Below are 72,089 nucleotides of genomic sequence, written 5' to 3'. Positions count from 1 at the left end.
CAAGTAAATTTGGAAAAGCCAACTGTGAGTAAATTTAGCGCCAGCTCAAAGTGGAGATTTTACAGTTCTGGTTGACTTGCTGAATCAATGTTTTGATTGCTGGAAATTGAGCCAATGTGTAATAATGAATGGGGCAAGAAGGATAGCATTCCTTACGAGGAGTGATTCGGCAGTGTAGGCCTATAATCACTAAAGTTATGAAGAATGAGAGGAGACCTCTTTGAGTTGTACAAGATGCCATAGGGATTGACAAAATAGATGTAGAGAGGATGTTTCCTCTCATGAAGCAATCCAGAAAGAGGGGTAACAGATTTCGGCTGAGGGGTATGCAAATGAGAAGAAATTATTTCTTTCAAAGGTTTGTGAATCTATGGAATTAACTATCCCAGAGTGGATTGGATGTCGGGGCACTGAATAAATTGAAGGCGGAGATCGATAGATTTCGAGGCTTGTGGGGTTGAATTGCTTACTTCTGCTGATAGGTCTTACATAGTTCTATTTGGTCAGGATTCAGCAGAGGAATGCTTCATGATTAAACCACAAGAAGTGAGAGAGTAGCTGACCATATAGGAGTTAATTATCTTCAGTCACTATTTTTATTCTATTTTCACCAATTATTTCTCTTTGCTTATGGTAAATAATCGGGACAGAAACTGCTGATTGGACATTAGATCTTATTCCTGAAATGAAAACCAGTTTTCGCTGGGCATTTAAGAGAACAATGTTGATGCTGTAGCTGGTTTCATTTGAGTATCTCAGCCAAGGTCTGGAGAATTCCCATAATTTCATAAAGCAGTGAGTGGATTGCAATGGCGTAGGGTTGTCATAAATTTAAAAGGAAGAACCTACACATCTCTGACAATCCTAAACATTGGACAGCCAATGGTTATTTGTGAAGTGAAGTTGATGCTGTTTTGTGAGAGAATGAAGCAATGAGCTTATTTAATTTCTGTGCTGTTGGTTGAAAGATAAATGTTGCCCAGACACCTGGAGAAATCCACAGCTCTCCATCAGATCATACTGTGGAATCTTTCTCATCCGTATGAGAGAACAGAGAGAAACGGAAATGCAAAGATTCATTCTATAGACTGTTCCCTGACAATGCAGCATTTTCTCAACACACTGAAATGTCAGCCTTTACAATGTATTTAAAGCCTGGAGTATGGTTTGAATTCACAAGTGTCCTGACAATGATAGAAGAATATTAAGAAAAAACCAAAACTAGACACACCAAATTAGAGATTTCCATGGTCACTGTAACGTTTACTGTTTATATGGGAACATTGCTAATGTGGTTATATTAGTGGATCACAGAACCAGGATCACAGAATTACTAAGGTGTTGAATATGGCCATTCCGCCCATTGTACCTGCATCAGCTCTATTATTTTGTGCTAACCTCCTGCCTCATTTCATATGTCTGTGCACCCTTACTGAGCCGAATGCATAATCCAGAGACACCAGTTCAAATCGCACAATGGCAGTTCATGAAATTGAATTTAGATAAGAAGCTTCATCTGGAATGGAAACTTCAGTACAGATATCAGGTTGTTTTGAGTGCACCTCTGTTGCAGCCAGGTATGTGGGAAGGAAATTAGTTGTCCTCAACTGCTCTGGCCTGCATGTGACAGCTCATTCCAGGAAAGGTATTTGACACTTACCTGAAGTTTATAAAATTATTATGCTCAGTGAAACTTAAAGTGAAAAAAGACAGGATCTAATGTAACAATGACACTTTAGACCTGTGCTGCTGTTGAACTGGGCACTGCATATTTCTGTGGTTGTAGTGAGCTGGCTCGAATGGAGCACAGTGTCAGTCACATACATCTTATCACATTAATTTTGTTCAATGATCTATATAAATTGGAAAGTTAATCAAACATTTGACAAAGGTGGTAATGGATATCTTTGTGTAAACTTATAAAAGTGGAATTTGATTCTGCATTCTGGAAGACATCACACTTAATTTGTTAATCATCAAACTTCACAATGAAAGATATTGCAAAAGATCAGAGGAATGGTCTTGCAATGCGATGTATCCATATAATGTGGGAAAACCTGCTATTTCGCATAGCGGCTGTCAGAGCACAGGTTCACTTCACGATGAGCTTGTTAATACAAGACTACTCACTTATGCATGATTGTTTCGGTGGAGTGCAATGGGTTCAGTGCTCATTCTATGTGCGTGTCCAAATGGGTCAGAGCGATTTGGGAAAGTGGTTTAACTTGTTTCAAATCACCTGCTCAATTAGCTTCTCCTCTTTCCAGTTCTGTTTTAATATTTGCTCTCAGGATATGGACAATGCTGATAATGTCAGCACTTATCTCCCATCCCAAACTGCCTTGAGAAGGTGGTGCAGGAACTTCTATTGAAATTGCTGCAGTCCTGGTGGGGGAGGTGCTCCCACGATGGTCTTAGGGGTCCCAAGGCAATGACACTGACAAGGCCGCAGCAATATGTGCCCAGGCCAGGATGCTGTGGGACTGGGAGGGGAGTGTGAAGGTATGGTTTTTACATAAGACACGGCTGCCCTGGTCCCCTCAGTGGTAGAGGTTGTAAGGGAAGGAGTAACCTTAGTGATTTGTTACAGCTCATTCTGTAGACAGTGCATTCTGCAGCTGCAGAGCAGTAGGTGCTGCAGGAGAAATGGAGTCTAGTAGCAGGAACCTCAATCGAGTGAATTGCTCTGTGCTGGACAGTGTTGTAGCTGCTCCTTCCAGGTGAGCAGTGATTATTCCATTGCACTCCTGACCTGAAGCTTGTCAGTTTTGGGGAGGCTGTGAAGGGTCAGGAGATGAGGCACTTGTCTCAGAATATGCAGCTTCTGCCCTGTGTCTCTCACAATAGTGTTAGTCTGGCAGCTCCAGTCCAACTTGTGGTCAATGGGAAACACTATAAACTGGTGGATGTAAGCATTAGGAGAGGTTTATTTTTCAATAGAGAAACCACAGTGGAAGGTCCATCTCTATCAAACAGAACAGCAAGTTTGTAAAAATTACAAGGAAGTGGAAACTAAATTGAGAGGTATGTGGTTCTGTGAAACTTTCAAACTGTTACAATGGATTTACAGCATTGAAACAGGCCATTCAGCCTGTCAGGCCCAAGCTAATGTTTATGCTCCATATGAGCCTGCTCCCATGTGTATTGTCACCCGATCAGCTTATCCTTCTCTTCCTCTATCCGCCATCTGCTTATCTAGTTTACCCTTTATTCCATCTCTGCTCGTTACCTCAACTGCTTCCTGTAGCTGCCAGTTCCACAGTTTAAACACTGTCTGGGTAAAGTCATTTCTCCTGAGGTCACTCTTCACTTGTTTGTGACAAATTTACATTTATATTTGTGTCTAACTGCTCAAAAACACTTTTACAATCTTAAAATCATCTCTCTGGTCACCCTCAGTTTTCTCCTTTCTGAACAAAAAAGCTTCAACATATTCAATGATATTTTTTCATTGTGAAAATCTCTCAATTCCAGTATAATTAAAAAAAGCTTTTCTGTGTAATGTTCCCAATCCCTCTATCTTTCGATGACTGATATTAGGGGACAGAATGACAAGAAACAAAAGCAGCTTAAATGTGAATGAAACAGGAAAGAAAGCTCTGGGAATAAAAAATAAATTCAAGGAGGCCATTCACACCTATGTAGTAAGTGCTATTACAGAAAAGCAGTCTAAGTGTAAATTGAGAGTTATCCAATTAAAATGTGTTAAACAATGTCTGGAATAAGACCAGGGTGCTGGATGTAGAGAAAACGAACATGACAGAGGTTATTGAGATATGACTTCAGAAAGAACAGGGCTGGGTATGAGGCACTGCAGCATCTAATATATTTAGAAAAGATACAGAGATGAAATAAAGGGGAGGTAGAGAACCTGTATTTATTAAAGGTAACAGAAGGGCTGTCAAAAAGACAATGCCATTTGGAAGACAAAGATACAGTCCATATAGAGAGAAATAAAGTTAATAAAAGAGTTATCACAGAAAGACGTGTTCTCCACGGACCAGTTTAAAGTAAAAGAGAGATGATCAATGAGATCACTCCAAGAAAACTCCAAGACTGCAATGAAATTGGAAGCTAATGGCTCATGAGCACCTTCTTGAGGGAATCAGTGATGGGCAATACATTTCAGCCCTTTCAGTGATGCTTAAATGCTGTGAATCAATAGGTTTTTGAGGGTGTAAGAGAGGGAGTAGACATTTGTAATGCTGTAGATGTAATTTATCTAGATTTTCAAGAAGCTTTCAATGATGTTCCCCATAACTGAATAATAAATCAGGTCAGAGAATGCAGAGTCATGGAACAAAGTGGTCTTTCTAACTTGCATTAGGTCAGAAGGCTGAGATTGGAATGAAAGATAACTGATTCACTCTGGCAGAAACTGAAAACTGGTGCACCTCAGTGACCAGTGTTGGGGCCACTGCTGCTCACAGTCTTGTGTGAAAAATCCTTCCTTAACTGAGCATGTCTTGACTCAGAAGCCAGTAATCCATGAATTGTAATTCAGAGGTCACCCAGTCTGCGTTTAGTCTTGGCCACAGAAGAAGTGTTCATGATGTTCACAGTTCACAAGCTGTTTGGTAATCAATCCACTAATCATTTTCAGTATTTTTTTATGAAAAAGGAAGAGGATTGTCTGAATAAAAAGGGTTTTGGATTGGAGGAAAGCTGATTTTATAAATAAGGCAGGATCTGGCTAAAGTCGGCTGGGAACGGCTAGTTAAGGTTGAATCTACAGCAGAGCACTGGGGTGTATTCAAAAAATTTTACATATAAACATTTTATTCAAAAATTGAGGACAGACTCAACATGCTCCCCTTATGGTGAAATGTAAGAGCAACATGACCAGAGAACCCAAGATCTCTCACAATGTTCAGGACTGGACATAAAGGCAAACAGAGATGTATGACAGGTACAAAGAGAGAAAAACACTGGAATTTCTAGAGGAGTATCAAAGGGAAGAGAATGATCAGGGAAAGACCATGGCCTATTCCGGATCTCTGGGGCAATCTGTGTGTGAAGCCAGATGGCTTTGGTGGAGTTTTAAATGAGGACTTCCTGTCTGTGTTTACTGGATGAGCACTTGAACTGTCAGAACATTCAAGGCTTTGAGCCTAATGTGGGAGAATGGGATTAGTCTGGGTAGCAATATATTTTTGTTGGTGCAGACTGAAGCATCTCTTCAGTACTGCATTATTCTGATTCTATGAATCGATCTCTCATTTCCATATGACTTCATAAAGAGAAACAAATATATGTGGAGGAAGGAAACATGTACTATATGGTTGGATAGTATCAGAGTTTAATTTGTGGGGCAATAAATTTGTGAAAGTTGTACAGGAATGGAATAACAACAATTGGAAGCAGGTGTTTTGAATGTAGTATTCTTGCAGGGCAGGGCATGTGTGTGCAAAAATTCACACTCACTGGGTAATCTGCACCCAGCATCAACTCTACCTCCTCCTGTGGGAGCCAATCTCAGGATGATTCTGGGAAATTTTTCCCCCCCATAAAGCAAGCAGCTACTAATCTCATTCACCCCTTCTCCCCACCTACCTGCTCCTCGAGATGTCACCCCTCATAGGATCTCCGTGAAATCCATTTGTAATCTTGTAACCCTTTTGAATCCCTTGAACAACTTTACAATATTAACATTGCTTTTATGATAATTTTTCAGTTGGGGAACAGACTGAGGTGAAGAAAGTTACGTCAAAATGTCTAAGGATCAGGGGATCGAAATAACTATGGAATTGCCAAGGATGTAGTTTATCCATTCGTGGAAGGAGCCAGGTGTTAAACCAGAGCTGCATTGAACTCCCCCTGAAGGAATGATGGAACCATTTCTGATGATGATGACACATTCGACACCATTGCTTTAACTGTCTGTTGCAATTTGAAACAGTTGAATAACATCAGCTTCTGCAAATTTCCATTGCATTACATAAAAGCCAATGTCATTGTATGTTTAATACATATAACCACAGTAATGCCTGCAGGCCTACATTCTCCAGCTTGTGGAGTGACAATGATCTGCATGTACTGCTGATGTTGACTGATATAATAAACACCGTCAGCAGCCACTTTGAGAGTTGGTTTATTCCAAAGAAACAAATATGCCTTTTCCTGCCACGAATTCTCTACTTAATTTGACATAATAAATAAGCATCATAAAATAATGTAGTCAAACTCACAGAGCACAAAGAAAAAGGCTCCACAAATAATTAACAATGGGAATGGCACGACTGAGAAATCTAAGTTTTAAATATTTAAACAAGATTATCACAACTTCCTCAGTAAGTAAAGTCTGAAATTCTTCAATCTTTCCTCCTAACATAACTTCTTATCCTAGGGAACAATCTGGGGAATCTTCCCTGACCAGCCTCCTTTGGCGAGGAGGCAAACCTGCCCATTGTCTCGCCGATGTAATGCACAAAGTCAGAAATCACACGATGCCAGGTTCAATTCCAACAGTTTATTTGAAATCACAGTCTTTCAGTCTGCTGGTCCATCATCAGATGAAGACTTCACTTCTGAAGAAGGGTCACAGGACCAGAAATGTTAACTCTGATTGGGTTGTAAAGAAGGCGTGTGGTGTGTTGGCTTTCATTGGCAGGGGAATTGAGGTTTAAGAACCATGAGGTTATGTTGCAGCTCTCTCAAACACTGGTTAGACCACACTTGGAGTATTGTGTTCAGTTCTGGTCACCTCGTTATCGGAAAAGTATGGGAGTTTTAGGGAATGTGCAGAGGAGACTTACCAGGATGCTGCATGGACTGGAGGGCAGGTCTGATGAGGAAACATTAAGGGAACTAGGGCTTTTTTCATGGGAGCGAAGAAGGATGAAAGGTGACTTGATAAAAGTTTACAAGATGATGAGAGGCATAGATAGAATGGACAGCCAGAAACATTTACCCAGGGTGGCAATGAATATTATGAGGGGGCATAATTTTAAGGTGATTGGAGGAAGGTATAGGAGAGCTGTCAGAGGTAGGTTCTTTACACAGAGAGTGGTGGGTGTGTGGAATATGCTGCCAGCAGTGGTAGTGGAGTCAGATACTTTAGATTCTTTTAAGCAACTTTTAGAAAGGCATGTGGAGGATAGTAACTTTCTGCATTCTTTAAAGTCTCATTGAACATGTACAAGTTTTGAATCTTTTCAAAAAAATCAGATTATTTTTCTTATGCTCAAGTATTTCCTTAAATTCACTCGATTTACCATTTTGTTGCCAAATCTGTCTATGTCTGATTAGCCTCCTCGTGCACTTCCAATTTACATTTCCACCTCACTTTGTATCATTAGCAAACTTGAATACTTTACTCTCGGTCTCCTCAGCCATTGTAAGTAGCTGAGGGCACAACACAGATCCTTGCAGCACTCCAATATTCTGCTTGACAACTTGAAAGTGTCCTGTTAATACTTGCTGTCTGCTTCCTGTCCATTGACAGGGGAGGGGGTGATGTCGTGTTAATGTCACTGGATTACAAATCAAGAAACCCAGGTTAATGTTGTCGGCACATGGTTTTGGTGACTGTGTTACCATTATTGTGAAAACCCACCTGGCCCACTAATGTAACAAGGTGGAGAGCTGGATGAATACAGCAGGCCAACAGGCATCAGAGGAGCAGGAAGGCTGACGTTTTGGGCCTAGACCTTTCTTTAGAAAATCTGAAGAAGGGCTTAGGTCCGAAACGTCAGCCTTCCTGCTCCTCTGATGCTGCTTGTTCTGCTGTGTTCATCCTGCTGTTTTCATCAGCTCTACACCTTGTTATCTCAGATTCTCCAGCATCTGCAGTTCCTACTATCTCTGGTGCACTAACGTGCCTTAGGAAAGGAAAGCTGTTAGTGTACTTATGACTCGAGATACACAGAGTCGTGAGGTTGTAGCCTTGCCCGCTGAGCTGATGAGTTTATTGCTGATGTTTTGTCGACCTGCTAGGTAACATCATCAGTGCACTTCCGGTAAAACATCGGTGTCCTGTACTGCTTGTTATTGATATGCTTTGGTTTGCTGGGGTGGTTGACATCACTTCAAGTTCTGTTTCTCAGTGGTTTGTGTATCAGATACAGTTCAATGTGTTTGTTGATGGAATTCTGGTTGGAATGCCAGGCCTCCAGCAATTCCCTGGCATGTCTTTGTTTGGCTTGCGCTGTTATGAATATGTTGTACCAGTTGAATTTGTGTCCTTCTTTGTCCATGTGTATTAAGAGCAGTGAGAATTGGTCTGTGTTTTGGTGGCTAGTTGGTGTTCTTGTATCCTTATTGACAGTTTTCCTCCAGTTTGGCCTGTGTAATGCTTCTCACAGACCTTGCTTGCTATCTTGTACATTCCATCAGTTTCAATCGTTGTGGGTGTCAGATCCTTTATGTTCGTCAGTAGCTGTCACATGGTGGATGTTGGTTTGTGGGCTGCCTGTGGGTCTGAGTAGTCTTGTGGTCATCTCTGATATGTCTCTGCTGTACAGTAGGGTGACTAGTGCGTCTGACCATGTTGTGTCTTCTTGTTGTGGCCTGTTGCAGAATCTTCTGGATACCTCCGGAGGTATCAGGATAGACCACAAACCAGCACCCACCCTGTGACAGCTGCTGACAAGCATAAAGGATCCCATACCCACAACCAATAAAACTAATTTAATATTCAAAATAACATGAAAGGGCTGTGAGACCGTGGGAACTGGAAGGAAACTGACAATAAGGATCCACATAGTGTGGCACGGTGGCTCAGTGATTAGCACTGCAGCCTCGCAGTGCCAGGGTCCCAGGTTCAATTCCAGCCTCGGGCGACTGTCTGTGTGGAGTTTGCACATTCTCCCTGTGTCTGTGTGGGTTTCCTCCGGGAGCTCCGGTTTCCTCCCACAGTCCAAAGATGTGCAGGCTAGGTGGGTTGGCCATGCTAAATTGCCCGTAGTGTTCAGGGGTGTGTGGGCTATAGGGGGATGGGTCTGGGTGGGATGCTTCAAGGGCGGTGTGGACTTTTTGGGCCAAAGGGCCTGTTTCCACACTGTAGATAATCTGATCGAATCTAATCTTTAAAAAATCACCAACCAGCCTCCAAAAGACAAGATAAATTCCCACTAGCCTCAATACACACGGACAAAGAGGGGCACAAATTCGACTGAGTCATCCATAATAACACAAGTGAAAGAGAGACATTTCAGGTAATTCCTGGAGGCCTGGCATTCCAGCCGGAACTCCAACAACAAACACATTGAACTGTTTCTGACACACAAACCACTGAAAAACAGAACCAGAAGTGATGCCAACCACCCCAGCAAACCAAGGCATAGAAATAACACGCAGGGCAGGACACCGACGCTTCACCAGAGGCGCACTGACAATGTTACTTAGCAGGGTGACAAAACATCTGCAATCAAACTCACCGGCTCGGCGAGGAAGGCTCCCACCTCATCCACAACAGGAGCTACAAGCCTTCTCATAAACTTTATACACTTGATCATCACTGCTCTCTGCTTGGTGAGTAGTCATGGGTGATAAATGTTATACTTACTCCTGATGTTATCCTTGCTATCTTCTATCTATTTTAATTTATTGCTTCCAATTCCACGAGCCCTAATTGTATTTACTAATTTTGTATTATCATATTGAATGTCTTTTTTAATTGAGGTGCATTACGTCTATTAGATCCTCTTAATCTGTGCTACCAGATACAGGATTTCCATTTTGGAACACCATGCTGACTTGTTACAATCATGCGACATGATTCTCAGCACATTACTGAGGCACTTATTAGCAGGTTCTGACTGATGTCAGCTTCCTGGCTTGCAGTTCCCTGCTTCCATTTGACTTTATTACATTGGTCAACTTTCAATCCATGATCCAATCATAAATCTAAGGAGTTTGTAAGAATTGTAGCTGACACATCACTCTCTCTGCAGCCATTGAGTTGAGAACATGAGGAGAGAGTTGGTCAGGCCTGGGCATTTTTTTGGAATTTAATTCCTTAAATTTTCTCCAATATATTTCCTCGGCTGATGTATAGTGCTCCGATTTGGTTATTTTATTATTCATTAGGTTACCCTCTGTTGTGTTTTGTTCAGGAATAAATGCCACACAAAATAATTGCATTGTGTCTCTGTTGTTTAAAAAAAAATCATTTGTCATGCCAACATTGTCTCTTGTCTGAGTCCTTTCTCCAAGAGGAGGGAGTGTGATTTTGCCTTTTGTGAAGTTCTTGGGACAAAAACAGAGAGTTTTATGTGTAGCCAGAGACATTTAGAATCAGAACTCACCTCCTTTCAGACTCTATCTGGCTGCACACCTATCTGTGGTCTGGTCAGGTGAATAAAACATACAACATATTTTTCGAGGAATTGCACCATTTCCCTGGCCCAAGTGGATCAGCCAGCAGCTGCACTTTGGAATTCCAAAAGTGTTCCCCAGAGCAGTGTCCAGCAGCTGCTATGCTTGGGGGTCTATCTAATGAGTTTCTGACGTTATCTCATCTGTGGGGTAAAGTTTCGGGCCTTCCTGCAGGTCAAAGTGCAATAAGCCACGATCGTCTTTGACATTTTCACACATAGGTATGTAAACACTGCTGATTTCGTATCCTGGGTATCCTCTTCAGTCTTTGATGTGTACATATTTATATCTTCCACCGACTTCCACCCCACAAGATCACTGATGCTGCAACATCTCACATCTACATTTTTCACGGGTGACACCAGTCACTAAATACCCATCAGATTGTAGAGTTAACATTCTCAAGGAGTAATATAAATCTGAATTCTCTGAATAACAATGTCATTGACACCTACATTCATAATCCATTGGTGACCTTTCTAAATAATTGTACCATACAATGGATAAAAGCCCTTCCTGATAGTCTATTAGGATAATCCACACTGTTATCTCTGACCCAGTATCTGCAGTTCTTACTATCTGCTGATAATCTATTCATTATTCAGTTCCTTTCGTAAAATATGTCGGGGAAGCCAGTGATACAGTGAAATACAATAGAACACTCCTGAAGTTGTTCTCAGGAAATTTCAACGTTAGTTCAATCATTATCCTGCAGAAAACGTCGCTGGTTATGTGGTGAGTGCAGCCTCTTGTTTTCCTCTGCGTGATCTCACACATATCACTGTACAAAGATAAGCTGCATGTATTAAAAATACAATCAGTGCTGAGGCGATCTTCATTGACACAGATGGTGGTCCTGACAATTGAGATTACACAACTCTGGTGGGTAAGGGAGGATAGGAAGGGGGGGGGAAAGCCAGCTTCAATCTGTGAATCATAGCCCTCCATGTGCTGTCAGGTCCTAATTACAGGCAAGGTTATAGAGTAGGAATTATCCTATTTCTATGATTGTACTCACTTCTGTGCGGATCGGGGAGAATGGCACAGAGCAACTGAGGCAAAAGGTGAGAGTGAGAAACTCTACAAACTCTTCACAATTCCCCTCTATCATGGCTAAATACTTCCCCACAAATCACAAAGCTCTCTTATGGACCAGATCAAAACCCCTCAAACTATTCTGAAGACAGTCTAGATCCTAATTTTCTTATTTTAAAGTTAAATGTGAGGTGTTGTGTTCCAGATAAAATTTGATTGGTCAAACACTCCATGTTAAACAAAATACTATTTAAACACTTTGGTTAAAATACAACGAAAAAGAAGAACTTGGAATAACAAATCTATGGGAAAGCTGAATGGAAGAATAGATTATTTTACTAAGAAACAGTAACAACTCGAAGATAGTAACATCCTATAAACACACCCTTGGCAAAAGGCAAATTCAGAATTCATGTGTCACATGTAGTTCTCCAATCCAGGGGAAAAGAATATTGCAGATAGATAGAGAACTCCAGCTTTCAGCTGTAACTGAGAGAGGGAAAATGCAGCGATTGCGTCTTCAAGACTCAGACAGAAACTGCTGGAAGCTAAACCTAAATTTCCTAGTTTGTGGGTGGGCATTTGGCCAACAAATTCAGACAGTTTCTACTGTTCCAATGGTTGAAGAAAGCACCCATGATGTCACAAGCTGTTTACCTTCGAAGACTGCTTGGTACCAGTTCCCCCAATTTCTCTCGAAAAACAAATACAAAACGCACCTCTTGAAGTCAGAGTACAGTCATCACACAACGGAATTTTCAAAAGTTGGATGTAAAACAGTACAGTGAAGTCCCATCCCATGTAATCCATCCATTCATCCGTCCCTCCATCCATCCATCCATCCATCCATCTATCCAGCTATCCATCCCGGAATTCGAAAAAGAAAATAATCCCTTGTAATCATAAGCTCCTCTTGGAGTGATTAGGCCCATCTAAGTACAGCGCTCTCTCACACATCATGTGTATTCCTGCCTTATAGACACACAGTCTCCCTTCAATATCGTGATAGCATCACTGATTGACAAATCGAACATGGTTAATTGTTTAATGAACAAATACAGTCAAATAGTGCAAGTCATGAAGAGAATTGCTGAACAATTTGCATACTTCTAGCAATTATGGTTTTATTTAGAAACATGGATGATTGACGGTGGTTATTAAAAACTCACATGAGTGTAATTGCATCTCCAGATGAAAAACGAAAAAATATAAACTGCATCCTCCTTCCTCAAGTGCAAAGGGAGATTTAGGGTCCTTGTGGTGTCGTGGTATTGTCCCTATCTTTGGGCCAGGTGTCCAGGTTCAAGTCTCACCTTCACCATAATATATCTCTCCATGTGGATTTAAAAAAATCCATAGAACAACTTGGCTTAGTGTATGATATTTACCTTTCATCCACATATTATTTTGAACAAAACTGGTATTTATTCGAGAGATTACTGAGTAATGGGAAGGGAGGTGTTTTCACTTAGTTGTTGCCAGAGTGTCAATGCTAAGCAGTAAACCCCCTTTTTCCACAGCATCCAAAAAATATTCCTTCAGGATAAGGGTGAATTTCCCAGAGTCAAAGTGAGCTCTTTATGCTGCTTTCCAGAGGAGCTTTAGCGTTGATTTATAGATATTTTCAAAGCAATCAGTTCAGAGATGTTATTACACATTTCTGGAGCTGATGGGACCTGAAGCCTTGCTTCCTGACCCAGAGGCGGGGTCATATCCCAGGCAGACATATGTCCATTTATGTTGAAGCATTGACTATTTTTCCACACATGGAAATGAGCCAAGCCTGTATTATGTAGCAGCCAGTAGACAGAGAGAAGACTGAACTGAATCTTAAGTCAAATACAATGGAAAGCGGTGTTGGCTTGTAAGTTAATGATCTTGATCCAGTGTGTCATGGAGCAGGACTGTGTACATTTTGCTCTCACGCTCCTTGTCCAGAGGTAGAGATACCATCACTGAGCCACAAGCTCATAGGTTAGGAGTAAACATTGTACATAGTCAGCTTTGCTAAGCAGATTTTCCCAAAAGGACTTCTCCATGATGATCTCAAAATAATTCCTGCCGCTCCATATCACCAAGCAAAGCTTAGAATCTCAGAATCATTATAGGAGAGACAGAGGCCATTCAGTCCATCAAGACAGTGTTGACACTATCCCCACATTTACCATAGTTAACCTACTTAGCCTGCACATTCCTGGACAGAATGGGGTAATTTATCACGATCAGTCCATCTAACCTGCACATGTTTGGGCTGTGGGAGGAAACCAGACAACCCAGACGTAACCCATAGAGATGTGGGGAGAATGTGCAAACTCCATACAAACAATCGCATGAGTGTGGAATCAACCCCAGGCCCCTGGCGCTATGAGACAGCAGTGCTATCCACTGAGCATCTGTACCACTTATTGTCTTAATCCGAGATGGTGGCACAGTAGGGTTCCTGAATTGGAGCTCATTCAATCCAACTGCATGTCTTTCTTCTTTTCTTGCATTTTTTATTTTTATTTTAGCTTTTTTTCAGTTTTCTTTTTCTCCCTACTTACCTGTCAAAGGGATTTTGTTCGTGGAGGCAGTGGCAGTGACAGCAGCAGTTGGAGACCCAGAATGTGGACTTTAGCAGCTGGCCATGAGGCAGGTGGTGAGCCCAGGCAGAACTCTGGCTGTCAGCAACATCATAGAAGTGGCTTGGAGCCAGGAGCAGCACCACAGCAGGTCAGCAGTCAGTGGTGAGACGGCAAAGCGACAATGCGGGGGACAAGAAGTTGAATCCAGCATGGGAGAGAGATTGAGCCCTCATGGGGAATACTCAGTGTGGAGCTACTGCTGGCCCATGGCTAAAGAAGGACTGTAATTTGGAAATTTTAACCTTACTTTTAATTCACTATTTTATACTGAGAAAAACTCTTGTGTTGAACTTTTTAACTTCTTTATTTTTGGACTCTTTACTGAAGATCTTGTATCCATGTACCTTGTCGCTCACATGGCAGCTTTAAGGTCGGCATTGTAAACCTTTCACTGTACTCCTGTATCCCTGTACTCGAGTACAAGTGACAATGAAATCTCATCCTGATTCTACTTTCCGATCTCTGTGACCCACTGTGCCATTCAGTTCTTGAAATCTTCTTGGGTTTCCTCAGATTCATTTTAAGACTAACGTGATGAATCATGGGATTTTAATGTTGTCCATTTCTTTCCAACGCCGTTAATATGAACATGATACTTCTGTTTAAAGTTGTGTGATTTACATTCTGTTCAGCACCAGCACTCTGTGTTGTCTTTCTGGGGAGGGGCAGCTCAGAGTTACTTTGCACTGAAGCATAAATAACATTCTACACAGAGTTTTATTCTTCCTACATCATGGGCATCATTGGCAATGCCAGGATTTTTATGCCCATCCGGGTTCGTTACAGCCAAGTGCCTGCTTGCAGAGGGTAGTAAGGAATTGTTGCTGTGGATCTGAAGACATAAACATCCAGTCACATACAGCCAATTTTACGTCAATTAATGGTACTTTTACAATCACCATTAATGAGACTCGCTCTTGATGCCACATTTTTCAGAAAGTCGCACGACTAAATGAATTTAAATTCCGTCAATTATAGAAGTGGGAATAGTGAAGTGGAGAAAGAAAATCCAATTTAGCCATAAATAATCTGGCATATAGAACATGAATCAGACTCAAGAGGTATGCATGTGGAGCACACATTTTGCATCGATAAAGCATGTCACATTTAAACTAATCTATTTGCCTTTATCTCATCAACTTTATTTATATCTGACAAATCCAAGGAAACACTGAAACAAGTAATGGAAATTTTCTTGATACACAATGGGCAAATAACAGGCTTTATTATCAAATATCATTCCTTGCTGCCTATAAAGAATGTACAAATTAATTTTAACTTTCCTCAGAACTAAAGTATCTCACCCTTTAATGCAAGTGGGATTGATTTCCTGAGATTGTCTCTCACTCCCTCACCATAACATTGGTGGTTCCACTGGAAAAAGCCTCCCCAACTAATTTTTTCCCTGTCAGAAATACAGGGAGAAATTGTGCCAGTTACAGGAAGATCAGAGCAATACAAATAGAGAACTGATAACAGAAATGGAGCATGTTTGGAAATTGTGGTTTAACGGTTATTCAAAACTAAATGAGCAAATGTTAAGAATCTTGGGAAGTTGCCTGAATTGTAACACTTCATTTCCCTATTTCATGCTCCAGCAGTTCTATTGCAGAATCCAATATCCCTCAGAATTGCCATCTTGAAGCTCTGCGTTAAGTTTGCAGGGAGCACACAAATCTTTACATCGTCCTCACAAATGTTCACCTGGAAAAAGTGACTTGTCCTTGAAGTGAATAGATCAAGCCCTATAAATATTGGAAATAACATCAGGAATGCTGTCCCTGTATTTGAACGAACTCTGTATCTAATAAATTACATGCCAGCAGCTTGGAAGGCACACGTCAATAGATTGTTGGAATTGAGAGTGTGCTAAGTAAATACTTCCACATTCAATCAAGATACACTAACATCACGGCAAATCTTTTTGTAACACTTTTTACTTTGTAATGATGCACAGTGGAAGTAAGTTTAGTTGAGGCACACCAGAGGCCTTTGCATGATTATTTGAATGGAAAGAGTCTGCAGGTTTATTTGAAAAGACATTAGATTGGTGCTCAGTTAAAAAGTTCATGGAGCTAGTGCAGTCATAATGGACAATTCTGTGGCTGAATTTTATCAAAGTTTAGCCAAGTGTCAATTTAGTTGATTTACACTGAGGGCTCCTCACTGAGAGTGAGATTTCTCACCAGATCATCCCAAGTTTGACTCATTCCCTCCACCTCCCTCATGACAATGCTTTTGCCTGATTCTACTACTCACCATACCCAGAAAAACATCCCAGAGCTCAGAGATCCATATCACTCGCTCCTGCATGATCTTTAAACTCTGCTGTGCGTTCGGATGAGCCCTGTCAGTCTGGTGCTGCCAGATACAGCTTGTGCATTTGCCCCAGACCTGGCAGACAAGTGGGACATGGTGCATCACTTGTGGGTAGGAACCTTGTTAAACACCTTCTGGAAATTCAAATACAACACATCTACTGGCTCCTTTCTGTTCTCTCTGATTAAGACTTACTCAAAGATCTCTCATAAATTAGTCAGACAGCATTTCACTTTCATGAAGTCATGCTAATTCTGCTTGATTAGATGATGATTTCCCAAACCTTTCCCAAACTTAAAACTGATTCCAATACTTTTCCAACAATGCACATGAGGCTCATTGGGCTAAAGTTTCCCAATTTTCATCTCCCTCCATTTTTGAGTGGGGGCAGTTTTCCAAATCTCTGGCACTTATCCGGAATCCAAGGATCTGGAGCACTGTGAGTAGTTTTGAACCTATTTAAGGAAAGATATAATTTCATTGGAGGCAGTTCAGAGAAGGTTCACTGGGATGCTCCTGGCTATGGAGAGATTGTTTTATGAACAAAGGCTAACAGGTCGGAGCTCAACTCATTGGAATTTAGAAACAGGGAGAGGTGTTCTCATTGAAACTTCTAGTATTTTTAAGTGGTGTGACAGCATTAATCCCGAGGTTGTTTCTCTAATGAGGGAGTCTAGGACTCAAGGGCATGGTCCTAGAATTTAGTCGTGCCAATTTAAGACTGAGATATAAAGGAATTTCTTCTCTCGGAAGGTTGTGAGTCTTTAGAAGTCCTTGTCACAGAGAGCTTTGTGGGCAGAGTCTTTGTGTCTAAAGCTGAGATAGATAGAATCTTGATCAGCCAGGGAATCAAGGATTATGGGAAAATGCAGGAGACTGAATGTGAGGTGTATCAGATCAGCCGTAATCTTATGGAATGGAGGAACAGGTTTGAGGGGCAGAGAGGCCTATTCCTGTTGCTATTTCTTCTGGTCTTGTTTTCCTCACTCATCCTCATGCACTTCTGGCACAATACTGCTGATTATACAAGATCCTTGTCCTGTCTACCTGCTTGCTCGCTCACTCACTCACTCACTTTTTCACTCACTCAGTACACCACGGCACTCTGCCCCACCCGCACCAGCACTAGCTACTGTATCACCCACTTTCATCTCACTCTATCCCTCCCTTTCTGTCACTCCAGGAGTGGACAACACACAATATGGCAGAAAGAGCCAAGACCAGTGATGGGCTGCCTGACATTTTATGCATTCGCTGAGAGCTATCTTCTTTGCACAAGCTTCCTGGCTTTGTGTCTGCACGGAAATGCAATGCAAGACAGAAATTCTGAGAGCAATGTAATTCTGGCTGAGAGGACAAAATACAATGTGGCATGGCAGGGCTGCTGTGAACATCCAGATAGTCTCACAGTGAGTGATTGCCAAGAGAGTTAGCAAACAGCCCTGAGATGCAGCCTGGTCCATTCTGTGAGCTTGGCACGTACTGTATCCATGCAGCAATATTTCAATACCAGAGAAACATAAAACACCGATTTTAAGCTTAAAATTGTCCTGCAAGTGGATTGGGGTGGTGCCTTGAGAATCCTAAAAGGCTGGGGGATACTTGATGCGAGCAACCATAGATACAATTCAGAGAATCACAGAATCGTTACCAGGCAGAAGGAAGCCATACAGTCCATCATATCTGCATCAGTTGTATTCTCCAGTGCCAGCCTCCAGCCCTCTCTCCATATCCCTACATACTATTTCTGTCCAAATAATTGTCTAGAGCCCCTCTTGAATGCTTAATTTGACCCTGCCTCCACCACATTTCCATGTAGTGAATTCCAGGCCCTAAGTACTGTCACCACCCTTGATTCTTTTCCATATTATTTTAAATCTATACCTTCTCATTCTCTTTTTATTTTATATGCATAGAGCATGGAACATAGAGCAATACAGCGCAGAACAGGCCCTTCGGCCCTCGATGTTGCGCCGACCTGTGAACTAATCTAAGCCCATCTCATCCCCTGACATGAACTGCTTCTCGTTATCTCCTCTACCCAACCCATTCATGATTTTGATAAACTCTATCAAATCTCCTCTCAGTCTTCTTCCCATCAAGCAGAAGCCCTAACTTAATCAGTGATAATGGGAACTGCAGATGCTGGAGAATCCAAGAAATCAAAGTGTGGAGTTGGATGAACAGAGCAGGCCAAGTAGCATCTCAGGAGCACAAAAGCTGACGTTTCGGTCCTGAGATGAAGGGTCTAGGCCCGAAACGTCAGCTTTTGTGCTCCTGAGATGCTGCTTGGCCTGCTGTGTTCATCCAGCTCCACACTTTGTTGTCCTAATTTCTTCAATCTTCTTCATCATAGCTCAGCTTTGCCCCACACTTGACAAAGGCAGCCTGGACTGAGGATACAGGGAAGTGGGCCTTGGTCCAGTGCTGGAATGACTCAATGACTTCTCCAATCTATAGGTATCAAGGTTACACCTTACCAAAGGGTCCCCAGTAGGGTCATCAATTTATTTTGTAGTTGCTGGTGGGCTATTGCATTGCCATAAGACCACAGGATATAGAAGATGAATTAGGCCATTTGGCCAAACAGGACTGCTACACCATTCAATCATGACTGATACACATCTCAACCACTTCTCCCGTCTTCTCCCTGTAACCATTGACCCCCTTACTAATCACAAAACTTATCTATCTTTGTCTTAACTAGATTCAATGACTTGACCTCTACAGCTTTCTGCAGAAATGGTTTCCACAGATGCACCACCCTCTTCCTGAAAAATTCTTCCTTTCTCAGTTCTATAGGATCGTCCCTTCACCCTGAGGCAGTGCCTTTGTGTCCTAAGCTCTCCTACCAGTTGAAAATGGGAACAGTAGATGCTGGAGAATCCGTTCATATTCCGCCTGGGAACCCTGCAGCCCAATGGTATCAAAGTGGATTTCACAAACTTCAAAATCTCCCCTCTCCCCACTGCATCCCTAAGCCAGCCCAGCTCATCCCCGCCTCCCTAACCCGTTCTTCCTCTCACCTATACCCTCATCCCACCTCAAGCCGCACCTCCATTTCCTACCTACTAATCTCATCCTGCCCCCTTGACCTGTCCATCCTCCCCGGACTGACCTATCCCCTCCCTACTTCCCCACCTATAGCCTCCTCCCCACCTATCTGCTCCTCCATCCATCTTCGGTCCGCCTCCCCGTCTCTCCCTATTTATTTCAGAATCCTCTCGCCATCCCCCAAATCTGATGCAGGGTCTGAAGCCCGAAACGTCAGCTTTTGTTCTCCTAAGGTACTGCTTGATCTGCTGTGTTCATCCAGCTCCATACTTTGTTATTTCCTACTAGTTGACACATCTTCTGTACATCAACTCAACCCAGGCCTCTCAGTATTCTGTAAGTTTCAATGAAATCCCCTTTCACTCTTCTCGGGCCTAGGCTGGCACAGTGGCTCAGTGATTAGCACTACTGCCTCACAGTGCTAGACACCTGGGTTCAATTCCACCCTTGGGCAACTGTCTGTGTGGAGTTTGCACATTCTCCCCCCTGTCTGTGTGGGATCCCTCCTGGTGCTCTGGTTTTCTCCTATGGCCCAAAGATGTGCAGGGGAGAGATATTGGCCATGCTGAGTTGCCCATGGCGCCCAGAGATTTTTGGGTTAGGTGGGTTGGACATGGGAAATGCAGGGGCAGGGGAATGGGTCTGGGTGAGATGGTCTCTGGAGGGGCAATGTGGATTTGTTGGGCCAAATGGCCTGTTTCCACACTATAGGGATTTTGTGATTCATAAATTCCACCATGTGCAGACCCAAAGTCCTCAACGTTTGTCATATGACAAAGCTTCCATTCCAAGGATCATTCTTTTGACCCGCCTCTGGACCCACGTCAAGGCCAGCACATCCATCCTTAGATACAGGACACAAAACAGCTCACAATATTTCAAATGCAGTTAAACCAGAAACTTATACAGCCTCAGCAGTGAATCCCTGTTCTTGTATTGTAGCCCTCTCAAAATGAATGCTAACATTACATTTGCCCTTCTAATTATCAAATGAACCTGCATGTTGACCTTAACAGAATTCTGAACTAGGACTCCTAAATCCCTTTGTTCTTCAGATTTCCAAAACCTTTCCCATTTATAAAATCATCTAATCCTGTTCTTCCTACCAAAGTGCATTACGTCGCACTCTCCCACATTGATTTCCATGTGCCGATGTTTGCCCATTCTCTGAGCCTGTTGAAGCCCATCTACAGCCATCCTGCTTCCTAAACAATATCTGTCACTCCACCTGTCCTTTTGTTATCTACAAATTTAGCAACATTGTGCTCAGTTCCTTCATCCACATTGTACAAAGCTCTATAAACATTTGGCTTATTTGAGTGAGTGAAATGTGTGAGTGAGCAACGAGTATGGGTCTGAGGGGTATTGTGGTGGCTACGTCAGAGGCATAAATACACTCCTCATTTTTCACTCTTGACAGTGATATGATGAAGTTTGAATTTCTAAAAAGACGTACTTTTTTCTGTACAAGACAATATGTGTTTGACATTCTAAAATGGGGGAGTAGTGTGAGGCTTGCAGCTGCTGCTGAGATTCAGGCTTATTTCCAGGCTGACTCTGAGGTTTCTTCCAGTTATTACATTAATAAGTACGTGGGTAAAAAATGTTTGAAGAGATGTGGGCCAAGCAGCCTGGATTAGTTTAGTTTGGAATTCTGGTTGGCATAGACTGGTTGAAACCAAGTTCTGTTTCTGTGCTGTATGACTCTCTGCAGTATGTGTAAAAGTATGAATGATGAAGTCAGAACTTATTGAGTCAGCAAGAAAAGTGTTGTTTTAAATCAAGAACTCAGTCACGAACATTATTAAAAAGAGAAAACCTGTCCTCAATCATGTGTTTTACACACACACACACACACACACACACACACACACAGATGTGCGCATGCTTTCAAACACATTGCAACACAAGATATGTTATACCTTGGAGAGGCTATAACTTACAAAAATAAATGACATTCTGTACGAGAACAGAATGATGTGTTTCTTTGGGGTCTGGACATTCCAGTGGAAGTTGTGTTCAAAGGACATTGGTCCTTCTTCTAAAGTCTCTTGTAAACAATGTTCACAAATGAGAAGTTATCTCAGGGATGGTGGAACAGGCTAGAAGAGCTGGATCGCCTCAGCCTACTCTTGTGTTGTTCTGTGGGGTGTCTCGTGGATGTTGAAACAGGGTAGTGGAAGGCTACTCAACACTGAGACCATGAATAGCTTGATCGATGATGACACTTTGGTATAAACTGTCGACAAATCCTTCCCAGCGCTGGTACTAATTCTATTGATAATGAGAATTCACCCAAAATAGTGAAGAATGAACGGATCCACTGTAACAATTATATGTTAGACCTGTGTTCCTCTAAAGCTGTGCACAATCCTTACATGTGACAACATTGCGATAAATAATCTGAAATACAAGGACGAGGAGGCGGTTGCAAGGTTTCACATTTTAAAGAATTTTTTTTGTTCATCCTTGCAAAAGAGGAATTTGCTTTTTCAGCAATATAGCAAAATAATGGCTCCTAACTTGCTCTTTAATTTCCCAATCGCTGAGGTTGCCACATGTCTGAATGAGTGGGCACCCTGGAAGATTCCGTTTATATAATGCGGGAGTCTATTTGGTGTTTGGTGGATCCGCATTCAGGGGATCACTCCACGGTAAGTTTGCTGAAATGAGGTTTCCGCCTCATTCTTTCTGGTCTTCATTGGTTAATTGCGAAGCATGGCTTGTGTTCAATGCTCGTTCTGTGTGAATGTCCGGACTGAACAGGAGAGAAATTCTTCAGTGTCAGTATTTTGTGAGATACTCCCTTGTGTGAGAGATGTTGTGAGATACTCCGCTACCAGTAATGCAAATCCCCACCCCTTTTTCCTCCCTTTCTATCACACCTGAAACATCGAAATCCAGGGACGTTCAGAGGCCAGTCCTGTCCTTCTTTCATACAAGTCTGTTATTGTGATAATGACATATTTTCAAGTACTAACCAAAGGTCTAAGGTCACTTACTTTGCCTGTTATACTCAACAAGGATTGGGTAACTGATACCTTGAAAATTTTCATTTAGTCGTGGAGAGCCAACATGGATTCATGACAGAAAGATCATGCATGTCAAAACTCATTGAATTCAGTAAAAACATGGAATTCAGAGCCTAATGTGTGACTGTAAGGCCTGAGGGGCTGAATGGCCTACTCCTGTTCCTTCATTCTTCTATTGCTGTCTACATGAAGGAGAATGTGGTGATGTGAAAGCTACAAATCATTATGATGCATTCACAGCTCCGACACAGGCCTTTCAGCCTCTGAGGTCCATGCTAGTGTTTATACTCCACATGAGCCATGTGTCAGGCTAATCAGGGCAGGGCTTAGACTGTTCATAGTAGGGCCCTGGGGAGTGCTGTCGAGCAAAGAGTCCTGGGGTGCAGGTGCATTGCTACTTGAAAGTGGAGTTTCAGATAGGCAGGCTAGTGAAAAATGCATTTTGGCACATTTGCCTTTATGAGTCACTACATTGAGGAGTTGGAATGTCATGTTGTGGCTGTTAGGCCACTTTTGGGATGCTGCATTCAAATTTGATCTCCATGCTAGAGGAAAGATGTTGTGAAACTTGAAAGTGTACAGATAAAATTGCAAGGATGTTGCCAGGATTGGTGGGTTTGAGCTACAGAGAGAGGCTGAATAAGCTCGGGCTATGTTCCCTGGAGCGTTGGAGGCTGGGGATAACTTTATAGACATTTACAAAATCATTGGTGGCATGGATAGGGTGAACAGTTAAGGTTTTCTCCCGAGGGCAGTGGAAAGATTTAGAAGAGGTCTAAGGGGTAACGTTTTGATACAGAGGGTGGTTTCTGTATAGAATGAGCTGCCAGAGGAGGTGGTGGAGATGGGTAATTATAACCTTTAAAAGGTGTTTGCATGGTTCTATAAATAGTTTTAGATATAGACCAAATGCTCTCAAATGGAACTAAATGAATTTAAGATATCTGGTCAGCATGGACGAGTTTGGCTGAAGGGTCTGTTCCTGTGCTTGACATCTCTGTGACTCTTTGACACTAACAGCCTTCTCCCAACCCTTGTTGTCTCACCCAATCAGCTTGTCCTTCCCTTCCTCTGCGCCCCCATCTGCTTATCTAGTTTACCCACAATCCATCTCTGCTCTTCACCTCAACTCTTCCTGTGGCTGTCAGTTTCACATTTTAAACAGCCTCTGGGTAAAACAGTTTCTCAACAATTAATGGCCTGTTGTGGTTTAAAGAATGTGACTTTTCATCACAGACAATTGGGGAATGTACCAAAATGCTGACCCTGGGCGGTGATGTTCACATCCTTGGAATTAATGAAATAAAGAGAATTGAATGAAAAATCTAGGCTAATAATCATAGAGAGGTTTGAACAATGGAAATATTAATTGGTCAGAAGAGGTTGGTGAAGTGGAGAAGGAATGTCATTCTGATCATTTATGCAGGATAGCTTTGTAACCCAATTTTAAAAAAAGGTGAATAAGGGCATGTTCTTGGAATTAGAAGTGGGTCAGGGGGAGAGCTGTGTGGTTATGGGAGGTACTTTACTTTCAGGAAAATGTGAGGTGTAAGTTCTAACAGTGGGAGGAACTTTTGCTAGGGGCAGGCCAGGCTGCTCATGAGCTTACAGTCTTCTCAGCTCACCTCAGTGTGTGCACAAGTAAAACACCAAATCCCATCACCAGCTCTGAAGGAAGTTCTGCCCTCTTGCTGGAACTTTCCAGGTTCCAACTTCCAGGGGCTACACCCAGAAGGTACTAGAGTTAGTACTTCATTGTGCACTCCTGAAGAATCAGCCAGCCTGTATCTGGCATCCCCACATGCCTAAGACCAGAGGCAAAGTGACTCCATTCCTCAGTGCTCTCTCGATAACCAACCTCGGAATTAAGGGTTATTCCATTTCATGGCGATGTCAGCAGGAGGCTATCCCAAGGGAGCATTGACTAAATACACCGGAAAGGTCAGCACCTTTGGGTGATTCAACAGCACCTGGAACCAGTGTTGCAAAAAGATGACTGATCTGCTGCACTCCATTGGAGTATGTTCCATTGTCTATTAAATGGTAACTCACATCCACAAGGGCATGAAGCATTCAATGTTTGTGACTGCAGAGGATGGCCACACAGAGGTTATCAGTCAGGTACCTTCCATCAGATGCCTCATGTGCAATCAATGTCTGGCAGTTCATTGTAGCGCATAGGCCCTCAGAGAATGAAACAGGGGAAATAATAATGAAGAATGAGGAAATGGCAGAGATTGTTTTTAAATACATTGTAAAAGTCTTTCCAGCAGAAGACACTGATATCATTCCAAAATTGCAAAATATTCAAGGACAAAAGGAGGTGAGGAAATAAATGCAGTAAATATGACGAGGGATAATGTATCAGGCAAACTGATGGGGCTGAAGATAGGTAATGTTCCTGGACCTGATGGGATACATCCTCGAACACAAAAGGAGGTAGCTACAGAGACAGTGGATGCACCAGGAGTAATCTTCCAGGAACCCCTGGATTCTGGAAAAGTCCCAGAGATTTGAAAAGTGTGAATGTAACATTTTTATTTGAAAAGGGAACAAGGCAAAAAGCAAGGAACTATCGGTTAGTCAGCTTAACATCTGTTACTGGGAAAATGTTAAGAGTCTACTATAAAAAGATGAAAATGCAGAGCATTTAGAAATATATAATAAGGTCAAGCAGAGTCAGCATGGGTTCATGAAGCAAAATGATGCCTGATATATTTTTGGAGGAGGTTACAAGCAGGATAGATAAAGGGATACAATTGATACAATAGGTTTGGATTTTCAGAGGGCATTTAACAAGTTACCACACATCAGGTTACTTAATAAGATAAGAGTCCATGATGTTGGTGACAGCGCATTAACATGAATAGAGGATTAACTAACTATGAAGGGATAAGTGGGATGGTTGTCAACCTATGCCACAGGAATCAGAGCTGGGGTGTGACAATTATTTGCAATATATATTCATGATTTGGATGAGAAAAGTAAATGCTCTGTAGACGTCATTGAACAGACAATCTATTTGATTGAAAATGATCTTCTGTTATGTGGACCACTTAGGAGCGTGCCAGAACTCACTAGGCAGGATGTCCAGAGTAGTGCTCATGTGCTTGCCCTGCGGAACTGAGCTCAATGACAGGGGATAACGTAGCAGAGGGGAAATTGGGCCACCCATTGATCTCCTCAGACAAGAAAGAAGTGGAATCTGATACAGATGCTGAGAGAGACAACAAAATGATGTTCATGTTGAAGAAGTGAAAACGGTAGTTAGGCAAAACAGAGAGGCCCAAGTGAACCAAACAGCAACTAAATTTGAGTGAGAATGAGCCAAATAACCTGATTCCATACTGTAGGGATTTTATGATCCTAGATCTCTGGATTAAGATGTCTGCACACTCAGACCCATGAGTCAATGAGGTACTTCTCGTTTTAAAGGAATGTTGACTTTGTGACATGTGCCCTTTATGTTTCTTTCCTTTTCAATAAAATATGAAAATGCCATGCTTCAATTACCTCCTGCTCAATTTCCTGGACAAAGCTTCAGAATAGAGTTATGCGGGAATATATGGGAATTCTGCATTAATTAACTCAACCAATCCTTTATTGCTGAGACATTGTGGACTTGCTGAGTGCTGACTCAGAAGTCCAGCAGAAGGGTGTGCTCCCATGAGGTCATGTTCCTCCCAGATGGCAGCAGAGACTAGCACAGCTCCATATGATACACATGTGAGTGTCAATGCCCTTCAAAGTTGACCTTAACATAATCATAAACACTGCTGCCATAAATCAATCAGTCAAACAGTCAAACTGACTAAACCATCTGTGTCCTCCTGTAAGCTAAACCTTCTTCTTCACTTTTAACTATGTAATGGGTGGTCTGGGCTGGCATGGTCGCATGGTGCCTGGCACTGCAGCCACACAGGACTGGGGGCTAATTTCAGCTTTGGGTGACTGTCTATGTGGGATTCTGCCAGATGTTCCAGTTACCTTCCACAGTCCAGAGATGCGCAGGTTAGGTGAAATGGCCTCATTAAGTTGCCACACAGTGTGCGGAGCTCTTTGGGTTAACTGTATGAAATATGAGTTTACAAGGATAGGGTGGAATGCTCTTTAGACAACAGTGTAGACCAATAGACCAAGTAGCCTCTATCTACACTGCAGAGATTAAATCTTAAGACTACTCTTGCTCTCTGTTGGCAGGAACCTTTTTCAATTCTGAGAGCCTCAAACTCTAAAATTCTTTTTCACTTTGGATATATCTTCTGTAAATTTTAAATGTTTTACTGCGCTCATGTGGCCATGAGCCTTATTCTAATTCTAATTCCGACAACATGGATTCTTCACATATTGGAAACCACTTTTGCTGAGGTGACTTGTTTCCCCACACTCCAAGCTTGATTCTTCTGAATTGAGACCTTGCATTTTGTCATCAGCTTAACAGTATAAATGATTTTAGCCAATAACAAGACAGAGGTTCTCTCAGGCTCTTGAGTGAATCACATGCTCAGTTATACACAGAGGACACAGTTTAAATTTCTTTCTGAACTGATATAAAAAGTATCTTCACAGAACCAACCTATGTCCATCTGCTTCTATTTTGAAAACTAAATCACAAAATCTAATTCTCATAACAGTACACCTTTTATCACAATGCATTGATTAATTTTTTTGACAATGCATTGTCAAATTTTAATGTTTTCAGTGAGTTGACATGCAAGTATCTGAGAGTAGTCTGTGTTTCTGGAAATACACTGAACTACAGAAGCTCATGGTGACTTTGCAATAAATACAACATAAAGCTATTAAGATGAAAGTGGAGGGCAAATGAAGAATATATAACCAGGATACTGTTTGCTCACTTTGTAGTTTTTGCAGAACAATAGCTACATCATTTCTGAATGATTCCAATCTCTATATAATCTCTAAATGTTGTCCACTAACAACAAAGGTTTTCTTCCATTAGATTGTCCATCATGAAATTCTCTCTGTTTCTGGGCTTTGTGATGGTATGTATTCTGGCTGTAACCTCAGGCCACACGTTTGATTCCAGACTGGATGAAGACTGGGAAAACTGGAAATCACAACATGAAAAGCAGTACACCGAGGTAAAAGGGTAACTTTCTCCAGCAAGTATCTATTTCTCACAATCAGCTCACTCTGAAAGGGTGGGATTCCACACATTTCACAAATTATTGAGAGATAGTAGGAACTGAAGATGCTGGAGAATCTGAGATAACAAGGTGTAGAGCTGGATGAACACAGCAGGCCAAGCAGCATCAGAGGAACAGGACAGCTGATGTTTCGGGTCTGGACCATTCTTCAGAAAAGACCCTTTCTGAAGGAGGGTTCAGACCCAAAATGTCAGCTTTCCTGCTCCTGTGATGCTGCTTGGCCTGCTGTGTTCATCCAGCTCTATACCTTGTTATAACAAATTATTGACAATTCTTATTTGGAGATAAAGTGGGAGAAGCAGTTGGAATGGATATATGCACTGAAATTGAAAATGCATTGGTGTTCATGGGTTCTCCCACCCTCTAACTTCAGTAGAAGATTGACCAAACTCACAGTGAAACATCAGGGACTTAGGGTATAACCTTCATATCCCAGAGGAGACAGAATGGAAGTTGAAAGGGGGGTTAAATGAGCAAGAGGCCAAAATCCTGAACCCTCATGGTGCAGTGAACCTGTCATTCACTTACCCGAATTAAAATGTGGTGGAATGTGCCAATGGCAGGCATCAGCAAACCTATTTCATGTTTTTGCTTATCATTAAAAGGCCAGGTTGTAGGAAATAAGTTTTCCTTGCCCAGGGCATAATGAAGTGAAGGTGGGAATATGGGAAAGGCAATCACTGGGTAAGGAGGACCACTGTTCAGAAACTGAAAGAGCTTGGCCAGAGTAAAGTAATTGTCAACCATTCAGTGCACATATCCCATCTGTTCCTGAGGTTTGCATGGGATCCTCTTATATCTGAATCGCTCTGCAAAAGCATGGTTTGACAGAGTGATACCCCAATGATTGTCAATTTGTAATCAATAGATGGTGTTATTTGTCCTTCTGGTGCACAGGACACAGTTCATCCCCAACCTGTAATGCAGCCATATTCTTATATACAACAGATAGACAGTCACTCTCACTGTGACTCTGGCAGTTTAGGCCGGTTTAGCCTGAAGGGAGGGCTACCTACCACCATCCCTTGGGAACATCCATCCTTGTCCTTCCCAGGTTCCCGGCAGACAACTCTCCAGTGAGTCATCAATAAACTGCTGTGTCACATTCTGCCATGTTTAATACGTCTCAAAGGGTATGGGGTGACTGACACAGTCTGACTGATCATCCTTGCTCGCAGTGAGTAAAAATCTGTCTGGCTGCCCTTTAATTCTGGTTTATGTCTGGTGCCCAGCCAGACCTCACACTGTCACAGCAAGGGTTAAAAGTCCCTACCCACCTTCCTCATGGGATTTACCGTTCTTCTTCCAGATGCATGTGTGTTGAGCAGAGAACCGTGTGACCATGGAAATAATGCCGAGCACCTCTGAACTGAAGTAACTCCCATCTCTGTGCCCGCTACTAGATTGAGAGTACCTAATGCAAGGTTCTGCCCTCAATAACTCAGCTTACTGGGATTCCATTGGACCTTTGGTGAAATTACTACGCAATCAGTAACAACACCTTTAGAAAGTTCAGACCAGCTTTAAAAAAAATTGTAGTTATTGAACCATGCATTCAATGTAATATTTTGATTTTAATATATTAATGTTCATAATTCAGAGTTTGATGGGAATGCGTAGAGTAATCGGATCAGCCATGATCTTATTAATAGTACAGAACAGACTCAAGGGGCCCAATGGCCTAAATTATATGCTCACATTGACATTGTCATTGTACACACCAATCTGAACACATCTGCATGATTAATGAAATAAAGGAGATAAAGTCTAACTTGTGAAATGTAACATTCATCCTCCACGGTCTAACTTTCTTCTGCTCACCCTCAAATGATTTGTTCATGATTAAAGATGTTGATCTTTTCCAGCTCTTTATTCCAGCTACACTTTCCACTTCACTCTCTCAGACTGGAAGATCAAACGGATTCTGCTTTGTGTGCGGGAGTAAGGAGAATTGTGCAACTTCTCCGATATGGATCGAATAATTAAAACCTAACTGAAAGTTGTTAGTTCAGGTTTCATGCAGGGATTTATAAGGCTATCGTTTTATTTTATTTAGTGAAAGATACAGACACCTCATTAATCTAACGTCTTTATTCAGGATGAAGAGAACTACAAGAGAATGGTATGGGAGGACAACATGAGATACATTGAACAACATAACCTGGAGTACTCGATGGGGAAACACACATTCACTGTGGGAATGAATGAGTATGGAGATCTGGTGTGTACAAAATGTATCATCTGGGCTCTACTAGATGCTGAATTTTGTGGTGCTGTTACTAAATGAACAGCGTTATCATAAAACTTCATTTCAACCAAGAATTCAATCTCCCTTACCAATATATATTTCAGGCAAGATAGGTTCTCCTTTCCATTTTACGTCCCATTACATTCTGCCTGCTTCTGTCAAACAGGTAGTTCCATGGGCTGGGGCATTGTTCATATATCTGCAGTTCTTTCCAAATATAAAGCAGATAATGGACAGGTTCACCACCAAATTCAAGACGACAGTGTTGACAGTACTCAACACACCAGCTGCATGGATCTTCCCCTGGCCCTCACCCGCTACAGTGAAAACTGATACTTGTGTAACACTACTTCTCAGAGTGATCAGAAGTAGGAACACTGTCCAACTTTCTCCTCTTAGATTCAAAGGTCCTGAGGCCAATTGCAGACCTACTGCTTTAGCAGTGACCAGGAGTTTGTGGCAATGTTGATGGTGGAATGTGAGATGCTGTTTATCCAGACAGCTTGGTTAAACATTGATAAAGTCAACCATCATGGGGGAGATTTAACCCATTTCCCTCGTAATGAAAGTGCTTTGTAGCATTTTAATTATCGTCTCCTCAAATTATTTCAAAGTGAGGCATACTTATAATCGCTGCTGCCATCTTGAACATTTGCACAATAGTCCAGATCAATGTTTTATCACCTTCAGGCCCTCTATTCAAGTTTACATTGAACTGTGAAGAAACTGACTCACCAAACTTTTCTCCATTTCTTTATTTGAGGCAGTAGTAGTGAACAGAGCAGAATAGAACAGAAATTTATTGCTATCTGTACTTCAGCATGAAAAATGCAGCAAAAAGTTTTAGAAGTCACTACAGCATGGTGCCTATTAGAGTGGAGTGCCAGAGCAGCTTTGATCTCTCGGTTAGTTAAACCCCGTGAACAGGTGACAACGTATCTCTGTGAGGTTATTGATCTTTGTCCAGAGCAATGTCCATTCAAAAGTTAATCATTTCATCAGTGAGTGTCATTGTGTTTGATCATTAGACCACTGAAGAGTTTAATGAAATCATGAATGGATTCTTCCAAGCTGAAGCTGATAACTCAACTGAAGAACATGTTGATGAAGGAGATGATTTTAATGAAGATGTTGACGATCTTGAATCTAATGAAATTGAAGAAGGCGATGATGATCTGAAACTCAGAGTTGTCGACTGGCGTAAAAAGGGTTTGGTTACTCAAGTGAAAAGTCAGGTAACAATCAGCAGGAATTCTTCCGTTATTAATTACTTGTGAAAGCTCAGTCTGAAAAAAATCTTGAAGTTATCATGAGCTCAACTGGTAAGCAAGGTTAATTTCCATTTTCAGATCCTATTTCCAGGTCCAGTGGATGCAGAGTCAAACCTGACCTTCCATCTGATCAATGGGGTTGTTGCCCTCATCTGAAATTACAGTCACAGCTATAGTACACAGTGACAACGCTAATGAAATATAGAGCGGGTTGAAGAATTTCTAATTTGAAATCAAACAGGACAGTGATCAAAGTGGAATTAAAAGAACAAGGACAATATTAAACTGGGAACATGGTACTACTTTAAGTTGAAGATTGGTTGAAACCAAAAGTATGGGTAAACACCAGACTGGCATCCTGAGCAGAGATAACAGAAGTGCAAGGAAAGACAATCTGACACTTTGCAAGATTTGTTACAATTTTCAGTTCATTTACAGTGTGTTATAAAGATTAGCTCCTTTCTGAGAACTGCAGCTGAAACGCCCAAAAAGGAACACCCCATCCTACAACCTGTCAAAGGTTTGTAAAAAGTGGTGTAACTTGCCCTTCAGCAACTTCTAGTGGTGAGATAAAATAAATTCTTGGCACTCACTTTACAACCAACAAGGAACAATTTATTTATCCAACTCTAACAGTGAGCAAGTTAAAAATCTATTAATGAACCGAATAAACTCCCTTTCACTACTAACTATTCCCAAATAAAACCAGATTCAAATAGTATGCTGTTGCAATAAATATAAGTCCCATTTATATGAAAAAATAGTTTAGTCTCTTGAAATTACAGATAGGTTATGTGTCTTCTGTTCCGCCTTTGTCAACTCTTCTATCAGAAATGTCTTCTTTATTGATTCTGCTGTTAGGAATGTTAACTAGTTGTGCCATGGGTATCATTGCCATTTAGATAGTGCTTTCTCTAAGAAATAGAGGAACTGTGAGACCCAATGACTCTCTCTTGAAAGCTGAGGACTGTTAGCTCTGACAGATGTAAGTTAGCTTTGGGCTTTGTCCAGTTGTCCTCTTCTCTTATACGCTCAATGACATATCAATATTTCTTACAAAGGGATTGGGCCCATGTTGTCAAAACCAGCAGATTTAAATTTAATTGTTTTTTGATATCTAAGTGCCTGGTTCAAATTGATTCGCTACATTCAAAAGCTTGTTGTCTTGCTAAAAACTGCTGCTTGGCCTGCTAATTTCTGCCTTTCTATACAAATATTTTAATTCAGCTGCTCTCTGTGTACTTGCAAGCTTTCAAGCTGCTGCTCATAAACCTCCATTGTAAATCTTTCAGCACAGAAAAAGCACACCATCATTTCAAGGGACAACACCATGTTTCCTCCCCAGCATTTTACAAACACCAAATCCTAACTTCTTGCCTCCCAATCCACCAGTATTCTACCCAACTTCGTAATAAGTTGTTGGGCTGAAGGCTGTTGGTGCTGAAGGCAGAACACACCAGCGCCTTCCTGAGTCAGAGATTAGGTAAAGCTCCCCTTTCTCTTTGATCAGTGAGCTTAGCAACAGCCTCACACATGCTCTAATTTGTCTTCTCCATTGTTCACAGCACACTTCATCAGAGCTTGTCTTCTTTTTGAACTCACTGCCATTTATTTTAAATTTTCTTTGGATATTGTTAAGGCTGCTTCTGGAATATTGTGTCCAGTTCAGGTTGCCCACTTATAGGAGGGATGATATTAAGCTGGAGAGGGTTTAGAAGAAATTTACCATGATGTTGCCAAGTATGGGTGGTTTGCTTTGTAAAGAAAGGCTGGATCGGCTGGGAATTTAGTCACTGGAGCATAGGAGGTTGAGAAGCAACCTTATAAGAGTTTATAAAATAGTAAAAGGTGTAGATAAAGTAAATGGCATTTGTCTTTTCTGCAGGAGGTGGGATTTCATGACTAGGGAACACATTTTTTAAGGTGACAGGAGACAGATTGAAAAAAACAACATGAGGGTCAATGTTTTGATATGGAGGGCGGTTCATGTGTGGAAATGAACTTCCACAGGAAGTGGTGGATGTGGGTACAATTACAACTTTTAAAAGACGTTGGATTAGTACATGAATAGAAAAGGTTTGAGTGGATATGGGCCAAGCACATGCATGTGGCAATAGTTTAGTTTGGGATTATGGGAGGCATAGATTGGTTGGTCAGAAGGGTCTGTTTCCAGGCTGTACTTCTCTGTGACTCCATAGGCCAGAACTTGTGTCCCATTGCCATTTGCCATTGAGAATGTGTTGGTGAGTTTGCCTTCTCGAAATACTGCAGTACTTGGGTCACACTATGCTCCGTGGGGAAGGGAGTCGCAGGATTTGACTAAGCAACAGTGAAGGAATGGTGATACTGTTCCAAGTCAGAATAATGTGTAGCCAAGTGGGGGTTTTGCAAGTCTTTGTGCTCCAATGCACCTGTTGCTCTTGTCATTTCAGGTGGTATGTTTTGTGGGTTTGGAAGGTGTCATTCAGAGAATTGTGACTTTTTGCAGGGCATTGTGCAGATAATTAACTCTGCTGCTACTTGTGGTAGAGGGAGTGAAAATTGATGATGTTAGATGGGGTACCAACCAACCTGTCCTGGATAGCATTGAATTTTTTAAGTGTTGTTGGAACTGCACCATTTGAAGCAAGTGGAGAATTTTCCTTCATACAACTGAATTGAGATTTGTAGTTGGTGGATGGGCTTTGGGGAATCAGTAGATGAGTCGTTTGTCACAGAATTCTCTGCCTCTTACCTGCCCTTGCAGCAACAGTGTTTCTTAAGCTGGTGCAGGGCAGTTTCTGCTCAATGTCAATCCCAGAACTGAGGGAAATTCTTGATAAAATTGTCAAGAGGCAATGTTTAGATGCGGTCCTGTTAGTTGACACATTTGTGGTGCAAATATAACTTGCTACCTATCAACCCAAGCCGAGAACTTGATCACATTTTGATGTGTATGCAGAAAGACTGCTTCAGCGTCTGAAGAGCTGTGAATGTATAAACATCAGCAAACGTCCCCATTTCTGACCTGAGGATAGGAGATGGCTAGATCTAGAACATTACTCCTGTAATTTGATTCACTCTGTTTGATAGGAGTTCCTGCAGACCTTTCCTGAGACTGAGATTATTAACTTGTAACAATCAGAACCACTTTATTTTTGCCAGGTCTGGTTCTAACCAATGGAGATGTTTTCCCCTGGTTCCCATTGATTCCAGTTTTATGAGGACCTCTTGCTGCCCCCCTCAGTCAAATGTGGCCTTGAAGTCAAAGGCAGTCACTCTCACCTCACCTCTGAGGTTCAGCTCTTTTTTCCATGTTTGAACCAAGGCTGTAATGAGGCCAGGAGCTGAGTGGTCCTGGGAGAACCCAAACTGGGCGTCACTGAGCAGGTTATTGCTGAGCAGGTGATGCTTGATAGCACTGTTACTGACACCTTCCATCACTTTACTGATGATCCTGAGTATACTTGCAGGCTAGTGATTGGTGGGTTATATTTATCCAATTTTTTTAGAATTGGATCAGACATACCTGGACTATTGTTCATATTGTTAGTTTGATGTCAGTGTTAACGTTGTATTGGAATGCCATGGCTATGGGACAAGGTCTGGAGTCCATGTTTTCAGCAGTATTGCTAGAACATTCTCAGATTCTTTGCACTTTTCATTGCCTTCAGCTGCTTCTTTTATCAAACAGAGTGAATCAAATTGATTCAAGCATAGCATTCACGTAGATGGCTCTGGGCCTCCACAAAGTTGATACAATAGTTAGCCCTATCAGTATTATCATGGACAGGTATATCTGTAACTGATAGATTAGTGAGGATGAGGTCAATTAGTTTGTCCCTTTTGGTTTCCTGCCATAGACCTAGTCTTGCAGTGACATCCTTCAAGCCTTGCCCAGGTCTGTCACACATCAGAAGAAGAGTCCACACCTGAAACATCAGCTTTCCTGCTCCACTGATGCTGCTTGGCCTGCTGTGTCCATCCAGCTCTACACCTTGTTATATTAGAGGCACTACTGAGCCACTCTTGATGATGGGCATTGACGTCCCCACCCAAAATATATAGTGTGCCATTGCCAGCTGAAATGTTTCTTCCAAATGATGTTCAATGTGGATGATCCTTGATTCATCAAATGAGTTTAGTCCAGCAGGTATTAATCAGTAGGAGCCTTCCTTGCCCATGTCTGCTGAAGCTGTTTGAATTAATGAGATCCCAATTACATGCTGAGGACTGTCAGGACAACTCACAGTAACTGTATACCAGCGTGCCATCACCTCTGATTGGTTGGGGCTTTCAGTGCAGCAGCAATTTCCAAATGACCATTCCCAAAACCTTGTGGTATTTGCCACATCTGCCAGAAGAGGCACTTTTCTCAGGCAGCACGAAGGCTTAAATCATGTCAGCAACGAGTACTATTATGTCTGCTCAGGCATAATTACCAACACCTCAGGAGCTGGTGCAGATATCCCTGCTCCTTCTGAAAGCTAGGATAAAACTCCTCTCCACATACACACAGCAATGTAGCATCAGTGGAATGGGTACAATCAAATTTAAGGTGAACAGTAACTCTTTCAGTACCATTAACATGTGCAACATTTTCCTATGATTGACAATTAAACAATCAGGTACATGATGGTATTTCCTTTACCGGTGCCCAAGAACTCTGGCTTCATCACTTCATGGGGTCCAGACTTTTCAAAAACTCTTTCAGAACATAGATCATAGAACATAGAACAATACACACAGGACAGGTCCTTCGGCCCTCGATGTTGCGCCGACCTGTGAACTAATCTAAGCCCCTCCCCCTACACTATCCCATCATCATCATCCATATGCTTATCCAAGGACTGTTTAAATGCCCCTAATGCGGCTGAGTTAACTACATTGGCAGGCAGGGCGTTCCATGACCTTACCACTCTCTGAGTAAAGAACCTGCCTCTGACATCCGTCTTAAATCTATCACCCCTCAATTTGTAGCTATGCCCCCTTGTACAAGCTGAAGTCATCATATGCACTCTGTTTGAATTCTCAAGAATGCTAGATCTTTAGTATCAGTGCTGAGAGCACTGGTTTTGATCTGTGGTTCATTTCTCCATTGGTGGATCTTTTATTTCTCAGATACTCTTGGCAGAAGAAGTTGCACTGTCTTGTTACCCCCTTTCCATTGTATGGGAGACCTTTAACTTGGTGAATGCCCATCAGCTAGAAAGTGTTTTCTTCCTTGCTGTGTGCCTTTCTGATACTTTTTGTGCTCCTTTTCAAAGTATCTAGTGTGGAAGCTTAAACTAGTCAATTCCTTCTTGTCAACCATTTCCTGAAACTGTGCCATTGACCTTGCTCTCATGGAGTCACATGCAGGCCACTCCCATTGGTTTCTCCATCAGGCTGTTTTTGTTAATTTCATTCGTGAGATGGAGATATCACTAGATGAGCCATTATGTATTGCCATGTCTAATTGCACCTGGAAATGAGGAACTTGCCGGGGCATTTCGGAGGGCAGTTAAGGGTCAACCACATTATATGTCTGGAGTCATGTATGGCCTGGAAGAGGTAAGGATATCAGATTTCCTTCCCTCAAAGATGTTAATGAAACCAATGTATTTCTGAAAAAATCGATAATGTGAACATGATCACCCAAGAGTGAGTAGTAATTTAAGAATCACTAGTGCTCCCAGGAAATGAGGAAATACCTGAATGATTCATTCATGATCAGAGTCCAGCAACACATTAAGGGAGTGCATTTCCAACAGGTCATAAAATGCTACAGACTGATCTCAGGGAGCTCCCAGCCTCACATATGCGCAGCTGCCCTGATATACACGTGGAAATCCAATGGCAGTCGTAAATCCCATCACTCTGGCCCTCGCACTCTATGGTGTTTTGCACAAAGCCTGGGAAACACATGAAGAAAATTAATGAACATCGTTGATGTTAATCTGAGCTCCAGTTGATGATGGATGAAAGGATTTTATTTTTACATCAGCATGTCTTACTGCAATTGTATTTGTGTCATTACCAGGGGCCCTGTGGCTCTTGCTGGGCTTTCAGTGCGACTGGTGCCATTGAAGGACAATGGGCAAAGGTTTGTGGAAGACTGATTTCTCTGAGTGAGCAGAACTTGCTTGATTGTGACACAACGAGCCATGGATGCAGAGGTGGATATAAAAAGTTGGCCTTTCAATATGTGAGAAGAAACGGCATTGAGTCGGAAAAAACTTATCCATACACAGCACAGGTAAATCACTTTACAATCTGTTTCCAATTCACCAGGTACAACATATTTATGGCATTCATGGTGTTAGACAGTGTAACCCAGCACTGATCAAATGACAGCTGACATCCTACTCTGGATCAATCCTTCGCTGAGAATCTGCTCCCAGGTTTCTGTCAGTGCCACTGCATTGGTAGCTTGAGGTAGGCTGAGAAAATATCAGCATTCAGGACAGGTCCAGCTCTCTCTCTTACTTCTCCCTTATCCTGTAATGACATCCTGAATCTCCACTGAAAACCTCCTGGTCTTGTGTGATTGCCAAAGAAAAGACAAGAGGGTGAGTGGTGGCAGGAAAAAGGTCCCAGGGTGTACAATGTGGATGATTGACATGTGGGAGGCTGTCAGTAATTCCTATTTCCCAATACCAGGTCCCTCTATAAAATAAGGACCCTCTTCTGGAGCGAGAAAGTGGCATCACAGCAACTTTCTTGTTGTGCTCTCTATATGGGTTTATGTCAAAAGCAGCTGGGGGAGACGTTCAAGTGGTCAACCATTGCTGATCTCAGAGCCTCAATTGCTGGCAGATTAAGCAGACCATTCAGAGAGTGACCATCACAGACTTGTTCAGGGTATGGCCAATTGCTTGTCACCCTCATGTCCAATTAGCTACTGCATCTCCCACTGCAAATTCAGCACATGGCAGTGCATTAAATTCCACCCTGTTTTTTTTTCTGGAAGCAAACTACATTCTCAGAAAGGTAAATGGGTGAGACACTGGCCCAAACCTTGCCTCTAGTTTGGAAGAGGGAGACGCTTCAATAGTTACTTCTGGGTTATGAAACTTGGAGGCAGGTGCATGGCCATCATCGGATATGATGTTCCAAAAGAAAGGTCTTGCCTCATCTTCATTCACTCTGTCTGTCTCATGAAGTCAGTGGAGACAGTCAGTAATGTCTGTTTAATGGACAATAACATCAGTAAATATGGAAGCCGGATTATGCAGCACATTTTCATTTAAATATTTTGATGAGCAAAACACCGCATCATTGTGAGTGTCTGAGGCTGAAAACTTGTCGGTAGAACTTTGGCAAGCTATTCTTGAACATTAACTTTCAATATTTCCTTTTAACAATTAGCAAGGATCCTGCAAGTTTCAGAAAAGTAATATTGTTGCCAAAGTCGCCAGATACAGAAACATACCAAGAGGAGAACGTTGTTTAGCGAGGGCTTCGAGAAAAATTGGACCAATCGCTGTTTCGCTTAATGCTCGTCCAAAGACCTTCCACTTCTATAAACAAGGTAAGAAATAGACTGTGTGGATAAGGTATATTAAATGGACAATCTACAGATTCCACATAAAATGTTTTCAATGTCAAACATATGCACACATTCCCTGTCAAGTTGTTTGTTGGTGTTAATGCTGTCTCGATGTGTATAAGGGGAACTGTAAAGCTCGTCCCCTTATTCATGTTTCCCTCCTCCCCCATGCTACAGGCAGCCTAGTGCTGTCAGAAACCATTTCAGTCAGATTGGAAACTGTGCTCAGGAATGGCAATGGGAAATTTACCCACTCCTTTTTGCAATGGTGCAAGCAGCTCAGAAATTTTGCGCTGTCACTAACGTAACTGACTGTGAGGTGCAGCTCAGTGATGTGCTGCTGAGTGAAGGCACACCTTGGCACTGAGCCCAAGTGTGAGGTTGGCACCACTTAAAGCAGTCCACATGACTGAAAGTCAATCCTGTCCCCCTTCAAGGGACAGGGGCTTGAACTCAAGAAGAGACTCTGATCAGAAGGGGAAATGAAAATGGAGCAACAGGCGAGGCAGCAGCCCCAAGGGTCTCTGAGACAGCAATGGGGACCTTAGTACAGGAGGTGAACACGAGAAGCGAGGTGCCCTTTCTTAAGTGAAGTAGGGGGCCCTCCAGGCAGACATTGAGAAGGCAGAGAGAGCAGGTAGCTGTCACAGTCAATGCTACAGCTGAGATGTGGTTCCCCTGCACCATGGGGAGGACTCTATCCTGGCAATGCCACTCTGCATCCTTCTCTATGCTCAAAGGGAATAGAATGGACTGCCCTCAGAATCACACAAGAATCACACAAGTGCATGACACATACAATCAGATGGATGGCATTGCATATATTTTAAAAATGCCAATGACTGTCAAAAAAGCTCAATATCCCCATATTGCATGCACTAAGCAGAGATTGCTGCCCAGATTGATTGTCAACAGAATCTTTAAACAATGTAACAAAGTCCAAACAGTTCATTCATCCTGGAAACAGGTTTCAATTTGTGCATGCTCTGTGCAGCGTGGGTTGAGTTGTGCTCTCTTGGAAAGCTTTACTGGTCAATGCCCTCACTTCCTTTATTGTCACTAGCTAGGTAGCATTTATTGCCCATCCTTAATTGCCTAAAGAGCAGTTAAGAAGCAATCACATTGCTGTGGGTTTGGAGTCACATGTAGGCCATATCAGATAAGGATGACAGTTTCCTTCCCTAAATGACATCAGTGAACCAGATGGCTTTTTCCCTGGATGTGAGTTTGCTCGCTGAGCTGGAAGGTTAGTTTTCAGACGTTTCATCACCATTGTAGGTAACATCATCAGTGAGCCTCCGACGAAGCGCTGGTGTTATGTCCCGCTTTCTATTTATCTGGTTAGGTTTCCTAGAATGGTTCAAGAAAGGAAATAGGGAAATCCCCGGCAATTACAGACCAGTAAGTCTCACGTCTGTCGTCTGCAAGGTGTTAGAAAGGATTCTGAGAGATAGGATTTATGACCATCTGGAGGAGCATGGCTTGATCAAATACAGTCAACACGGCTTTGTGAGGGGTAGGTCAAGCCTCACAAACCTTATCGAGTTTTTTGAGGATGTGACTAGAAAAGTTGATGAGGGTCGAGCTGTGGATGTGGTGTACATGGACTTCAGTTAAGCATTTGATAAGGTTCCCCATGGTAGGCTCATTCAGAAGGTCAGGAGGAATGGGATACAGGGGAACTTAGCTGCTTGGATACAGAATTGGCTGGCCAACAGAAGACAGCGAGTGGTAGTAGAAGGAAAATGTTCTGCCTGGAAGTCAGTGGTGAGTGGGGTTCCACAGGGCTCTGTCCTTGGGCCTCTACTGTTTGTAATTTTTATTAATGACTTGGATGAGGGGATTGAAGGATGGGTCAGCAAGTTTGTAGACGACACAAAGGTCGGAGGTGTCGTTGACAGTATAGAGGGCTGTTGTAGGCTGCAGCGGGACATTGACAGGATGCAGAGATGGGCTGAGAGGTGGCAGATGGAGTTCAACCTGGATAAATGCGAGGTGATGCATTTTGGAAGGTCGAATTTGAGAGCTGAGTACAGGATTAAGGATAGGATTCTTGGCAGTGTGGAGGAACAGAGGGATCTTGGTGTGCAGATACATAGATCCCTTAAAATGGCCACCCAAGTGGACAGGGTTGTTAAGAAAGCATATGGTGTTTTGGCTTTCATTAACAGGGGGATTGAGTTTAGGAGTCGTGAGATCTTGTTGCAGCTTTATAAAGCTTTGGTTAGACCGCACTTGGAATACTGCATCCAGTTCTGGTCGCCGTAATATAGGAAAGATGTGGATGCTTTGGAGAGGGTTCAGAGGAGGTTTACCAGGATGCTGCCTGGACTGGAGGGCTTATCTTATGAAGAGAGGTTGACTGAGCTCGGTCTCTTTTCATTGGAGAAAAGGAGGAGGAGAGGGGACCTAACTGAGGTATACAAGATAATGAGAGGCACAGATAGAGTTGATAGCCAGAGACTATTTCCCAGGGCAGAAATGGCTAGCACGAGGGATCATAGTTTTAAGCTGTTTGGTGGAAAGTATAGAGGGGATGTCAGAGGCGGGTTCTTTGCACGGAGAGTTGTGAGAGTATGGAATGCGTTGCCAGCAGCAGTTGTGGAAGCAAGGTCATTGGGGTCATTTAAGAGACTGCTGGACATGCATATGGTCACAGAAATTTGAGGGTGCACACATGAGGATCAATGGTCGGCACAACATTGTGGGCTGAAGGGCCTGTTCTGTGGTACTGTTCTATGTTCTATGTTCTAATATACACCCAGGTCATCAATAGATTCTTAGCTCCAGATATTTATTAAATTCAAATTCCACCTACTGCCATGATGGGACTTGAACCCAGGCTCCCAGAACATTATCTGGGTTTCCAGATTTACAGTCCAGTGATAATACCACGAGACCATCACCTCCTTTCATCGCTGCTGTTAATGCCTGGTTTCATCTATATCCAAGACATTCCCCTTTCGTTAGTTCCTGTTGTGAAACATGCCACTGTGACGTGGCCCATTTTCACTGGGCTATTCTGCAAGACCCACACCAGACTGGCCAAGCGTCAGAACCTTGTCTTAAATCAATGGTCTATTCCACTATGACCCTGGTGGAAATGTAGGAAGCAAAGTTTCTTTGTTCTTTGATAGTCTGAGGTTTTCCGACAAGTGTCATCAGCCATGTTTGAAGGACGGGATGGGGGTTTCCCCTTATCTCCCAGCAAACAACCCTGCATTGCCTGAGAATCATAGAATAATACAGGAACCTGTGAGTTCCCTAAGGTACAAGAATCATGGCTGGATACCTCCAGCTTTGTCCCTGCTTGTTATGCAGTATGGATAGAGTGAGTGCCCTTTTCTGTTGAAAACCTCAATAAGTTGGTAACAATATACACCCAAAACATTGCGGCTTCAGTAGATGGCAGCCTGAACCGAGGGCAAACCTGCAGAGGTGGCCCCAACACTGCCCACATTCCTTGCCTCTCCTCAAGACAGGGACGGGGGAGATTATGAGTAGAGATACTAGGAACTGCTGATGCTGAAGAATTTGAGATAACAAGCCGTAGAGCTGGATGAACACAGCAGGCCAAGCAGCATCAGAGGAGCAGGAAGGCTGACGTTTTGGGTCTAGACCCTTCTTCATGAGCAGTTGCAATTTATGGAAATCGTCATCACATTGGGGAGGTGATGGTTTAGTGGTATTATCACTAGGCTGTAGATCCAGAGGCCGAGGTAATGTCCTGTGATAGCTTTAAGACAGATGTCAGAGGCAGGTTCTTTACTCAGAGAGTGGGAAGGGCGTGGAACACCCTGCCTGCCAGTGTAGTTAACTCAGCCACATTAGGGGCATTTAAACAGTCCTTGGATAAGCATATGGATGATGATGGAATAGTGTAGGTGGAGGGGCTTAGATTAGTTCACAGGTCGGCGCAACATCGAGGGCCGAAGGGCCTGTTCTGCGCTGTATTGTTCTATGTTCTATGTTCTGGGGATCCAGGTTCAAATCCTGCCATGGCAGATGGTGGAATTTGAATTAAATAAAAATCTGGAATTAAGAGTCAAACGATGACTGTGAATCCAATGTTGATTGTTGGTCTGGTCTTCACATGACTCCAAACTTCCCTCTGAGCAATTCGGGATGAGCAATAAATGCTGGCTCAACTAGTGAGGGCCCTCCTCCCATGAATGAATAAAAGGAAAGCTACATCTGGAATGTATGTATGTGCTCAGCATGAAGAGATATCCTCAGCTGCTTCCTGAAGTGGCCAGCTGTCTAAAAACATCAGGGTAGCTGTGGCCCTGACATCAGCCAGGCTGAGATAGCCATCCAACTCCTCATGAGGGCAAGCCCTGCTCAGGCAGTTCTCAGATTGGAGTGAGAATAGTCTGGAGCAGTGCTTGTCCTGTCAGGCAAGACCTATAGATGTGAGGTCTTCACAAGCTCCTACTCCTCACCCTCTGGATATTGCTGGGCTCACTGAAGTAGATGCAATTGCTCTCTTTGTCTGCATACTCTTCTGAAATGAGGCAAAGCAGGGAGTCTCCAGCCAATGTGATGTCTGTGTGAAGTACATGAGCTGATGACTATCAGAAGGAGAAGATAGTTTTATTGACGGAACTTCACATCCATCACCCTCCACTATGTCCTCACACAGTATGACCCAGAGGATTCTCAAGGAGGTCAATATCATGGTGCCAGAATCAGCTCTGAATAATATAACCTATCAAAGGTAAGTTTTACTACTGAAGCGTTTAGAATCATAGAGTCATCAAAACCAGGGGATTCAACACATTGGGTGCACATTGACCCTCAAAACAGCTTCCCACCCAGACCTAGACCCTCACCCTGGCTGTGGTCAAGTAAATGCAAAGCAAATGAGTGCTGGGAGGGAAGGCATTGGGAAAAGAAGAAAAGAGAAAGTCTGTGAAAGGGAATTAGGTGTGAATTGGTGCTGCAGGGTCAAGAGGATGGCAATGAGAGAAGCACAGTAAAAGGCCATGTGTTCCAGAGGAGATGTGGGTGGCACAGGTGAGGACACTGGGAAACATTAGTAAAAGTGAGACAGAGTAACATCAGAGGAGAACGTTTTGCAAACAGCATTATAGACCAGAAGACAATTTGAATGTAAAACACATCAATAAGCACAGGAAGGAAATTATGATTATATATTTGACAATTACATTACATTAAAGGTGAGTGTCTCCTTACAGGAGTTTACGCTGATCCAAGTTGCACCCAACGCCGCGGCCATGCAGTGCTCTTGGTTGGGTATGGAAGGGAGCGTGGAATGAACTATTGGCTGGTTAAGAACAGGTATGTACGATGTAGAAACAACAAACTGCTAATCAGAGCTGGGGCAGTGACAAGAGCACTGGATTTATCCCTGGTGTTTCCGGGCTAGGGAGGGAAACATTCGCGAAAATTCCCACTGCTGTCCCAAGGCACTGAAGAAGGTGCATAAAAATTCACAAGAGCGACGCTAGAACCGAAAGAATATGTTTATCAGAAAATGTCAAACAGAGAGGAGCTTTGTTCTTCAGGAATAAAAAAAGCAAAGCAGTAACTTGATAGAGGAGTTTAAGATAATGAAACGTTTGATAAAATAGGTGGAGTGAAAATATTTCCATTTGTGGGGCCTTTGAAATAGGAGCCATTAAAATAGTGGCAAAGCAGAATACTGTGGGGGCTGGGAATGTGAAATAAAAACAGAAAACAGAAAGCAGAAAACATTGGCAAAACTTCAGCGGGATCTAAAAGGAAAGAGAAAAGGAGTTAATGTTTCAGGTCTGACAACTTTCACCAGAACTGGAGGAAGTTAAATATGCAACAGTTTTGAACAAGGAGTGAGTGGGACAGAACAAAAGAAAAAGAGTATGAAAGACAGGGGAAATAAAACGGAGGCTTGGGGACCGCTTTGCAGAACACCTATGCTCAGTTCGCAATAAAAAAATTGCACCTCCCAGTAACGAACCATTTCAAGTCCCTCTCCCATTCCTGAGACGACATGTCCATCATGGGCCTCCTGCAGTGCCACAATGATGTCACCCGAAGGTTGCAGAAACAGCAACTCATATTCCGCTTGGGAACCCTGCAGCCCAAGGGTATCAATGTGGACTTCACAGGCTTCAAAATCTCCCCTCCCTCTCCTGCATCCCAAAACCAGCCCAGCTCGTCCCCGCCTCCCTAACCTGTTCTTCCTCTCACCTATCCCCTCCTCCCACTTCAAGCCTCACCCCCATTTCCTACCTTCTAACCTCATCCCACCCCCTTGACCTGTCCGTCCTCCCCAGACTGAACTATCCCTTCCCTACCCCCCTACGTACACTCACCTCTACTGGCTCAATCCTCACCTCTTTAACTTGTCTGTCTCATCTCTACCTATCTTCTCCTCTATTCATCTTTGATCCGCCTCCCCCTCTCTCCCTACTTATTTCAAAACCCTCTCTCCCTCCCCCATTTCTGATGAAGGGTCGAGGCCCAAAACGTCAGTTTTTGTGCTCCTGAGATGTTGCTTGGCCTGTTGTGTTCATCCAGCTCCACACTTTGTTATCAATGACAGAAAATACTATTTTCTGAAGCTAATGCAACAGGAAAAGCAAGAGGAACTAAAGATGTGTCTAGAATAAATGTATGGCTATCTAAAGGAAATAAATATGAAACAAGGAAATAAAATGGGAGTAGAATTTATAGTTTGAAATTGTTGAACTCAACATTCAGTACAGAAAGCTTACATTGCCTGATCAAAAGCTGAAGTGCAGTTCCTCAAACTTATGTTGAACTTTTCTGGAACCTCGCACAGGCCAGAGGCAGAGATGTCAGTGTCAGAGAAAGGTGAAGTAAAATGGGTGAACAGGGGGCACTTGCAGTGGGCAGACTGAGCTACTCAGAAAGCAATCACCTGATCTGCATTTGATCCCCCCATTGTACAGGTAACCACATTTGGAATGGAGATCAATTAGATTAAAAATACATGTTAATCACTTTCACTTTGAGGAGATATGATGTGGACCTCGGATAAGGAGGAGAGAGCATAAGGGTTGGTGTGATATCTCTTGTATTTACAAGGAACGGTGTCATACAAAGTGATGGAGAGTTCAGGGTGACTGAAAAGTAGACCAGGGAATCACAGAGGGAATAGTCCCTTGGAAATGCTAAAGGGAAGGAGAATATGAATTTTGTGATGGCATTTCACTGAAAGTGATGAAAACTGTTGTCCACATTTTCTTTCCATTTGTTTCACTGTTTGAATATTTTTCTTTCAGCCAGGTACACTTCTGCTTTCTTTTCTTGCTCCATCTCGATTCCCTTTGTCCATTTCTGTCATTCAGTCCCTCCTGTCTTCCACCTGTACCACTTTGACCTCATCCCTCCCACTCCTTGCTCAAAACCGATCACATTTCGAACTTTTCCCAGTTCTCAGAGATGGACAAGAGCCAGAACTGTTCATTGATTCTCTGTCTCTCGACAAATGCAACTATCCAGCTCAGAGTTTTGAGCAACTGCTACTTCTGAGTATAAGATAATCATTAATGAATCCAATCAGAACCTCAGGAGAAATCTCCTTACCCAGAGGGGTGTGTTAATGGGGAAACTGTTACCATGAAAAGTGGTTGAGCTGAATGACATAGATACATTGAAGAGGAAGTTGGATAAACACAGCAGGGTGAAGGAACGGAAGGAGGTGTTGACAGGGTTAGAGCAAGGGGACAGGGAGGACATGTATGTGAAGAAAAAACACTGGCACAGAGTGAATTTCCTGTCTCTGTGCTGCAGACTGTGGATATGTTTAATCAACATGAAACATTGTGTTTATCTGGATGTGAAGGCTTAATGGTAGAGCTGCCTGGGATAATATCATGGTTGGAGGAGGTAGATTAAAAAAACACACAGAAGGTGCTGGAAAAGCTCAGTGGGTTTGACAACATTTGTGAAGAAAACATCAGTTCACGGTTCAGGCCCAGTTCCAAGGAAGGGTCACTGGAACCGAAACATTAACTATGATTTTTTTCTTCACAAATCCTGCCAAACCGGCTAAGCTTTCCAGCACTTTCTGTTTTTTTTTTCATGATTTAAAGCATCTGCAGTTCTTTCAGTTTTAATTGGAGAAGGTGGTGGCTGGATCGGATGGTGGAATGTTTCAAGTAGGTGGTCTTGTGGTTCAGTAGGAAGGCTCCCTCCTGCCATATCTGAACAAAAACCTCCAAGTTCAAGCTTCACCCCAGGACTGGCTGGTCAAGAACATTCATCAGATACTTTATTGCCAACAGTTCATAATAAATCTGCAAATCCTTTGCACACTTTCATCCTATTCTTCAAAGGGGAAAAAATCTGAGTGGAGATAGGAAATGTACAAAATATGGTTCATTCAGGTGGATATTATCAGTGCTTAATGGGTGGTACAATAATCTGGTGACATTTCAATGCGGTGATAGTATTTGGAGGAATGTTTTTAGGGTGGAGTAACCCTACAGTGCAGGACATATGTGTATGTGAATGGACAGAGATTGGGGAACCTAGAGCCACTATCGACTCACCCACCACTCAGACAGCCTCCTGTGGCAGGCAACCTCAGGATGTTGTTAGTAAAAGCTTTCAGAAATTCTTCACCTCTATAAGGACAGCGGGCCACAGCCACTAATCTCCCTCATAAAATCCCTACAGTGTGGTCACAGGCCATTTGGCCCATCAGATTCACACCAACCACCCCCCGCCAAGAGCATCCCAATCAGACCCACCCCACTATCTTATAGCCCTGCATTTCCCATAGCTAGCCCACTGCCTGCACATATTCCTGGACACAATGGGCAACTTAGCATGGCCAAACCATCTAACATGCACATGTTTGGACTGCAGGCAGGCAGAAACCTGAGCACTCAGAGGAAACCCACAGATGCAGAGGGAATGTACAAACTCCACAAAGGCAATTACCCAAGACTGGGATTGAACCCAGATCCCTGGTGCTGTGAAGCAGCAGTGCTCACCACTGTGCCACTTATTCCCTAGCTACCTGCTCCGGTTTGAGATGTCTCCCCTCACAGGATCTCCCCTCATGCCATTTGGAAGCTTGTAGTGAATCCACACTCCCTGTTGGTACTGAAAACCTATGTAAGATATCACAATGATGTAACTCCTGGCTTCTGGTTTGCAGCTTGTACTACTGTAGTCTTGTGCCACTCAGCTCTCTGACTCAAATCAGGTAAAACATACTTGAACTGAATCTAATGACTCAAAAGATTTCAATCCGCTCCCAGGATAAATCAATTCTTCACAACTATCTTTTGAAACAACTTTGAAATGTTAATGCCAATTTCCTTTTCTTGTTTGTCAGTTGGGGGACAGAATGGGGTGAAGAAGGTTACATCAAAATCGCTAAGGATAAGGGAAATCTGTGTGGAATTGCCAACTATGCAGTCTATCCAACAGTGAAAAGGAGAATGTGTAAAATCGCAGTTTCTTCTGACTCAGCCTGAAAGAGAGAGGGAACCATTTCTGCTGATGTTGACTCATTCGATGCCATTACTTTAGCTGCCTGCTGCAATTTGAAAAGTGGGATAATATCAGCTTCTGCACATTTCTATAGCTTCACATACAAGGTTAATATCATTCTGTGTTTGATGCATGTAACCACAGTAATATCTGAGTGTCTACATTCTCCAGCTTGTGGAGAGACAATATCCTGCATGTACAGCTGCTGCTGAGCGATATATTAAATACTGCCAGCAATCACTTTGAGAGTCTGTTTATTCCAAAGAACAAATGTTGTTTTTTGATTCATGAATTATCTTTTTTCCTTTGAAATTTAACATCCTAAAATCATGTGGACAAATGCTCAGAACTTCTTTCTAACACCAGTGCAATGAGTGTAGAAGTGCAATGGGGTTGTGGAGGTAAATAAGGTTTACCTGGGAGACCTCCTGGAAACAGAGTTTAATGTGATCAGACTGTAGACTGACACTGTCCCTAAGGGCTAATATGTAATTTCATTCAGTGATTGGCAGGAAACAACATGGCACAGAACAGCAGGAAAACTGAGCAGTTTACAAACGACAAAATACCATCATTTCTGAGTTAATGGCATGCAGAAATAAGACTCAGATGTTCAGACAGTCAAAGAGTTTTTGGATTGGACTCATGTAGCAGGATTCAGTCCAGCTGACTCCCTGCACGAGAAATTGAAATTCCCCTGTATCTGAAATCCACTGAGTGTTCATTAAAACCAAAGAATTCAAAAGCATCTTACTCACATAATCTTTATGGATACACAGGAAAGATGAAATTTTTAAAAATCTAGTCAAACTCCTTGCTAAACGTTTGACCAAAATGATAAGACCATGAGATAAAGGAGCAGAATTAGACTGTTCAGCTCATTAGGTGTACTCCACCCATTGATAATGGCTGATATTTTTCTGAACCCATTCTCCTGCCTTCTCCCTGTAATCCTTGATCCCCTTACTCATCAAGACATATGTATCTCTGTCTTAAAGGCACTCAATAACTTGGCCTCCATAGCTCTCTGTGGCACCCTCTACCTGAAGAAATTCCTCCTCATCCTAGCCTGAAGTGTCATCCCTTTGGTCTAAGGCTGTGTCCTCAGGTCCTTGTCTCTCCAACTAGTAGGGATATCTTCTCCACATCCACTCTATCTCGGCTTCTCAGCATCCTATAGTTTTTCATGAATTTCCCTCACATTCTTCCAACCTCCATCAAGTACAGACCCAGAGTCCTCAACCACTTTTTATATGATAACCCTTCACCCCCAGGATCATTTTTGTAAAGCTCCTCTAACACCAGCACATCTTCCCTCAGATACACTCATAATAGTTGGAATACAGTCCGAACAGAGGGGGAAACAGCCTCAGCAGTACATCTTTGCTCTTGTATTCTGGCCCTTTTGGAGTGAATGCTGATATTGCCTTTGCCTTCCTAACTACTACTGTACCTGTACATTCACTTGAAGATAACCTTGAACTAGGTCTCTTAAGCCCCTTGTGATTCACATTTCTGAAGCCTTACCCCATCAAAAAAATAATCTATTCTTCCTGCCAAAGTGCAAAACCTCATATTTTCCTACAGAGTATTCTACCCCCGACTTCTTGGCTAACTTTCCTATCCCAGCCAAATCCTTCTTGCAGCCTTCCTGCTGACTTAACACTACCTGCCACTCCACCTAGGTTTGTGTCATTGGTGACACCCCAACTCCATCTCCCACAATTCCCTGAGAATCCAACAAAGTCATTCACTTCCCCCCTCTAATCCATGTCAGCCTGGTTGCAGCTGGCACCCTTATTATCTCAGGTCCTCCTGCAACATATATCACTTGTTCGGGTGCACTGGGGTCAACAGTCACCACATATCAAGGTGCACCCCACCACCCCCACACCCTCACCCAACCTTACAAAGACATTACCACTTCCCATCCTAGATGTGACCCTGATATCTCACCACCACCTGCCCTTCCTTCAAAATACCCAGATCCAAACCCCAAGCCTGCCCACAGAACACAGCTGGTCCCCCTCTGCCTAACTCAATTGGCACATTACCATCTTACTTATGCACCTGGCACTCTATCTCCCTCACCTACATGGCACACTACACCCTGGCTCACTCAACTGGCACCCCATACCTACACTTAGCTTGAGCACTTACTGTTTCTCAGTTACGCACAACGTGCATTTGGGATCTTTAATTCCTGGGGCACTGTGTGCTGTTTTCGTCTCCTTGTATTAGGAAGGATGTTAGTGAATTGAAGGATATTTACTAAAGTCATGTTTGCAATGGGCAGGCCACCTCATAAGATAAAGTTGAACACGTTTGCCTCTATTACCCAAGGCACAGAGATTAAGAGCAGGGAGGTTTAGATTAAAGATAGAGCATTAGCATGGCTCTACTATATATGTAAGTCTGAATACGGTGTAGGTAACCTTCTAGTCTGGATGCTTTCTCCAAAACGTGAAGCCAATTACTTTCCCTCGAAGATTTTGCCTGCAGTCTAAGCTACATATTCAAATTTAGAACACAAAACTTGAATACTGATATTCAGCAGACAGTAATTCTGCATTCAGTTAATTGCAAAGAGATTTGTTGTAGAAACCCCTACATAGATGGTAATTGTGATCTGGAATACATTGCCTGAAACTGCGGATATAGCAATTTTCTAAAGGGAATGTATAGTCTCATGAAACTATGGAGACAGATCAGGATATGGGAGTAATTGAGCAATGGGGCAGCATGGTGGCTCAGTGGTTAGCAATGCTGCCTCACTGTGCCAGTGGGTTTGATTCCACCCTTGGGCAACTGTCTTTGTGGAGTTTTCACATTCTCCTTGTGTCTGTTTGGATTTCCTCTCACAGTCCAAAGATGTGATGTTAGGCAAATAGCCCATGCTACATTGCCCGTAGTGTCCAGGTTAGCTATATGTTTTAGCTATCGGAAATGCAGGGTTACAGGAAAATGAAAGGGGTGAGCCTGGGTGGATGCTGTCTGGAGGATTGGTGTGGACTCAATGGGCAGAATGGCTTGCTTCCACGCTGTAGGGATTCTATGATTCTAACTCTAACTAACTGTGCAATCAGGGTTACAGTGCCAACTGACCAAAAGAAAAGGTTACGACTGGACATTTGCTATGAGCTGGATAATTCCATGGTCACATCCAACACCTAAACTGCCTACCTAACTCACTGAGATCTACAGATGTGAACATAGATTTATGAATAGGTGGGTCCCAACTTGAAATGTCAACTTTCCTGCTTCTCTGATGCTGCCTGCCCTGCTGTGTTCCTCCATCTCCACACTGTTTATCTCTACAAGTAGGTGACCTGGTCAATGAAGGAGAAGACATTCTGATTAATGGCCTCATATATTTTGGGCAATCTGTACATCACATATTGTGGCAGTAAATATGCAATGATCAAATTATGAATGATTGTTACTGTTATGGCAAGCATGGGCCATCAACTTTAACTTCAATCATCTGATCTGAATATCTGAGACCTTCATGGAATTCAGTGTGTTTTTAATATATATAAAGGACAAATGCTGACCTAAGATGTCAGCTGTGAAGCCCAGGAAACCCAGGTGTAGCACACTATACTGGCTGCACAGAAAGTGTCATTTCATCCAAAGACCAATGAAACCCAACAACCAAGTTAGCATCAATAAATTCACATCTATATTGAGAGATGAATTGTTGTCTGTGGAGTATTCAGCTTGGAAGCACAATGGGATAAATTCTGACTCTGTGCAACAAACTATATTTCATTAATTTGTTTGGCAGAACAGAGAGAAAGAGAAAATTAGATTCAATTTTGGAGAGGTTTGCTCTCTCTCTCTTTCTTCTTTCTTCATATCATCTTGCAAAAGAATGGGCTTGTGAACAGATTCTTGAGAAGACAGCCATTTCCTGAGTGCTCCAAGATTCCACAAATTTCATACCTACTGCGGTGATAAGGCAATAACTGAACAATTGCCTACTCAGTTCTCACTCTGACACATCCAGGACTCCAAGGTCTTTCAAATTGATCTTCTTTCATCTTCATGTTCAAGCTAGACATCTTCCTCATTTTTGCTTTTCAAACTTATTACCTGTTTGATGTTGCGATTTATCACTTTTGTTCTTGGGAGTGAGAGAGACAGGGTAGTTGTCATGGGGGACTTCAACTTTCCAAATATTGACTGGGAGCACTACAGTTCGAGTACAATGGATGGGTCAGTTTTTGTCCAGTGTGTGCAGGAGGGCTTCCTGACACAGTATGTAGACAGGCCAACAAGAGGCGAAGACACATTAGATTTGGTACTGGGTAATGAGCCTGGCCAGGAGATGGATTTGAAAGTAGGTGAGCACTTTGGTGATAGCGATCACAATTCTGTTATGTTTACTTTAGTGATGGAAAGGGATAGGTGTATACCACTGGGCAAGAATTATAGCTGGGGGAAAGGCAATTACGATGAGATTAGGCAAGATTTAGGGAGCATAGGATAGGGAAAGAAACTGCAGGGGATGGGCACATTAGAAATGTGGAACTTATTCAAGGAAAAGCTCCTGTGAGTCCTAGATAAGTATGTACCTGTCAGGCAGGGAGGGAGCTGGAGAGTGCGGGAGCCGTGGTTTACGAAGGAGGTGGAATCTCTGGTCAAGAGGAAGAAGAAGGCTTATGTTAGGCTGAGAAGTGAAGGCTCAGTTAGGGCACTTGAGGGCTATGAGGTAGCCAGGAAAGACCTAAAGAGAGAGATCAGAAGAGCCAGGAGGAGACATGAGAAGTTGTTGGCGGATAGGATGAGGGTAAAACCTAAGGCTTTCTATAGGTATTTAAGGAATAAAAGAATGGTGAAAGTAAGATTAGGCCCACTTAAGGATTGTAGTGGTAAGTTGTGTGTGGAGTCAGATGAGATAGGGGAAGCGCTAAATGAATATTTTTCAACAGTATTCACTCTAGAAAACAACAATGTTTTCGAGGAGAATACTGAGATACAGGCTACTAGACTAGGTGGGATTGAGGTTCCCAAGGAAGAGGTGTTAGAAATCCTTCAGAGGGTGAAGATAGATAAGTCCCCTGGACCGGATGGGATTTATCCTCGGGCCCTCTGGGAAGCCAGGGAGGAGATTGCCGAGCCTTTGGCATTGATCTTTAACTCGCCATTGTCTACAGGAATAGTGCCAGATGACTGGAGGATAGCAAACGTGGTTCCCCTGTTGAAGAAGGGGAGTAGAGACAACCCTGGTAATGATAGACCAGTGAGCCTTACCTCAGTTGTTGGTAAAGTGTTGGAAAAGGTTATAAGGGATAGGATTATAATCAACTAGAAAAGAATAAATTGATTAGGGATAGTCAGCACGGTTTTGTGAAGGGAAGGTCATGCCTCACAAACATTATTAAGTTCTTTGAGAAGGTGAACAAACAGGTAGATGAGAGTAAACCGGTTGATGTGGTGTATATGGATTTCAGCAAGGCGTTTGATAAGGTTCCCCACAATAGGCTATTGTACAAAATGCAGAGGAATGGAATTGTGGGAGATGTGGCAGTTTGGATCAGAAATTGGCTTGCTGAAAGAAGACAGAGGGTGGTAGTTAATGGGAAATGTTCATCCTGGAGACCAGTTACTAGTGGTGTACCGCAAGGGTCGGTGTTGGGTCCACTGCTGTTTGTCATTTTTATAAATGACCTGGATGAGGGCGTAGAAGGATGGGTTAGTAAATTTGCAGACGACACTAAGGTCGATGGAGTTGTGGACAGTGACAAAGGATGCTGTACGTTGCAGAGAGACATAGATAAGCTGCAGAACTAGGCTGAGAGGTGGCAAATGGTGTTTAATGCAGACAAGTGTGAGGTGATGCACTTTGGTAGGAGTAACTAGAAGTCAAAGTACAGGGCTAATGGTAAGATTCTTAGTAGTGTAGATGAGCAGAGAGATCTCGGTGTCCATGTACACAGATCCTTGAAAGTTGCCACCCAGGTTGACAGGCCTGTTCAGAAGGCATACAGTGTTTTAGCTTTTATTAATAGAGTGACCGAGTTCTGGAACCAAGAGGTTATGGTGAAGCTGTACAAAACTCTGGTGCGGCCGCACTTGGAGTATTGTGTATAGTTCTGGTCACTGCATTATAAGAAGGATGTGGAAGCTTTCGAAAGGGTGCCGAGGAGATTTACTAGGATGTTGCCTGGTATGGAGGGAAGGCCTTACGAGGAAAGGCTGAGGGACTTGAGGCTGTTTTGATTGGAGAGAAGAAGGTTGAGAGGTGACTTAATTGAAACATATAAAATAATCAGAGGGTTAGATAGGGTGGGAGAGCCTTTTTCGTAGGATGGTGACGGCGATCACGAAGGGGCATAGCTTTAAATTGAGGGGTGAAAGATATAGGAAAGATGTCAGAGGTAGTTTCTTTACCCAGAGAGTAGTAAGGGAATGGATTGCTTTGCCTGCAACGGTCGTAGATTCGCCAACTTTAGGTACATTTAGGTCGTCATTGGATAAGCATATGGACCTACATGGAATAGTGTAGGTTAGATGGGCTTGAGTTCGGTATGACAGGTCGGCACCACATTGAGGGCCGAAGGGCCTGTACTGTGCTGTAATGTCCTATGTTCTATGTTCTATAACAAAGTTTCTCTTTCTTTCTCTCAAGGGTCTAGGCCCAAAGCGTCAGCTTTTGTGCTCCTGAGATGCTGCTTGGCCTGCTGTGTTCATCCAGCTTCACACTTTATTATCTTGGAATTAGCTCCTTCATTTTGGTGCAGATCAATAAGTGTTATTTGAGGTGTGAGAGCTGCATTTTAAAAAGAAATAAAACTATTTGTTGTGAGCCAATTGGATTTAAAAAAAAAGAGGAGATGAATCACCCTTCCTCAGCTGTTGCAACCGGATGCAGTTTTACAGACAACTATAACACTTTCAGAATATTCAAAAGATGATAAGACCATTCTGGTTCAGTCAGAATATCTCAAGGAGATTTTTGTTAACGGAAAGCATCATTCGATAGTCCATGTGACGTGATACCCTCCAGCAGTTGTAACAGGTGCGCATAAGAAGTGATCAAACTAGAAGCTTGGCTGGGAAGATGGGATATTAGCCAGGAAATTGCCAAGGTGTAAAAAAGCTGGCCAGAAATGAAGGCTTGCAAAATCTTCATGCTCAGCAAATTTACCTCAAAAGGTACGCACACACCCACGGGCCATGTTCACTACTGACTTCTTCAGGCCAGGGCTTGATTTCCTGATTGTAATGGATTATGTTTGTAAGGTTTTCTTATTACCCATCATGAGGTGACACATTGAGTATGACCAGCGCTAACACATTGGCATTGATTTTCAGTCCATCTAGGGCACCATAGGAGGGTGATCTGACACCATCTCCAATAGTTAGCAGTTGCCATCCCCAATAAACACTTACAGCCATTCCCAATAACCACTGGCAGCCCATCCCCTATAACCATTGGCAGCCATCCCCATTGACCATCAATAGCCATCCTCAATAATCATGCCTGTCACGGATGCTGCCCGATCTGCCAAGTTTTTTTCAGCAAACTCTGTTATTATTTCTGAAGATCTGGACAACATCTAGACTTGGGCTGAAATGTGACAAGAACACTTATGCTACACAAATGTCAGGTAATGATCTTCTTCAGTAAGAGATGGTCTCGCCAAATGCTTTGACATTCATTGGTGTTACTATCACTGAATCCCCCACTATCAACATTCTAGGGATTACCATTGACCAGAAATTGATCAACACTCGCCACATAAATGCAATGGTGACAAGATCAGCTCAGACCCTAGGAATCCTCTGGCAAGTAACTCACTCCTGACTCCCTAAATGCTGCGCACCCTCTACAAGGGCACAAACCAGGAGTGCGATGGAACATTCCTCATTTGCCTGGATGATTGCATCTCCAACTGCAATACTAAAGAAGCTTGATAACATCTAAAACAAAGCAGCTTGTTTGACTTGCACCAAATTCCTCAAATTTCCACTCCCTCCACACAGTAGTGTGTACAAGATGCATTGCAACAAATGACTGGAACTCCTTCCACAGCACTTTCTAAAAAAAATGAGCAGGCGAAGGGTAGCATATGATTGAGAAATCCAATACCCCCTTTAATATGCACACCATCTTGACTTCAAAATGCAACACTATTTCTTCACTGTCTCTACATCAAATATTTCAGAGCCCATTCCTAATAACCCTACGGATCCCCCTGGTCCCCATAGACTGGAACAAATCAAGCAACACACCATCAGCTTCTTCAGGGCAATTCAAGATGGGCAATACGTTCTAGCCTAACCTGTGATGCCCACATTCCATGAAACAAACATAAAAATCAGATTATGAGAAATCTATGCCAAAACATATCTGTCAAAGTTACTGGTTAAAAACAATTTATCAACCTCAAATTTAAAATCACATTTAACATAATATCAACTGCTGTTCCAGGAATGATAGACATCTAAAGTCCCACTTTTCTTTGTGTGGCAGTGTTTCCTAACTTCCCTCTGAAAGGTCTAAAGTATGATACGACATATTAGGCTACTTGACAAGATATGAGCCCATGGTGTTGGAGGTAGTATAACAATTTCACTGGACAATTGGCTAACCAAAAGGTGACCAAAAGTTGGGATAAGGGGGTATGTTCAGCATGGCAATGTGTAACAAGTGAAGTGCCACAGACATCAGTGTTGGGCCCAAATTTCTCTGCAATATGTATTAGTGACTTAAATGAGGAAAGTGAATGCACTATCACCACGTTTGCGAATGGCAAAATAAAATGATGAGAAGACAAAAGGCGAGGATGTCACAAAGCATTTGCAGGTAGATAGAGACAGATTCAGTAAATGAGCGAAAACTGTAATGTGGGAAAACGCGAGGTTATGCATTTTGGCAGGAAGAATAGATGAACTGTATATTATTTAAATGAAGAAAGACTGCAGAAAGCTCCAGAACATAGGGATTTGGGGATTCTCATATGTTAATCCACATTCACTTCCTAACAGGGAAGGTAAATAGAATTTAAGTCTTTATTTCAGAGGGAATGGCATATAAAAATAAGGAGGGATTCCTAAAACTGTGCAGGGCACGAGTTAGATCACTCGTGGAATACTGTGAACAGTATAGAACAAGAAAGATATACTGGCATTGGAGGCAGTCCAGGGAATGTTCACTGGGTTGATCCTGGGTATGGACGGACTGTCTTATAAGGAGAGGTTAAATAGGTCAGGCTATCAGACTGCTCACAGATTGGAACAATTCATCACCCAGCGGGTATCTGCCAAAAGATTAGCGCACACTTCTGCCTGCATCAACCTTCAAAGTCCACTGTGCACCTGGATAACTGTTAGCAATCCGGCATTGCTCCCTTTCCCACCAGCACTGTAATGATGCACCAGCTCACGGCATGTATCCAGTAATGCCGACACTCCCTTATACTGTATAAGCAACACCGCTATCAGTATCGATGCTGTTTAACCAGCAGACAACTCAGTTTACTTGCCTGGAGTTACGTCCCATCTGAACTGCCTCTAAATCCCTGATAATAAAATGTGAGGCTGGATGAACACAGCAGGCCAAGCAACATCTCAGGAGCACAAAAGCTGACGTTTCAGGCCTAGACCCAACATCAGAGAGGGGGATGGGGTGAGGGTTCTGGAATAAATAGGGAGGGAGGGGGAGGCGGACCGAAGATGGAGAGAAAAGAAGATAGGTGGAGAGGAGTTTATAGGTGGGGAGGTAGGGAGGGGATAGGTCAGTCCAGGGAAGACGGACAGGTCAAGGAGGTGGGATGAGGTTAGTAGGTAGGTAACCTCATCCCACCTCCTTGACCTGTCCGTCTTCCCTGGACTGACCTATCCCCTCCCTACCTCCCCACCTATACTCTCCTCTCCACCTATCTTCTTTTCTCTCCATCTTCGGTCTGCCTCCCCCTCTCTCCCTATTTATTCCAGAACCCTCACCCCATCCCCCTCTCTGATGAAGGGCCCAGGCCCAAAACATCAGCTTTTGTGCTCCTGAGATGCTGCTTGGCCTGCTGTGTTCATCCAGCCTCACATTTTATTATCTTGGATTCTCCAGCATCTGCAGTTCCCATTATCTCTGCCTCTAAGTCCATGCTACTATGTCACCAGTGCTCACTGTAGATTCACAGCTCCTCATCATCTGATAGGACAACATCAGATACAGCAAGCAATCAGGTAAGTACAAACATGAGCTTTGTTTCCACACAGCTAAAGGCTGTCACCAACCGAGCACAAACAAAACCATTGGAGGCTGTAATGCACCCTCACAATGCAATTGAAATGCTGCTATGATAACAAATGCTATTTTACATTCCAGGCTGGTCTGCTGCACTCAGTCTCATCTACCGGAACAGGGTGCCAATCAGGCCCTGTCTGATTTGTAATGCCTGTTACAGTTGAGCTCTGTCATTGAAAACAATACTTTCCCCCACCTCAATGTCACCATCTTTTTCCTCAGAAATCTGCCCCATTCCCCCAACTCCTCAGTATCTAGGACAGGGTCTTATTGCCTGCTACAATTACACAAAACACAGCTCGCCAGGATTATACAGCACACTATGTGTGGGCTAGACTGAAGCACACCCCACCCAACATCCCCCAACCCTAGCACCCCAGGTGTATTCTCATTTACTGCAAACATTTCTCCAGATATTCAGAGAAAATATGAACCATGTCTCCATCATTTACTTAGCCTCATCATAACATTTACAAAGCGTGTGAAGAAGTGATAGTATGTTTGATTGACGGTCCACCGATCCCATTTACTGACGTTGCTGCTGACTCCATAGGAATTACTGATGCCCACTGCCTGGCTGTCATGGGCAGATCTCCAGCCTTGTGTTGATTGTAGACAAGCCTGTGGGCTGTGTGCGCATGAGCCATCTCTGGGACTCACAGTACCAGGGCACTCTGTGAGACAGTGGTCACCCCATGACTGGTGTGAAGATTAGACCCCACTCTATGGTTTCTACAATGGCCATTTCGGTGAATGAATACCCAGCATGTTTGATGCACAGGCAGATGGTACATACTGTAGGTGTTAGACTGATGCCTCAGTGAGCCATACAGCAAGATGTTGCCTCAACCCCCGACAGTTCCCTCCTGACTAAGGCCGGTCTGTGTGCCTCTGCGACAGAGCACATCAACATGGCAGTGCAGAGAACCTTCCTGCATGGCAAGACAAGGCATGGATGCTGCAAATGTGCAAGTAGTGACTGAATGAGCAGCCTATGATGCAGTCTGGTGATCCATGAGCTGGCTGCCAGTCCTTGCATGCAATATATCCAGCCTTTCAATTCTAGTTGCCAATGCATCCTGTGATGCATGTGTTCACTTTGTGAATGGCCTCCAAGTGTATCCAAGAGGTGCCATGGTGGTTGAGAAGAGATGCCAAAGTCTGCAGATGAGAAGTGTATGTAGCTGCTGCTACATGGTGTCCTCATGCTGTTTGGTCACATGTGACGTGGAGGTCCTTCAGACTGAGCAGCGAGCTGAATTCACCTGATGCCCATTCACGTGTCCACAGTGAGATTTCTTAACATCTAGTTTGTTCAATGCATTTGATAAGTTGGGAAGCTTTATATTATTAAGTCAAGGTAGACCGTAAACAAAACAAACAACATGCAAGAATCCTCCTTCTGTAACGTCTCACCACTGCTAAGCAAGGAACTTTCACTGTGCTGCTCAAAAAAATCAGAAAAGATGCATCAAGCTGCTTGTGATATCATAGAACATAGAACATAGAACATTACAGCACAGTACAGGCCCTTCGGCCCTCGATGTTGTGCCGATTTGTCATACCAATCTGAAGCCCACCTAACCTACACTATCCCATGTACGTCCATATGCTTGTCCAATGACGACTTAAATGTACTTAAAGTTGGTGAATCTACTACCGTTGCAGGGAAAGCGTTCCATTCCCTTACTACTCTCTGAGTAAAAACACTACCGCTGACATCTGTCCTATATCTTTCACCCCTCAATTTAAAGCTATGCCCCCTCGTGCTCACCATCAACATCCTAGGAAAAAGGCTCTCCCTATCCACTCTATCTTACCCTCTGATTATTTTATATGTCTCAATTAAGTCATCTCTCAACCTTCTTCTCTCTAATGAAAACAGCCTCAAGTCCCTCAGCCTATCCTCGTAAGACCTTCCCTCCATACCAGGCAACATCCTAGTAAATCTCCTCTGCACCCTTTCCAAATCTTCCACATCCATATCAAGATGAGTCTCACAGGAGTATCACCTCATTCTGCCACAAGTCTCATCATAGCTCTTCTCTCAGACTCCATGCCCATGTGTGTTGTGTGTGTGCATTTGAGTGTGTGTGCATGAGTGCGTGTATACGCGTATATGAATTTGTGTGTGAGGGTGTGTATACATGTGGTTGTGCTTGTGTGCGTACGTGTGTGGATGTAAAAGTGTGCGTCTATTGGTGTGTATACATGTGCGAGTGTACATGTGTGTGTATGAAAGGTTATTTCTCAGCAAGTGCTACTTGGTAGCATTGTCAATGAACGTTCCCCTCACTGCTCCTGGTCAAGGGAAGGTTAATGGATGTCCTTTAGAAATGTGAACAGGACATCTCTTAGCAATTTGTCATGTTTCAGGTTGAATGTTCACATTACCACGTCTCTACAATAGCTCAGGGGTGTGGCTAATTCTGGAACACATGCCTTCAGTAATGCTGCCTCGTAGTTGGCACTGATGTGCTGGGCTGCCCCATCATTGAGGATGAGGATATTTGTGGAGCATCCTCCTCCTGTTAGTTACTTAAATGTTCACCAAATTCACAAACTGGATACAGATCAGCTCCATTGGAATCACTTGGCCCAGTCTATCATTTGCTGCTTTTCCTGTTTGTCACACAGGTCATCCCATGTTACAGCTTCACCAGGGTCCCACCTCATTTTTAGGTATGTCCGATTTTAAATCGAGAATTAACTGTACCAAGGGTGAGATGGGGAAATTTTTCACTCCATAAAGGGTAGTACAATTTGGAACACTCCTCGATAAATGACAACTGAGTCTGCATCAGTTATGAATTTCAAATGGTGATTTTTGTCGTCAAAAGATGCAAACATGGGGACAAGGGGTCTATTTGGGCCTCAGTCAGTTCTCATACAGAATCTCATTGAATAGTGTGGCAGACTTGTTGGTTGAAACACCCTCCTCCTGTTCTAATGTTCTTGCACAAGCCATATGTGACAGATGGAATAAACTCCTGGTTAGAGATGAGGTAAATGCACCAGGATCATTGAAAACTTTGAGGAATGTCGGGTCATTATGGATGCATTATTTTCTCTTTATTCATTTATAGGATTCGGGCATCACTGGCTAGGTCAGTATGTATATTACACCCTGGAGAAGGTGGTGCATAGCTGCCTTCTTGAAATGCTGAAGATCCTGTAAATGCTGTAAATGAGTCTGCGGAGATGAAATGAGTTCAGGATTAGGACACATTGGCAGCGAGAATGATGCGTGGCTTCGAGACAAAACACCAATCACCTTCTGCCAATTGGTGTATACGCTGATCATTCCCACAGCCTGCCTCCTAAACTCTCAGAACAGTAGGTTGTTTCTAATTCTATTCACCTTGTTTGTTCCATTGAAGAGTTCAAGTCTTTATCCATAATGTAAATGCCTCTTCCTTGAACACAAGTCATAGAATCACAGAATCATAGAATCCAGACAGTGTGGAAAGAGACCATTTGGCCCATTGAGTCCACAGTGACTTTCCAAACAGCATGCCACACAGACCCAGCCCCATACCCTATCACCCGAGATGAACTTCCTCAGACTCTCTCCCACTGCCATTCCATAACATTGGTCGTTCCGCTGGGAGAAACAGCAAGGAACTTTACTCCCAACCTCAGCAGGTCATGGGCGCTGTTGTGGGAGGGGATTCCAGGACAGAAACAGTCAAGGAATGATGATGTAGTTCTGAGTCAGGATGGTATGTGCCTTGTAGGAGAATTGGCAGAAATGGAGTTTGCATGTATCAAATGCCCTTGTACTTTGAGGTGATCAACGTTGTGAGTTCAGATGATACTGTTGAAGCAGCATTCTTGTCTCATTCTGGTGCACCTTTAGGAACTTATTGGTAATTTCTACTGAAGAAGAGGGACCAAAGAGTATTTTTTTAGTGAAAGAAGCCCACAAATTCTGACAGATAGACAATATACATCTGGCCTTCAAGTAGTTTCTCACATACACACACACATGCACCAACACACAAAGTTGAAAAGACTATAGTGACAAAAACCAAAGCAAAGGCAAAATAACACGCAGTTTGTTGTTTTTCAGGCATATGGTTTGAAAGTGAGGTGATTATTATTCATTTGGAGTCCTAGACCATCAGCAGTTGCTGATACTTTGAGTTTGCAATGCAGTAGTGGGTCCAATACAAGGTCATCATTGAACTGAACTTATGATGTCTGCCTGAAGTGTATATGTCTCATGCGATTGACTATGGCAGAGCAGCTGGAACATATGTTCATGATTTAATTTCAATCAAAAATGTCGTCCTTTTTGTACAAGGAAACTGTATTATTATTCTGTACAATTAGAGTTACCAGTGGGATCAAATATATATATGACTGTTTTCTTCCCTTAGCAAGTCAGTCCCATCAATACATGCAGAATGTGAGAACTCGGGAAGAATTCCATCATCCCTGATCCCAACACCTATGGGAAGTACACCCAGCTGCAGTTCCTGGGAGACCCATACTAGGGAGCTGGAGCCCGATCTGGATGTACACAAAACGCTCAGCATATCATAGGTAAGAGTTTGCGGAAGGTAGTTATAGCGAGTTTTGAGAAGATTTGTAGCTCAGGTTGAGGTTCTGGATGTGAATTTGCTCACTGAGCTGGAAGGTTCATTTTCAGACGTTTCGTCACCATTCTAGGTAACATCATGAGTGAGCGTCCAACGAAGCACTGGTGTTATGTCCCACTTTCTATTTATCTGCTTAGGTTTCCTTGGGTTGGTGATGTCATTTCCTGTTTGGTGATGTCATTTCCTGTTCTTTTTCTCAGGGGATGGTAGATTGGCTCCAAATCAATGTGTTTGTCGATGGAGTTCCGGATGGAATGCCATGCTTCTAGGAATTCTCGTGCGTGTCTCTGTTTGGCTTGTCCGAGGATGGATGTGTTGTCCCAATCAAAGTGGTGTCCTTCCTCATCTGTATGCAAGGATACGAGTGATAGTGGGTCATGTCGTTTTGTGGCTAGTTGATGTTCATGTATCCTGGTGGCTAGCTTTCTGCCTGTTTGTCCAATGTAGGAAATGACCTCACCAACCCAAGGAAACCTAAGCAGATAAATAGAAAGCGGGTCTTAACACCAGCACTTCGTCGGAAGCTCACTGATGATGTTACCTAGAATGGTGACGAAACATCTGAAAATGAACCTTCCAGCTCAGCGAGCAAACTCACATCCAGGTAGTTGTACTTAACGCGCAGGCAGGAAAGGCAAAGGAAGTAGGCAGAAAGCGCAGGAATCCTCTGTGGCCATTTCCCTGAAAACAAGTATACTACTTTGGACACTGTCGAGGCTGGTGAGGAATGACCGTTGAGGGGAAATCAGCAGTAGCCAGATTGGTGGCATGACTGGTGCTGGAGCACAGCGGGAAAGGGTCAAGGTCAAATGGAGATTCTGTGGCTGCAAACAGCAATCCAGGATGGTGTATTGCATCCCAGGTGCCAGCGTTCAGGTTGTCTCGGAGCGGCTGCAGAATGTTCTCAAGGGGAAGGGTGTGTAGCCAGAGGTCATCGTGCATGCTGGCAAAAATATATAGTTAGAAATAAGGATCAGCCCCCGCGGAGTGATGATGGAGACATGGCAAAAAAGTTAAAAAACTAGACCTTGACGGTGGTAATCTCCAGATTATTTCCAGTACCATGTGCTAGTGAGGGTAAGAACAGGAGGATGTGGCAGATAAATGCATACAGGGGATGCAAGCATTCAGATTGCTGGATCATTGTGATCTTTTCTGGGGCAGAAATGACCTCTTCACGAGGGACAGGTTGTATCTGAACAGGAGACGGACAAATATCCTGGCGGGCAGATTTACTTATGCTGCAAGGGAGAATTTAAACTACATTGGCAGAAGGTAGGATCCTCAATGGCAGGGAGGCAAGTACAAGGCTGGCAGGTGATACAGTAATCAGAAATAGCAAGTAGAAGAGATAGGTGGCGAAGATTGTCTCTAGGATTAAATTATATCTATTTCAATGCAAGAGGGCTATCAGGAATGGCTGCTGAACTCAGGGCACGGATAAGTCCATGGGACTGGGATAATTTTGCCACGACAGAAACAGGGCTGGCAGCTTAATATGCTAGTGTACAGGGGCTTGAGGTGGGCCTGAGGTGGAGGAAAGAGAAGAGGATGAATTGGATTTTTTGATTCGGAGGGCATCACAGCAGTCATCAGAGATGCAATGTCTAAGGGATCATCCATTGAGGCTTTGTGGGTGGAGCTAAGATACACGAAGGAGATGGTGACGTTATTGGGGTTGTACTATAGAACCCCAAGTAGTTAATGGGAATTAGAGGAACAAATATACAGAGAGATTGAGAGACTTGCAGAGCAATAGCGTTGTCAGAGTGGAGGTTTTAATTTTCCCAACATGGACTGGGATTACCATAGTGTTCAGGGCTTAGATGGAGTGGAATTTGTTAAATGTGTTCATGAAAGCTTCGTCAAGCAGGATATAGAGGGTCCTACTCAGGACGGGGATAAACTTGACACACTCTTGGGAGATAGGCCAGCACACGTGGTGAGGTGACAGTGGGGGAGGACTTTGGGAGCAGGGACCACAGTTCGATTAATTTTAAAATAGATATGGAGGAGGACAAAACTGGTCTACAGGAAAGGCAAATTTTAATGGGATTAAACAGGATAGTTTTCAGGGAAAGAGACCGCTGGCATGTGGGAGCCCTTTAAAAATGTGATACCCGGAGTTCAAGGCCTATATGTTCCAGTGAGGGTGAAAGGCAATGTTGGCAGGAGTAGGGAACCCTGGATGACAAGAGATATTGAGGCTTTGACCAGGAAAAAAAAGAAGGTATGTCTCAGGAAGAGGGAGCTGGGGTCAAGGGAATTCCTGAAGGTAGAGGGGGGATACTGGAGTTTACTGAAGAAGGAAATCAGGATAGTGAAAAGGGGGTAGGAGACAGCTTTAGCTGAGAAGATGCAGGTGAATCGAAAGAGATGCTTTAAGTATATTAAAGGAAAAAGAATATCTAGAGAAAGAATAGGACTCCTGAAGGACCAAAGTGGATATATATGTGAGGGGTACCGGGAGATGGGCGAGATCCTCGTTGAACACTTATCCTCTGTGTTTACCATGGAAAAAGACATGAAGACTTGGGAATTTGAGGAGGTTACTGATGATATCTTAGGCATAGTCCACATCACAGCAGAGGAGGTGTTAGACGTATCTGAATGTATGAAAGTGGATAAGTCTCCTGGTCGTTACTAGATATATCCAAGAACCCTGAAAGACGCTAGAGAAGAAATTGTGGGGGCACTGACTGATATATTTGCATCATCGTTAGCCACAGGTGAGATTCTGGAAGCCTGGAAGGTAGCAAATGTTATACCATTATTCAAGAAAGGCTGCAAAGCAAAACCTGGGTATTATAGACCAGGAAGCCTAACAGCTGTGGTAGGTAGGTTACTTGAGAAGATTCTGAGGGATAAGATGCACATGGATTGGGAAAGATAGGCCTTGATTAGGAATAGGCTTCGTGCATGGGAATTTGGCCTCACAGGGACAGTGGGACCTTGGAGTTCAGGTGCACGGTTCTCTAAAAGTGGACTCACAGGAAGATAGGGCTGTAAAGAAGGCTTTTGGTGCACTGGCCTTCATCAGTTCTTTGATGATGTGACCAGGACGCTTAAGGAGGGTAGGGAGGTAAATGTGGTTGAATGGATTTCTGTAAGGCCTTGAATAAGGTTCCACATGGCAGACTACTCTGGAAGTTCAGATCACTTGGAATCCAGAGACAGCGGTGGAATGTTGGAGCAAGACTTTGCGCAGTTACAGCCAATCTGACTGCTGTGGTGTAATGGTTAGCATGCTGGCTCCTGACTGCTGTGATCCAGGTTCAAATCTACAAGCAGCCACTTTCTTGGTCAGTTTAGTGCTGAGCCGCAGAAAGTCTTGTTTTATTCATTACAAATCCGAGACTTGAAGTGGGCTGATTTTAACACATGCACCCTGCCTCCTTTGCTGTCGCCTGAGCCACCTCCACTGGCAGCTCATTCAATGCATGCGCCACCATCTGTGTGAAGAAGTTGCCCCTTCGGTCCCTTTTAAATCTTGCCCACCTCACAAAAACCTGTGCCCTCTCGCTTTAGACTCTGCTTCTTTTGGGAAATGCCTTGACTATTCACCCTCTCTATGCCTATCATGATTTCATAAATATTACATCATCCACAGCCTCTGATGCTCTAATGAAAATAGCCCCACCCTATTCAGCCTGTCCCTATAGCTCAAACTCTCCAACTCTGGCAACATCCTTGTAAATCTTGTGTTGCTTATCCCTCACTTCCTTTTATACCATCACTCATTCTCCCTCTGACTTCTTCTTTAATGTGTGGATCTCTGTCTGTGCATGGCATCCACTCTGGAAACCAGAGGTCGATGTGTTGGCACACTGATTGGTGGATGAAGAAGGTCAGAGTGGCTGTGCAGCTTAATGGGAACATTGACATTGACTATCTCAGGAAATATTTGCATCATTCAAGTCCCCCATATTGTCTCCTCTATAATGTTAACTCCTAAGGTCTAAGCACTTGGAGATTGTTCCTCTGTATCCTTCTCACTATTGGCTGGTCATTATGTGGCCCTGAGTTCTAACCAAAGCACAGAAAACTGCTGGAAAACTGCTGAAATTCCTGCAGAAATTCACTACTGGGTGGCCTTTAGACTGCATTGAGCTTGGTAATGCTATGCGTTTCTTCTTTACCTCAAAGCAAATCATAGAATAGAATCAGAGGGGAGAGAACAGGCCCTTCAGCCCATTGAATCTATCATGCCAAACCGATACTAGTTCCACTTCTGGACATGCTGTTTCCCCAGGTATGCAATGTTCTTCACCAACATTGACACGTCTCCTCCATTTGTTGCTTTCCTTTCTTTCCTGAACATCTTGTACCCAGGAATATTTAACACCCAGACCTTCCCTTCCCTCAGCCAGTCTCTAATATTACCGCACCATCATAATTCTGCAAGGTAATCTGTGCCCGTAACTCCCGTAACTAAGAGATTAATTTCTTCCTCTCTCTCTCTGAATCCATCTATTAACTAACCATGCTCTATCCTAGTGCTACTGGTTTCGCACAGTCTTCCATACACTCTGGCATTACACTCCACTGTTCTCTGCAATTTCCATTGCTAAGTTTTTTTAAACTCTCCCCAGCAGCACAAGCCAAGCATCCTGCAAGGAACTCAGTTTTCGATCATTTCAGATCTAACCTGCCCAGCTTGTACAGGAACCATCTCCCATGCAGTCAGCCCCAGTGTCCCAAAAGCTTCCTGCTGCATCATCTTTCCAGTCGCACGTTCATCTGCCTTGTCTCCCTATTCCTGTTCTCACTGATGTATGGTACTGAGAGAAATCTGAACATGTCTGTTTTTGAGGTCTTGCGAGCTAATTTCAAACCTAGCTCTGTAATTCTGACTGCACGACCATATCCCTCTTCCAAACTGTACTGATGTTTCCATTGTAGACCACCGCTCGTTTCTGTTCCCAATCCCCACAGGAAAGTCCTGTAGATGTTCCGTGGCTTCCAAGGAGACAACAGAGTGTTGGAGAATTACGTTGATGACCTCAGAAAAGCCGGTCTGCTCCTCAACAAAACAATCCCTTATCACGATAAAAAACAAAACAACTGCAGATGCTGTCAATAAAAACAGAAGTTACTGGAACTCAGCCGGTCTGGCAACATCTGCAAAGAAAAATATCAGAGTTAACGTTTCGGTTCCAGTTGTGAGGAAGGGTCACTGGATCCAAAACATTAACTCTGATTTTATTTCCTTCACAGATGCTGCCAGGCCTGCTGAGTTTCCAGAAACGTCTGCTTTTAATCCCAAATGAGATCTGCTCTGCGACTGATTGCCCTTCCCTCCCCTACAGCGGGACCACCCTGCAGGGCCATGGTTTTATCATTCGCTGCATTTCTTTGTGATCATAATTGAATCCTGTCTCTTTCACAATGCCAGGTCCAGCCTAATCTGCTCTCTGGTTGGCTCCAGGATGAGTTGTTTTTTCAAAAAAAATCCAGAAAACACCCTATGAACTTTTCACTGATGTGACCTTCGCCCATACGGGTTTTCAAGTCTAAATGTCGATTCAATATCCCAGTTTTTTTTTGGATCAGCTCCCGTTATTCCTTTCGTGTAGATGCTATTGGGGATTTAGATGCCTCTCAAAAAAGTGACGGAGAACGTGGAACAGTACAGCACAGGAATGGGCCATTCATCCCACAGTGTTATGCTGAACATGGTGCCAAATTAAAGCAATCCCTTCTGCCCGCCCTTTGTCCCTATCCCTCCATTTGTTGCATATTCATGTGGTTACCTAAAAGTTCCGATCACACCCCAATTGTATCTGCCCCCAACGCCACCATCTCGTTCCAGACCCCCACCACTCTGCATAAAAAAGCTTGCCCCTCACATCTCCTTTAAACTTTAACTTCTCCCCTTGAGTGCATGCCCCTTTGCATTAGACATTCTGAGTCTGAGGAAAAACATTCCGACTGTCATAATTTTATAGACTTCTATCAAGTCTACCCTCAGCCTCTGCCACTCCAAAGAAAGCAGCCTAAAATTTTCTAGCCTCTGCTTAAAACTCATACCCTGTAATCCAGGCAGCATCTTGGTAAACCTCTGTTGCACCCTCACCAAAGCTGCCACATCCTTCCTGGAGTGTAGTGACCAGAATTGAATGCATTATCCAAAGTAGCAAGGTATAGAACTTCATGAACACAGCAGGTCAAGCAGCATAGGAGCAGGAAGGCTGATGTTTCGGGCCTAGATCCTTCATCAGAAATGGGGGAGTGGAATGGGGTTCTGAAATAAATTGGGAGAGAGGGGGAGGCGGATAGAAGATGGATGGAGGAGAAAATAGGTGGAGAGGAGACAGACAAGTCAAAGAGGCGGGTATGGAGACAGTGAAGGTGAGTGTAGGTGGGGAGCTAGGGTGGAAATGGGCCAGTCCAGGGAGGATGGACAGGTCAAGGGGCCAGGATGAGGTTAGTAGGTAGGAGATGGCGGTGGGGCTTGAGGTGTGAGGAGGGGATAGGTGGGAGGAAGGACAAGTTAGGGAGGCGGAGATGAGTTGGGCTTGTTTTGGGATGCAGTCGAGGGAGGGGCCATTTTGAAGCTTGTGAAGTCTACATTGATATCATTGGGCTGCAGCGTTCCCAAGCAGAATATGAGCTCCTGTTCCTGCAACCTTCGGGTGGCATCGTTGTGGCACTGCAGGAGGTCCAGGATGGACATGTCATCTAAGGAATAGGAGGGGGAGTTGAAATGGTTCGCGACTGGGAGGTGCAGTTGTTTACTGCGAACAGAGCGTAGGTGTTCTGCAAAGCGGTCCTCAAGCCTCTGCTTGATTTCTCCAATGTAGAGGAGGCCACCACGGGTACAGCGGATGCAGTATACCACATTGGCGGATGTGCAGGTGAACCTCTGCTTGATGTGGAAAGTCATCTTGTGCCCTGGGATGGGGATGAGGGGGGAGGTGTAGGAGCAGGTGTAGCACTTCCTGTGATTGCAGGGAAAAATGCCGAGTGTGATGGTGCTGGAGGGGAGCGCCCCTTCAATGTGCCGATGTTCAATTAAAAAGAAAGATTTGATGACTCTCAGGGTCACCATTATTTAGCAGTACCATGTGATACTGAACAATTCCTTATGCTTGTTGTCACTGCAGATGAGTTAGCATCATTGATGTCTATCTGTACTCCAGCTGCCAAAAAATGGAAAAAGGATAGTATTTTTACATTCGGATATTTCAATGTGATGACATTTCCATCATTGCCAGGGAGGATATGCTTCTTCCTGGGTTTTCAATGTGACTGGTGCCATTGATGGACAGAGGCCAAAGAGTTTCTCTGAGTGAATAAAACCTGGGTGATTATAACATACGAAGCTGATCCCAATAACCCCACTTTTCCCATGGCCAATCCACCTGTCCCAGGGCACAAGAAGACTTTCTACATCAAGCAGAGGTTCACCTGCACATCTGCCAATGTGGTATACTGCATCCGCTGTACCCGTGGTGGCCTCCTCCACATTGGGAAACCAAGCGGAGGCTTGGCGACCGCTTTGCAGAACACCTACGCTCGGTTCGCACTAAACACTGCACCTCCCAGTCGCGAACCATTTCAACTCCCCCTCCCATTCTGCAGATGACATCTTGGTTTACCAAGATGCTGCCTGGATTACAGGGTATGAGTTTTAAGCAGAGGCTAGAAAATCTCAGGCTGTTTTCTTTGGAGAGGCAGAGGCTGAGGGTATACTTGATAGAAGTGCACCTTTGGAGGGTGGGAGGAAACTGGAGCCCCCAGTGGAAGCCCACCCAAACACAGGGAGAAGATGCACACACTACACGGAGGGTTACCCAAGGCTATTAGTGAACGTGGGAGCCATGAAACTTGTGGTAACAATGTTAGCCACTATGCCACCCTGACACCCAAATTTACAGGCTGCTGGTCAAGTTCTGTATTAAGTAGGCAGCGAAAACAGAATCTCTGAGGCTGAGCAATGACTGGTGAACCCGAACTTCCTTGTACAGAAGCATCCACGCTGAGGCTGGGAGTCTGAGTCCATGACGACACCGGGAGACTGAGTCCATGGTGAGACCGGGAGGCTGAGTCCATGATGAAACCGGGAGGCTGAGACCATGCTCAGCCTGGGAGTCTGTGTCCATGCTGAGCCTGGGAGCCTAGGTCCATGATGAGGCGAGGAGTCTGCGTTGGTTTTCATCCTGGACGGCACTGATGTCGCTTGAGGATGGGAAGTAAAAGTGAAAAACAAACATGGAAAGCGTGATTAAAAAAAGAAACTTGTGCAATTTAACCATCTGTGTAATTTTAAGCACCCACCCATTCAGTTACTGAGGCCCTAGAATTATCCACAGCTCACTGGGAACAATCCCAGTTCCCCATGCTTTATAAATAAAGAAAACTGCATGACTGGTTTGTATTAATAACACTTAAAATCTTGGGTCCAAAAGTAATTTTCAAATCATGCATGGTGTGAAATGTCATTGTAGTAAATGAGGCAACAAATACAATTTGCATTTTTGTGACCAGTAATTATAATGTGACAGGCTCGGAGGTGGACATTGATGGAAATGACACAGGATTCTGACCCAGTGATGCTGTCACTGTTGTTTCGGGGGGCTACATCCAACCAGCAGTGGCGTCTCTGCTTTATTTAATGGTTTTGCAGATTTATCCAGCATACGGTGCCTGCGATAAGTTTTATTAGCCTTACACATAAGCGGCCACATAAGCCAGCACCAATAAAGACAATCCGGGCACCATATGCTGGCTGAGGAAAAGCTGTGTAAAGATCAGAGGAGTTATTTAGAAATTTTGACCAACTACACCAAGCAAGCAAAACTAATTGTTGCCCTTCAGATTGTCCAGAGTTTCAGGTCCTTGCACCGAACGACAATCGCTTCTTGATTTGTGCTGAAGTTGGATCCAGTTCTTTGGCCATGTGTAATTATTGCAGCTCTACTTATGTCAGCATTCAGAGTAATTGTTGACAATCTTTTTCCTCCTGGGCTACTTACGCAGTGAGAAACAACCTGTAGCCCACATACCCAGTCCAACAAAATGTACTTTCACTTGCCATCGGATTTATTCGTAAGAATGCCGCTGCTTTTAACAAATCACTAATCTGGGCATTAATAAACCAGAGACATTAGCGCTGGTACATCAGTCATGTTACCTTGCACTGTGACCTAGATTAAAGCAGGATTACTATTACATT

General features: G+C 43.3%; 1 protein-coding gene across 1 annotated transcript; it reads left to right on the top strand.

Annotated features, from left to right (window-relative positions):
* Nucleotides 1–21,890: 21,890 nt before the first annotated feature.
* Nucleotides 21,891–48,295, top strand: LOC125450324 (procathepsin L-like). The gene is made up of 8 exons (XM_059638451.1): nt 21,891–22,003; nt 27,345–27,486; nt 29,651–29,773; nt 30,829–31,035; nt 37,073–37,288; nt 38,401–38,563; nt 43,780–43,882; nt 47,898–48,295. The coding sequence occupies exons 2-8, from the start codon at nt 27,355–27,357 to the stop codon at nt 48,037–48,039; spliced, it is 1,086 nt and encodes a 361-aa protein (XP_059494434.1). The 5' UTR covers nt 21,891–22,003; nt 27,345–27,354; the 3' UTR covers nt 48,040–48,295.
* Nucleotides 48,296–72,089: the final 23,794 nt, after the last annotated feature.

Source organism: Stegostoma tigrinum, chromosome 30 (assembly GCF_030684315.1).
Source record: "Stegostoma tigrinum isolate sSteTig4 chromosome 30, sSteTig4.hap1, whole genome shotgun sequence".
Lineage (NCBI taxonomy): Eukaryota > Metazoa > Chordata > Chondrichthyes > Orectolobiformes > Stegostomatidae > Stegostoma > Stegostoma tigrinum.
The sequence above is the reverse complement of the archived record's forward strand: the minus strand, read 5'-3'. Positions and strand labels throughout refer to the sequence as shown.

Excerpts from the sequence above, each read along its gene's own strand:
- LOC125450324 (XM_059638451.1), top strand. The coding sequence starts at position 27,355 with ATGAAATTCTCTCTGTTTCTGGGCTTTGTGATGGTATGTATTCTGGCT. Across the intron at positions 31,036-37,072 it reads TTACTCAAGTGAAAAGTCAG|GGGCCCTGTGGCTCTTGCTG; the intron begins GTAACAATCAGC and ends TGTCATTACCAG. Across the intron at positions 43,883-47,897 it reads TATTGGCTGGTTAAGAACAG|TTGGGGGACAGAATGGGGTG; the intron begins GTATGTACGATG and ends CTTGTTTGTCAG.